This window comes from Streptopelia decaocto, assembly GCF_964273445.1.
Source record: "Streptopelia decaocto genome assembly, chromosome: 6".
In the NCBI taxonomy this organism is placed as follows: Eukaryota; Metazoa; Chordata; class Aves; order Columbiformes; family Columbidae; genus Streptopelia; species Streptopelia decaocto.
In genome coordinates this window covers 2,192,970-2,264,323 of record NC_138660.1, presented here as the reverse complement: position 1 = coordinate 2,264,323, position 71,354 = coordinate 2,192,970, and the positions used below count along the sequence as shown (strand labels likewise).

Below are 71,354 nucleotides of genomic sequence, written 5' to 3'. Positions count from 1 at the left end.
TGTTTCCACTGGAAAGCTCTGGGAATGTATACATTTAATTACGTTTTAAGGGCTGGTGTGGGGTACAGGTAACGCCGACGCTTGGTGAAGAGGATGAGGATGGCAGGATCTGGAAGAGCTGGGGGTCACATCAGCCTCTCGGCATCAAAGAGGGGTCCCCAAAGAGCTGGGAGAACCCGAGGAAGAGGAGAGAGCTGAAGAACAAGGGGTTGGAGACAAGGGATGGTGGGTGCAACGTGGGAGCTGGTGGGGATGTGGCCAAAGTCACTGCGAGGGTGGACCTGGTCTAGGTGACACGGGCAGGAATCAGGAAGATAATCATCCCAGCATCCCTCCCATCCTGCAAAGCTCTGCAAAAATCCTTCCCTTGCTGAAAAAAAACTCAATTCAACCACTGATTTTGGTGGGGTGAGAATTTCACCCCAGGAACTACGTAACTGGCTGGGAGGTGAGTGTGAATGAGGGTGGAACCCAGGGGGGTGCTCTGAGTGCTCAGTCGGGGAGGAAATCCACAAGAAGGACGGTTGGTGTACGTAAGAAGGCAGAAACAGGATTTTAAAATATTATATCAGTGCTGAATGTTACTATGGTATAGTTTTACCTGCCAGCAATATTCACAGTATTTAAAAAGTATGATGGATATGACATTATATTATTGATTCATGTAATATCTCAAGGAAGAAAAAAAAGTCACCACCTTTTTTTTTATGCAAACTTTATTAGGCAATAAATAGAATAAATAAGGCATACCATCATAAATAAATTGATTATTATAAATATGTTTCAATTTCTGAAAATTACAGCTGAATAAATAAGGTGGGTAAGACACAGTTGAGTGTTTGGCGGTTTGAGAACATTTTGGTACCGCAGCTTATTTTCTAGATATCTAGAAGTGTATTGTGACAGCTTAAAACGCACTGGCAACAGCTCGCTAAGACCTGATTTGTAAGAAACTGTGAAGTATTATGCGCTCGGTTCCTAAACAGCCCCCAACCACCTTGCGGGGTATTGACTCTACTGTTTTTTTCTCCAAAAATTGCTTTAGGTCAAATCTATACCCCAAGTGCTGGAGGGCTGGGCGCTTAGAGGGAGCTCTCCGGTGAGGTCAGGTAGCTCATCATCCTGCCGATGGTGACGGTGCGGATTCGGAAGGCGTGGAGGATGCTGCAGAGCCGCATCCTCTCCTGGAAGGACGTGGGGACCGCACCGGGCAGGGCTTGGACCGCGCTCCTGCCGCTGGGGTTTAGCGCCTGGGGAGAGGTAGGAGCATCAAACCACCACCGCAAAGTGGCTACAGCAACAACAAACCTCCTTAGATTGGCTACAACAAATAAACCTCTTTAGGTTTTTTTCGCCCCCCTGAGGGATAAATGACAAGACTTAGAAATAAGGATGTATTTTTATCACTGAAAAATTTGAAGTATTTAATGATATAATTAATAGACTTAGGATAAAATCAGGAATGTTTAGTGATATAATGAATAGACTTTGGCTGCGCAGCTGCACTTTCCTCAGGACAAAAATGCCCATTCATGCACAAAGGCTCTTTCTGCCCAAGAATAAAGAGCCTCTTTTAATAATAAGCCTATGTCCGGCCTAGTCTAACAACCCCTTAGACTGGGCTTGCCTGCCCCAGGCTAGACTAGAATCTCCGGGCTGTTGGGAGATGCTCTGTCAATACAAAAGGAATTAATGTGGGTTTTTTTTTTTTTTTTTTTAATTAGCTTTTGTTAAACAAACAAACAAGCTTTTAACATTTATTCCCCCCTCTCACTAATTTATCAAAGTTCAGTACACCCTATGTCGTACTCAGTAAACCAGGTGTATTCTATTTCAGTATTTGGAAGAGAAATACAAAGTGAGACACATAATTCATAAGGATCAAGTCCCTTCTAGGAAAAACAGGAACAGTAAAAATTACCAGATTGAAGAAAGGTCACTATTTGCCTGGTTACAGAATGAATTAATAACTCTGGTTTAAGACAGAAATAGTAGAAAGGAGGGAGACAGAAATACTTACTGTCATCATCTCATCAATAGTTGTCAGAACCTTTTGATCACCCAAGTTCCTCAGCTCTGCCCTGTAGGCATTCAGATCCTCATAGATGCCCTGCAGGCATTTACTCTGCAAAATTCAGAGGTATTAGGAAATGCATGACTCTATTGTAAGTGCTTTCAACATACAACAAGCAAAAGAAGAGGTTATTTGGGGAAACTTGCAATTTACCGTATCAAAAGTAGATCTTTCCAGTGCTGGACAGTTTCCAGTCTGCAAATTAAAGAAGAAATGAGACATAGTGATTTTGTGGAAGTGTGAATTATACGGCTGTTCCATGAAGATATGATGCTGAAACTTGATATACATATATATATATATTTTACCTCTGGATCCTGAGATAGACAAGATTTTATGGTGTTGATCTTATCCTTAGTGATATCTTCTAGATCGACCTCTTCAAGGGTACATTCAAATCCCAGCGTGCCGAGCTCCTGTGTTGGAAAGGGAATAGAAAAGGGTTGTTGACTCAGCTTTGTGATACCGTATATATATATATATGTAAGTACACACAATTATATGTGATGCATCACAGCTGTCTGCACTTAGCGGAATCCTAGGAATGAGGCTGTGTGAGGATTATGGTTAAACACAAAAGGGAGCAAATAGACTGAGAGACTGAAGTGCACGTGGCAGTTGTGTTTAATGGGAATAAGCTCAGGCTTGGCACGGATTTGTTTTATATGTTGCTGCGAATTGCGCTGCCTCCATTACTTTAAATTATTCTCTCAGACCTCGAATCTATTGAGAACTTTACATCGCTATAGTTGCAAATGTAAAGTAACTCACAGAAGGTGAAAAATTACTAATACCATCTGCACAGACATTTAACAGTGCTCGCTGGCCCACTGCAAGTGCAGAACAATGCACCTATGCAGTGCTGGGGGTTTTTTGTGGTTGTCTGAGATAAAGCTTGTAACAATAGCAGGGAATTTTAGCAAAACCAAAATCCCCTTGACACTGCTGCCAGTGTGGAAAATGCTACAGCACCAACCCAAAGAGGCAGGAGCAAGTGCTTTCTGAGCCAGCTCTGCAGGGGTCTCTGAGAAAGAGCTCGTTCAAAACTGAGAGCGTTCAAATCCGCTGGTGCTGCCAATGGTGAGTGTGTTTCTGTGAGGGTGAGTGAGCACGGGTTGAGAGAGACAGCTGAGCAAAACCCCATCCCAAAGGGCTGGTCAAGGGAGGCGTGAAAGCAAAGACCAGTTATTGAGGCTTAAAGCGGGTCTGCAGAGAACATGCGCCTGCCTGGGTACCTGCAGCTAGCATCACCATCCTCCTGGGTACCCTCCCTGCCCCATCCCGCCTCCCCAGCCCCTCACCCGCACACCTTCAGCCGCTGGATGGAGGCGCTGGCGGCCGCCAGCAGCTCCCGGGAGCGGTTCATCCTCTCGGCGAGGGGGGAGGACGGCGGCGGCATCGCCCGGGCGGGTGGTGACAAGGCCAGGGCCAGGCAGAGCGCGGGCAGCAGCGCCCAGGGCAGGGTGGCGGCGCTAGGGGGCGCTGCCCGCCCGTCGCTGTCGCTGTCACCGCGCTGTGCCATCGCTGCTGCCCGGGGAGCGCTGCAGGGACCGGCGGGGCCGCGGCGGCTCTTATAGGGGCGGCGGCAGCGGGATTTCCCCCTCCTCTCCTTTCCGTTCCAGCAGCCGCTCGGGGAGCCGGGCCGGGGGCAGCCGGGAATCCCGGCACCGCGGGCGGGGAGCGGGACAGGGGACCGGGGGAGGGGGCGCTGGCCCCGCGCTCCTGCTCCGGGGGATGCTGCGGGGCAGCTGTGGCACTTGTGGGGGCTGGAAGTCCCGTGTTCAGGAGCATTCCCTTGCACTGAGCTTATAGAAAAGGTAAGAATGACTTAAAGTGTGTGCATGACACACGGTTAAGCTTTTCAATGTGTATGGCGCATAGATAAGCTTTTTCCATTTCCATTTTTTATTGTCAAAACCTATAATTTCGTCTCCCTGTTCCAAGTTCAGTGTCTTATGAGGATATCCATCCTTCTTCTTGTTGTTACTCCTGAGGGGAAACCTTATTGCTCTCTACAACTACCTATAAAGGAGGTTGTAGCATGGAGGGTGTTGGTCTCTTCTCCCAAGCAGCAAGTGATAGGACAGGAAGAAATGGCCTCAAGTTGCATCAGGGAAGGTTTAGATTGGATATTAGGAAAAAAATCTTTATGGAAAGCGTCATCAGGCATTGGAACAGGCTGCCCAGGGCAGTGGTGGAGTCACCATCCCTGGAGGAGTTTAAAAGGCATTTAGGTGAGATTCTTAGGGACATGGTTTAGTGCTAGAGTTAGGTTATGGTTGGACCTGGTGATCCTGAGGGTCTCTTCCAACTGAAATGATTCTATGATCCTGACCGAAATTTGAGCTTTGAGCATGGGTGAAGACCAAAGAAAAGAGGGGTGATGGTTTTAAACTAAAATAGGAGAAATTCAGGCTGGACATGAGGAAGGAATTGTTGCCCTGAGGGTGGTGAGAGCCTGGCCCAGGTTGGCCAGAGAGGTGGTGGCTGAACCATCCCTGGAGACATCCCAGGCCAGGCTGGACGGGGCTCTGAGCACCCTGAGCTGGTGCAGATGTCCCTGCTCATGGCAGGGGGGGCACTGGGGGAGCTGGGAAGGTCCCTCCAACCCGAACTGTTCTGTGATTCTATAATGTTGAGATGTCATTAATGAATATTCTTGAAAACCTGTCTGGAAACTTGCTTTTTGCTGATATACTTGGTATAATCCCCCAATACGCCAATATTAGTTCATATTGCACATGGCCATTCTTAGCCTGACCAACAGGCTGTAGAGAACTTTTTTATCTGTCGGCTCTGCTGTGAAGTCAATGGGAGTTTTGCTATCGGCTTGAAAGGGAGCAGGATGAATCAAGAGTTTTATATTGCATTTTCAGATTCTTTTTATTTTAATAGACACCTTGTTTCCCATAAGAAGGTTGTGGTGTGTCTAGAGACTCGCTTTGCTAGAATACCAGCGCCGCATAATTTTCCCATTTCACTGTGTGTTTTCCATTTCTGCACTACTCGTTAAGCTGTGGGCTGTGGTTTTAATCTTGTGTAGGAGATTCTTATTTTCTGGCACAGAAGTGAGAGAGACCTTGAGCGTACACTTGCACGCATGTTCTTGAAAAGGCACCGGTTTGGCTTTCCAGGTTTCTTTGCCCAAGGCTCAGTCACAGCGTTGTCAGCAGCAGCAGGGCAGGAGGTTTCTCTTCAGATAGGACAATGATGCACAATTCAGACAACAGCTTCTGGTTTGTGGCATTCCCGTGCTGCTCTTAGCCATGTACCGGGGCATTAGTTCAGGTTCTTTGTCCTAAAGGAGGAAAATTTAGCTCAAAGGGCCCCCATCAGCCCCCAGTTGTAAAATACAGGCTACGCAAGTAGGACAGCCATGCAAGTAGGACACTTCTGATTCCCTTTTATGCAAAATCTTGAGATATATTTTGCTTTCTTCACATAATTTCTCTCTTTTATGATATATGGCTCGCAGATAATTTGCAAGGAGTTGTTGCGCAGGTGTTTCCAAAGCAGAAAGGCTTTCTTGGCCAAAGCTCCCTCAGCCCAACAGTTGAATGATGTATTACTGAAACACGGGGTGGGTTTAATTTCCTGATAAAATGGAATATGTCCTAACACTGGTGAGTGCACTTTTTCCTGTTAGAAAAAGAAATAATTGAATGTTGCTGCATTTGCTGTTTTACAAATAGGAAGGTTTTTTTCTCATTTATCTATAAAGAACCATGCCTGAATAATACCTTGCTCACCACTCATTTATTTTCCCGGTAGTATATAAAACTGAAGTCCTTGTCATGCTGGGCTGCTGAAGATCCTTGTTCAGCTCTTGCAGGATCACAGGCAACAAATCTGGAGACCCATTGAAGCTCCAGCACTTACAAACACTGTGCAGACCCGAATCCTCCCGGAGCAACAATCCCACAGGTACTGCAGTGAGAGTCCCCAGGGCAAATTAATGTGGTGGTTGTGCTGGTTTGGATGGGCAACACGTTGAGTTTCTGCTCCTTTGCGTAAGGCACTTTTAATTTAGATTTATCTCAAAGCAAAGTCTAAGATGTTAACTGCTGGGTCTTAGCAATGAAGTAGTAAAATCTTAACGATATGTTTGTTTCGGGTAGATGTTACGTCTGTTTTTCACTCCTAACCTCATCCATCTATTTCTTTCATCTCAAAGCATCCTATATTTGACCAGTCTTGACTCTGAAGGAAGCATCTCAATGATTACTATGCATGGGAATAATTGTACATCTATGGACTGGGCTTTGATGTTCCTCAGTGGTTATATACATACTGCCAGATATGAATATTATTTTGCAAAGTTAGATGTAATAATATTTTCTTTGTCAGCAGCATCCAAAACTTAAAAGTGAGTTCTTTTGAAATTGAAAAATCCAAATCATTTTTATTGCATGTGGTGTCTTGATCTTTGGTACCCATCTCATCGGGCAAATGAAGATTATATGAGTGGAGCGATGCATTTGTTATTAAAGTAACAAAGATTGGGGTGTATCATGTACACATTTAGAGACACGGTGCAGTAATCACATACCATAGTTAGAAGTTGTATGATATTACATCAGAAAATGTAATTCCACTGGCTTTATTTCAACCATAAATTGCTCTTGCTGAAATTAACCTCCAGAGAAAAAGAAGAACCATTCTGGGTCCAGCTCTAAAACTATATTTTCACTGTATTGTAGTCAGAGGTGGGTGAAACTCTGTTCTTGGCTACGCTGTGCTCAGCTGAAACAATACTTAAAAGTCCTATTTGAAAAGGAAAGGGAAAATAATAATAATAAAGAAACCCAAATAGAAAAAGCCAAAACCCCCAAACCCCTCAGTTCAGTTTAGTTTTGAGGACTGTACAAGCAAGGGATGAGCAATAGGATCTTCTCCAGCCACAACTGTTCTAAAAAACCAGGAGGTTCCTGGAAACGTGTGTTGACACGAGGTGATGGGCTGCTACCCTTCTATTTCGGTCTTGGCTTGCCTTCTCTCCCCTTGTACAAACAGAAATCTCATCTTTCTCTCCATGGTTGCTCCCAAAGCCCAAGATAAACGAAGACCCCGTTGCTTTCAGGGTAAGCTACATATGAAGAACATCACACCCTGTCCTCTCCATCATCAGCCACGTGCTGTGGTTAAATGGGTGCTGAGGGATATTTCCTAATACTTTCTTCATTTGTGTAATGTTATTTCTCCTGTCCGTATCAAATAGCATGAATTTTCTTGGTTAGCAGGCCAGCTTCCAAACCCTTCATGAAGGTCAAGTAGCGACTTGTAACGTGTCTTCAATAGGAAGAGATGTGTTATTTGCAGGAGAGTCCTATTCCCAGCAGTTATAATTACATCTAATTACGAAATAATTTATATATGTATATAATTATTGCATAATTATATACATATATAAATTAAAGCTGCAGTATGATTATATCACAGCTAGGCTGACAGTTAATTGTAGATAGTTACTATTAATACATAAAAGGAACAGCAAAATGTTGTGTAGAATAAGATTTCTGGATGCTTCAGTAAATTAAACCAGTTTTTACACTGTTTACCACTCTCAGGACATATGAAGGATCGATCATGGATCATTTTTTTGCTCCTGGATAATTTGTTCAAAAGATCTGGGCTCAGATATCTTCCCAAAACAGCGTCACTGACAGAAGCTTTGCTTCTGATCTATGTTGGAAACTGATGACTCCATAAAATGGGAAAGCAAAGATTGAAACTCGCCTGGTGTTTTTTTGGCTGTTAGTGCTTATTCACTGAGGAATCCCCTGAAAATGTAACTCAGAGCATACGCTGAAGTTTCATTGATTTGAAAGCTGAAGTCACACAATTGAATGTTATTTCTGAGTCAAAGTGGCTTTCGTGAACCCGCAGTCAGGGCACCAAAACCCATAAGGACGTGGGTGTCCATCACCCGTATCTCTTGGCTCTTCTCAAGTTGGACCAGGGGAGGTTGAGGTTGGATCTTGGGAACAATTTCTTCCCCAAAGGGCTGTGGGGCATTGGAACAGGCTGCCCAGGGCAGTGCTGGAGTCACCATCCTGGAGGGGTTGAAGAGATGGAGATGAGGTTCTCAGGGACATGGGGTGGAGATGGACTTGGTAGTGTTTGGTTAATGGTTGAACTGGATGATCTTAAAGGTCTTTTCCAACCTAAACAATTCTCTGACTCTATGGTGGTCTGGGCAAGACTATCCATCAACCTTGGTTTTGTTTTTGGGTTTTTTTTAAGTTTTATGACATTAATAGAAGTAAAAAGCTCCTGTGAGCACCTTCACGGGGCTGGATGGTGCTGCAGTGCGGTGGGTGCCAAGTCTGGGCCGCCACGTTCATCCCCCGGTCCCTCCATCAGAGCACGGAGCAGCGCCGCCTCCCTGCCCATCACCCCAGCACCTCCGCACCCCAGAACATCCTTTGTTGTCTCCTCATCGTCTCCACCACCCTACGCCTGAAAACACCCTGGTGAGTAATTCGGCTGGTGTCCGTGGTTCCCGTGGTTTCGTGTGTGGGGAGGGAGCTCTGGCCTCTGCTGAGCGCGGCTCTGCCAGCACTTTCCACGGTCCCTTTTTCACTCTCGCTTTCAGTTTCTACCCACTGCAGAGTTTCTCAGCTCTGGGTGCTTTTTCTTCTGTTCATCCATCCCTTTTGCCTCCTGTGTGTGGGTGCAGAAGCTCTGGCAGGTTCAGATGTGGCGGCTCGGAGCTGCTGGGCAGGCAGCAGGGCTGTGATGGATGAAAGGGGTGATGATCATTTTACTCCCCTCTTGCTGCTAATTTTTTGCCATTTCACCTGGCAGTGATGCTGCACAAGAGGAAAAAAACAAGCAGCATTGATATTGATTGACCAGGAGACGCAACAGTGCATTTTTTGTATTTCTTTGATGCAACCTGATTGTCTGAATCACATTAATGATGCATTCAACCCTTAACCCCAACCCGAAGAAGCAGGATAGGGAAGATGTCCACAGTTTGGGCGCTGAGCGAGATGATGATTCAACACCCGAGAACACGCACCGAGATGAAGAGCTCAGAGTCTCGGTGCTTGGGGATACCCAGAGAGTGGCTGGTGTGACTCACGCTCAGAGCATTCCCTGATAAGAGAAGGAACTGAGTTCCAGGTCCAAGAACATGTATTTTGGAGTTATTTGAGTGTCCCATCCCCCTGGGGAATGCTCAGCAGGGGATTTTGTGCTGGGACGATGCACTCTGCAATGGGGAGCATCACTGGCTCCCCTCTCCCCCGGGCTGAGCGTTCCCCTGGCAGGTGGTGTCTATACATGGACACGTTTAATTTTGTTTTAGACCTTGGTGAGCATTAAAAAAACCCAGTAGTCTCAGTGAAATGAAGCCCTGACCAAAAGGAGATTATAGCCATTAGGGCTTGGTGGGAAAGGAAACAGGTATTTCCACTGAGTCAGTTATTAATATTAGAATAAAATAATGTCTTTACATGGGTGAAACCCAGTGTTTGTGGCATCACAGGCTGGTATTTTGTCTGCCAGGTGCAGAACGGACAGGCAGGGACATGCCAGACCCTGCAGTGGTCACCAGAAGGGAACCGAGCAGTCAATGTGCTCACAGGGGTAAGGTTACACATGAGTAGAGTGTGAGTAAACTATGGATTACATGTGTGAGCAAGTGCCATTCGACTTGCAGTGTTCAGCACCACAAATATTTGTTTGCTCCATTTGCTGGAGCCCTGGGGAAGGCGCCACCTCCCAGGCAAAGCAGCCTCCAGCTCTTAAAATCGTCATGAATGAGAACATTAAAGTCATTTGCAGCAGCTGCTCTGATTTCAAATCACAGATTGCCTCAGCAACAAAAAGGGGAAGGATTGCGCAGGGCCATGGGGCTTTGCCATGCCTGTATGGGAACACTAGGAAGCATTAAACAGGTTTGAATGCTAACAAATGCTATGTGAAAGCCACCACAGAAAAAGGTTTTTATTAATATTTAATTGCCACCAGTTGGACGTGCATCTCTCCTGGCACAGCTTTAACCTGCTCTGGGCTTGGAGAGCTGGCACAAGCGCTTGGAGCAGAGTCTGAGAGCTGGTTTTCTTTAGCTCACTTCCACTAAATACTATGGGGGCTCCGTGGTGGGTTAATGACTCATTTCACACCTGGCCATGGGCTTTAGCATGAACAAAGGAGAAGCCAATGGTCCCAAGTCCAGCATCTGCCTTTGCATCCTCAGCCCCTCCTGTGCTGTAGGTGCTGCATGTTAAGCTGGGCTGTGGCTGCAGCTCTGCAAGTGGTCAGTGGGTAAAAACACGGGTCACACAACAGAGACTGAAGTTATTTAATTTGTGAAATTATTTTTTGTGTAGGTGTAGCAAATTTTGGTTTGATTTTAAAATAATCGACATGGACATTTCTGGATTTGGTGTGATTAGAGTATGCAAGAAACGTTATATTTGAACTGTTTGAAGCTGTATAATTATCTTTAAGCTATTTCCAGTTCTTTTCCCAAAGCCTGTGTGATTGCCTAGAGAAGCAGATTCCCCGTCAGGTCCTGGGAACCTGTGCACATCGGTTCAGTCCTGTCGGTGAGCACAGGGAGCTGCATTTTGCCCATGTGCAAAATAGCCGTGAGCTGTGCTCAGCCAAGTTGGATTTCATTTTTCTTCTGTAGATGTGTAACGATCGTTCCCTTCGGGCTCGCCGCTCGCTCTGTGCCGGCTGACGTCTGCGTCGTCCCATGCTGGAAGAGGAAGCTGCTGCTCGTAAAGAAACTTGCTGAGCATGTAAGTTGGGGCAGCCCGTGTCCCGTGGCGGGGACGTCACCCCGTTTGCTCTCTGCAACTGCCTGAAAGGAGCTTGGAGGTGGGGGGGTCGGGCTCTGCTCCCCAGGAACAAGCGCCAGGAGCAGAGGAAACGGCCTCAAGTTGCACTGGGGAGGTTGAGGTTGGATCTGGGGAACAATTTCTCCCCCAAAGGGCTGTGGGGCATTGGAACAGGCTGCCCAGGGCAGTGCTGGAGTCACCAGCCCTGGAGGGCTGGACAGACGGACATGAGGTTCTCAGGGACATGGGACAGTGCCAGGAGTGGGCTGATGGTTGGACTCCATTATCTTAAAGGTCTTTTCCAACTTAAACAAATCTATGATTCCACTGCTAGCATGGAGGAGACAGTATGGAGAGGAGAAAATGTATGGTGGCGCTATAAATGAGTCTTCAGCTGTCCCCAGGTTCTGCTCATGGTTTTGATTAAGAACAGATTTGCAATATTGGATTTTATAGAGTACAGAATATTAAATGGGGTCACTTGAAAGAGTGTGTGCTGGGCACTGCAGATTGAGCACTAGGTCGGGATGTGACAGCCAGTTGTGTTTCCCTGGGCTGGAACTGGGGGTTGGTTACAAGAAGTAAATTCAAACCTGGGGCACAAGACACCCCGTGTTTGCTGTGCGGACAGGGCCTGGGCCACTTCCAGGTGCTGTGTCCTTGTCTCGGTGACAGCACCGCAGCCCAGTGGCTTCGTTGTGCTGGTGGCCATGTCCAGCTGCTGCCAGGGCTTGGTAGGAGACACAAACCATTTCCAAGCGGCAGGTGTGATGCTGGACTCCAAGGCACCCTGAATATGATCGCACAGCCTCTTACAACCCAAAATGTGAACGTCTGTGCACCTGCTGCGTGGCCATGGGCTGAGTGTCCCTCTTCTCCCCAGATCTTGTATTCTAAGGCAGAAGGTGCGGGATGGCTGCACAACATGGATATAAAATATCTTGGGATGATTTTGGAGGCACAGAGCTCTGCCATTTGAGGGAAAGAAAAAGGCACTTCATACTTCTTATGTGATATATGTATTTGGTACTCTTTTGTGTGTGAAAAATTCATTAGAGCTCAAAGAGCTTAAGTGGAAAATCAAGAACTTATTTTTATCCCAGTCTCTTCAGTGGGAATATCCTCCCCCTTCTCCTACTGAATCTGTATGGAATTAACTTCCTTGGTCTGAAACAGCCCAAGGAGATCATCTAGGACTTCAACAGATCTTACATGTCAAAATAGCTCTTATTTTTTCTTTCTCATTCACATTACCACTGTAAATACTGGTGTTCTTTGCTGTTCTTCTTTTACAAATGCGGTGGAAGATACTTTATATTAGAGAGTTCTTGGGGTTTTAATTTTTTTTTTTTTTTTTTCTGGAAGCTCCAAAGGAAAGAGGAATTAGAGATGATTAAGGAGATGAACTGTTTGGCAAAGTAAGGTCATACTGGGAGGGAGGTTGCAGCACTTCACCTTCTGACATAAACTCACAGTATTAATCTGGATGCCAATATTTCTACTAATAGCCCCTTGCCAGCCCTTATTCTTGCTTCGGGGGGGTCAGTCCCCTGCAGCCGTAGGTGCTGGTTTGTCCAGCAAAACTCCCTGAGTGTCCGATGGGAGTTTCTTCCAAACTGGCCGAGCCCAACACCTGGGAAAATTCCTGCTCTCCCACAGCTCTGGCCACAGTTTTGCTGATGGGAGCGGAGCAGCGCGGAGCCGGCTGCCTGGAAACGGCTGCTGTCAGCTCAGGAGATCCACACGAAACCCTTCAATTCCCTTTTTCTTTACTTTTTTGTACATACAGCTGTAACTATTTCACTTTTCCTTTGAAGGCAGGTTTCTTCCCCAGCTGTGCCGTTGTTAGGAAGCCGTGGTGGGGATGGTGGTGGCCAGCACGGTGGTCGGCCTCTTCTGACGGTCGTTTATGGCAATCGCTCCATCTGCAATAAATTTGGCATCAAAACCTGAAAGTCACGAATGAAGAGGCTGTGACGGGTCAGAGGCTTTTGCACCACTGAGAATTGGGGTAATTTATTCTGCATTGATCCTTTTTCCCCCTCCACAGTCGATATTATATTTAAAATAATATTTTACCGCTAAGAAGGAGCTGGTGTTTGATACAGTGAAGAGGGAAGGTCTAATTTTACCGAGTGCCCGAGGAAAGCTGCTTTAGCACACAAGTTGGTGCCTTTGCTGTCGGTGGCCCTGCTCGGCATGCGGGTTATCCCCGGTGACCTCTGGGTCCCGCACACTTGCCTTTCGCTTCACTTTACAATAAGAAGGAAGAGAAACTCGTCGGGAGCGCGCGTGGGCTTGCGCAGGGAAACCAGCCTGGACCGTAAGTCACCCCCCACCTACCCCCCGGCTTTTCCTTGGGGCTGCCCTCTGCAAAGCTGAGCTGCCGTGGGGCTGGGCAAGGGGAGCTTTGCTTTGAACAGGTTAACAAAATAGCCTTTTTTGGGGGCTATTAATAATTGCCTTCCCCAGCGGCAGCGCAAAGCACTGGGGAACCGCGCAGGCAGCAGGTTGTGTCCCAGCACAAACCCCTTCTTGTTTGAATCCGCATACGACTTAATTAAGCTCATGAGCTCTTGGCCTTTGAAGGATGAAATAAGAAAAATACGAGGCTGTGTGTGTGCGCTGCGGTGGTTTAATGTGCTCAATCTGCGGTTGGTACCCGTGTCCCCGGTGATGGGCAGCGCATCCCGTGCACGGTGAGAGATGCTGCCGAGGGGGTCCTAGGAAAAAAGGGAGCAAAGAATACAAGGGGAACCCAAGGTGTAAGGTTTATTTGAGAGGAAGAGTCTGGCTCGTGAAGCACCTCTGTTTCCCAAGGGCTGCTTTAGTGTCAGTGGGATGTTATCTCAGATATCAGGATGATATTATTGTATTCTATTGTATTATATTCTATTGTATTATATTCTATTGTATTATATTCTATTGTATTATTATAGTATATTATAGTATGTTATAGTATAGTATGGTATAGTATAGTATAGTATATTATGTTATAGTATATCATAGTATAGTATGCTATATTCTATTATAGTATAGTATATATATTAATTACATTACATTGTTTATATTATATTATATTATATTATATTATATTATATTATATTATATTATATTATATTATATTATATTATATTATATTATATTATATTATATTAATTATATTATTAGTATGGTATGGTATAGTATGGTATAGTATAGTATGGTATAGTATGGTATAGTATAGTATGGTATAGTATAATATTATATCTGTTTTGTTCCATTTTATTTTTTTTAATGCGACATCTCATGCTTTTCAGCCACAGGTGAGTTTAGGACCAAGAATAGACTTTTTTCTCCAAATTCACACTTTTTTCTCTTGTTCCCCCCTACAATTACGGGTGAGCAGCAGTGGGTGTTGGGGCTGCTTCACGCACCCAATGCTGGACGCCAAATCCTTGTCCCGGGGGGTGGAACAGTGGCCACTGTCATAACAGAAGCTGCTTCTTACAGTCACTGCTGAGCTCACTGCCCCGCCCCGAAAACAACCTTCTAACCAAGAGCCCTTTGTGTCCTTTGGGGAATTCAGCTCCACAGTGAACTACTGATACTGGGAGTCCCACCTGGAACAGTGTAAATGCCCCATTCATGGAAGAAAAGCACTAAAAGAAACGCCAAACAAACCAAAACTACCCCAAAACCCCATCAGTTTTCACAACCCCCTCATCCCCATCACCCTATGTGTGTTTTGTTATATTTTTGCTGACCGCACCAGGTATTTTTGGTGACTTCTAGTCACGTTTGCAGGCAGCCAGCGGAAGGAAAAGATGGCAAAGTTTGACCTCTCATGCGAGATGGTTGATGTTCAATGGGGAGGAGGAACCAAAAGGAGGATACAGGAGGCTCAAAAAGTGGGACCGATACCCAGGAACAGGTGACAAAATCCACATTGCTTGTGGCAGGGTGGTGGTGGCAACTCAGAAACCACGCAGCACTTAAAAAATGTCATTTAATCCATTAATTCCACAGCGTTGCTGCCGTACACACCAGTGTGACACCTTGGGACACAAAGGGGATGCAGTTACCCAGAAATACGCTTTATCTTTAAAAAAAGAAACCAAAAAACCCCCTAAGGATGTAAGGAGGAAAACCAGCAGTCGGTGACCTGAAGAACTCGTTCTCTTCAGCAAGTTCTAGGCACTTCGCTAGGAACAAAACTCACCCACCTCCCCAAGAGCTGGAAAGTGGTGGAGATGATGCTGGAGATGCCGCCGAGGATGATGCGGGGGTGAGAGCAAACTTTTTGTGTTTGGGGCTTTTGCTGTTCGTGCTTTAAATCCAGCAGCAGGCACCTCCTCATCTTCTGATGGAGGCACTGGCTATGCACCCCACGGGGACATTTTTGGCCTCAGAAAGCTGCAAACGCGGTATTTTATGGAGCAGAAATAGAAAACCTATCAGGCAAGGGCATTGAGCCACGGGGAAACAAACACCCCCTATATAATGTATGTTTTTTTCTGCATAGTTGATTGAAGAAGCAAAGCAAAGTAAGAGGAGGTTACATTGTCCATGATGCGTAGGCGATGGCGCAGCTCCCTGCTTGGTGTAATGAGCTCAAGCTGCAGCGCTACCCGTGTTCCCAGTGATGGGAAGCGCATCCTGTGCATGGTGAGTGATGGCAGGGACAGGGGGACACCCCACCACAGGGAAAGACACCCCACAGTAACGCCTAGGAAAGGAAAAATCAGCCCTAAATTGAACCATCCACCCCTTCGTAGCCGCACCAAACCCCACCGAGGGCCGGCGCTCCCACAACCTGCACTTCTGCAAAAAACAGGGGAAAAAAAAAGAAGAATAGAAGTCATTTTCTAAAATACATTCTTTTCTGACAACACCCCGAATAAGTCATTAGCCAGACCCTTCGCTAAGATGAATTTGTGCTCAAGGAAAAAGGAATTAAAGTGTAAAAAACTTGTGGTGGGCGGCCTTGGGCAGGGGATGGAGACAGAGCTGTTGGTGTCCCCATGTCCCTCCTCCTGCACACCGCTAATTAACGCAGCTGCTAACGGGGAACCCAGCCCGGAGGCAGAGGTGAGTAATTACCATATGGAATACACTTAATATGCTGCTTAGAATTTTTTTTTTAACTTTTATTCCTGAGTCATTTAAATATTTTGCCTAGACAATAAAAAAATATATATATTTTATATATATATATAAACACATTTTATGTATAGATATCTATTTTATATATATATTCTATATATATTCTATATATTTTATATAGATCTATGTAAAATAGATATATATATAATATGTATATCTATTTTTATATAGATACATATAAAAATCGATATACATATATGTATCTATAGATCTATATAAAATATATACTATATATTATATATATATTTTACATATATACAAAAATAATATGTATAATATATATAAAACATATAATATATATCTAAATATATATTATATATAAAAAAGTTATATATTATATATATAATTTATATAAAATTTATATTATATTATATTATATTATATTATATTATATTATATTATATTATATTATATTATATTATATTATATTATTATATTATTATATTATATTATATTATATTATATTATATTATATTATATTATATTATATTATATTATATTATATTATATTATATTATATTATATTATATTATATTATATTATATTATATTATATTATATATAATGTACAATATATAAAAATATATAAATAAATATAATATATATATTGTGACAATAGTCACAATGTTAGTTAGGGCCCAGTGAATGTTACTGTATAAGAACCTCGTAAGTCCATACATTATGAACTTACAAATAAATAATGCTGCAACAATCCTGTCTCCTCTCTGTTATTTCCTGTGTTCAATGAAATAAAAAGGCTCTTTCAGGTGCTGTAAATCAGGAGTTGCACACTGAGTTCCAGCACCACATCACTGGTGCATCACCAAACCCGACCTCCAGGCAACAAAAAGACGTATCATATGAAACAAGGTTTTAGATTTTTATTTTACATATTTATACATAAAACTTTCAAGGTAACTCTCTGAATCCAACCCAATGTTAATAGCACATCTAAAAATGAATGTCAGGTAGTCAACATTCACAAAATGTTGAAAACTGATTAAAATATACATATTACTGAAAGCTACAACTTCACTACGAGGCAGGCATGTATTTTTTTTGACTTGTATAGCACCGTCAAGTACAGTTTCTTTATTTTAAAACTACAGTGAAGAATAAAAAAGTAGTCAATGGTAAAATATCGTTCAACTGAAAATCTCTAAACAACCAAAAATAAAGTTAAACTACCCTCTCTTCTCACCCATGATTTATAATGTTATAAGTACTGTACATTTTTTTTGTAATAATATTATTAAAATGCCTGATATTTAGTGGCACGAGTAAAAAAATTAAAATAAATTAAGAAGCAGAGGCCAATCACCGGACATAAAGCTTCAGACATGGTCAATGACTAACACTGGATTTCTCGGGCGCCGCCGTGGGCATCAGCGCTTGGACACGCACAGAAGCAGAATGAAATCTGGCTCGAGCTCTGCTCCGGGGCTTCATTTTGCCGGCATCTTCTCTGCCATGTGTTTCTGTTGGCTCTCGGCATGTCTGCGGAGGAGAAGAGCCGCGTTATTCACCACAGCGCGAGGAGGAGGGAGCCAAACCACAGCCACCACCACACTGAAAAACACAAACGCATTGACATCCTTTCTGCAGCGCATCACTCGTTATTTTAAAGGAAACCGGCTCTTGAGCACCTTCCCGCCTGAGAGATGGAGTCCTTTGGGAAACACACCTACATTCTGCACTTTATCTGCTATTGAACGTTCATATTTAAGGGACTTTGAAATCCCACCAGCCAAGCCCTGAGGGCTCAGCCCCACAAGGGGGACGCGGTGAGCCGTGTGTATTTTTGCTGCGGGTTTGCAGCATCGCTCCTCCCCAGGTGTTTTTTTCTCAGACTTTGGAAATGGAAACACCAGCTCAAGAGCATGAACCACCTGCGTTTGGAAATGGAAACACCAGCTCAAGAGCATGAACCACCTGCGTTTGGAAATGGAAACATCAGCTCAAGAGCATGAACCACCTGCATTTGGGGAGCCCTTGAAAGATGCTGAGCCACCTCCAGAACCCAACTGCCTCACTTTCTTGTTTTGGTGGAGAGAGCAGCATCCTGCTCAACCCCTTACCTTGTTCAGCAAAAAGCTTTAGTACCCAAATTCTGCTAAAAGAACCTCTACTAGACCTGTGAGGAGGGAGAAACACCCCCCGAGGAGGCTCCTTCACCTGGTCAGGTCCTCGATGTCCACCAGCATGGCGTCCTGCTCCGTGTGCAGCTCGTCCCGGATCAGCAGCAGCTGCACCAGCTCCTCGTTCAAGCCTGAAGACAGAAGAAAGGAGGGGAGTTTGATGGAACCCCTCATTGAGACCCATACATCACCCTTCCCACTGCGACACACATCAGCTGGTGCAGAGAACCAGGAGGGAATGTTTTCTAGGATAAACCAGAACCCCCTTGCCACAAAGAAAAGAAAAAAGCTGAAGGAGCCAAACCTGGAGAGAATTTCATCTCCAACTTCTGTGTATACTCGTGTTATCATGTATTTACCAACATTCCCATGTGCAGCCTAGAGAACTCTTCTTAATTAAATAATTAAACAAGCGTCACTTACTTTCTATCTGCGAGTGGAGATCATTGACTATCACTTGTAGCTGCCCGATAGTCATGTCTCTTAGATCAGTGGGTTTTAAACTTCTCTTCATCAGGCATTCACTTATGTGAGGCATATGTGGCAGCTGAAAAGAAATTTTCAGTTTTTTACCATTTTCTTCCATTTTTCTTACCAATTACTCCTATTCCTGACCAGCGGCAGCTTGCTTTGCACACATTCCCCCCTCTGCCTGCAGCAACAGCTGCACCGAGAGTACAAAAATGAGCTGAAACATCTCCACGTTTGACCCAGCTCTACCAGCACCAGAGGTGGACTGACAATCCATGTCAACCCTCCAGCTCCCGCCGGATGGATGATCTCCACTGCTCCTCCCCATGTCTACAAGCACCGCTGCCCGCTGTACGTGTCTCAACAACCAAAGCAAACAGCCGAAGGGCTGCTGTTCCCCAACGCGCCGTCCCACGGCTCCCACTTACAAGATCCGCTACCGGCGATTTCTTCCTGTTCTGCTTTTCCACCTCCACCTGCATCTTGGCCATGGGCTTGGCCATAGCCAAGGCCATTTTGGCTTCGGCTTGGAGTTTCTTTTGCCTGGTGAGGAAATCCATGTCGTCGAGGGACTCTGACTCTTCCTCCGTCGTGTCTCTGTCGGAGTAGGACGAGCTCTGCTTGCTCTGGGGAGCAGAGATGCAGCGTTACAGCCCCATCACCTCAACACATTTGCTGTCTACATATTTTCATAGAATCATTTAAGTTGGAAGAGACCCTCAAGCTCATTGAGTCCAACCCCTGGCACTGCCCCATGTCCTGAGAACCTCATGTCTGTCTGTCCAACCCTCCAGGATGGTGACTCCAGCACTGCCCTGGGCAGCCTGTTCCAATGCCCCACAGCCCTTTGGGGGAGAAATTGTTCCCCACATCCAACCTCAACCTCCCCTGGCACAACTTTCCTCTCGTTTCCTCTCATCCTGTTGCTTTTTACTTGGGAGACCAACACTCTCCATACTAAACCCAGGCAGCTGTAGTTTTGTGCACTTATGAGTGGCACCATTTCTACAGAGAAGGTGAATAGCACAGATTTGTTTTTTTTTAAATCCACAAGTTTACCTTTAAAAATCAGAATAATTCCCAGCTAGGGCCCCTTGACTATTAATAGCAACTTGTGAACTTTAAATGGAAAGAGGAGCCAACCAGATCAATAGGCATTGAAGGGACAGTCTGGTTAAGCTGGAAGAAAACATCTGAGACTGTGGTGTTATATTCACAAAGGAAAAGAAAGGAGAGGAAAGCTGGTGGGAGCTGATACCGCTTCATATTCATTACTGCCCTGATAATTATCAGAGCCGAGAAGAAAGGGAGGAAGGAAGGAGGAAGGAAAACACCTTCACGCGAAGGCATCTGCGCTACAGCAGCTCTATATTCACCAGATTTGCCCCTCAGCGTCTCGCTTTTCTTTTACTGGTGGCTGGAGATGCTGCTCTGGGGTTTGGCGTTGCAATTATATTTTAATAGGATCAGTTCTTTTTCCATTTCCATTTCCAGACCTACCATGGGCGACAACGGCGTGTCCAGGCTGGTTTCTGTCTTGCTGTCATCGGCGTCGCTGTCCTTGTCGCTGCCGCTGTCGTTCACAAAGCAAATCTGCAGGTTCATCCCACTTTGTAACCTGTGGGAGGAAAAGGGAGTCGTTATCCCGATTTGGTTATTGGGCTGAAGGAAAATAGAAATATTTTCACTTTTTGTTCCAAGAAGATGGTTGTGTCCCCCCCCACAAAGGCCGTGCAGGACACCACACTCCCAGTGCTGCCATTTCCCAGCGTCAGTTTTAGACTGGGACTGGAAACTGGCTGATGAAAACGCTTCTACCACCACCTATTGATGAACTTCAGAATTGCCAAGACGCTGCAGAGATTTTGTCATCAGGGTAGCTGTCTTATTACATGAAATAAAAGCATACATATATATATTCTATATTTCATGTATAAATAGATACAAATATATTTTGATATATAAAATAGGTAAATAATATATAAAAATATTATTATATAAAAGAACCACCTGCTAAAGACAGGGCGAGCCCCCCCCACATTCTGCTGCCTGTTATTTCTCAATCCCAATGGGGTGGTTCATACTGGTACTTACAGACAGCAAACTCTTATTTTTTCATTTATTTTAGTGCAATTTCTTAAGCCACTATTACCGCAAAATAGACTGCATTTATAATTGAATTTTTTTTTTACACTGAGAGTGATGAAACCCCAGGTTGGCCAGAGAGGTGGTGGCTGAACCATCCCTGGAGACATCCCAGGCCAGGCTGGACGGGGTCTGAGCACCCTGAGCTGGTGAAGATGTCCCTGCTCATGGCAGGGGGGGCACTGGGGGAGCTGGGAACGTCCCCTCAACCCAAACTATTCCCTAATTCTCTAATTCCGCACAAGCTTTTAAGCTGCGGGGCTCAGACGCAGGTACCCATGTTGGGATGCAGGATGCGCCCCTGGTTCAACTTCACATTTCATATGCAAGCACAGTTTTGTTTCCTCTGCAAGCACAAAAATGACACCGATGGTCCGGCAAAGGTTCCTGTACCAAGCAGTGTTTAATAGTAATGCTTTTCCAGGACTATAAATATTAATGCGACGCCAAAGCGTTCAGGTACAGCTGGTAATTTCTCGTGGCACAGCTGCCAAAGCCTGCCACGCAGCGTTAATTAGACCCGCGCTATAATTACAAGATAGCGGCTCCTGGTTTAGCTGTAACTACACAGAGCAAAACTGTTTTCCCTTTCAAATGACTTGCAGTTCAATTTAATTTCACAATTGTACCTCTCTGGTGTAATAACAGCATTCCTCCTGGTTTTATGCCTCTCTAAGACTCTTTACTGATTCTCCCACACCATGGCAACAGGTAGATCTTCACTCCCAATGTCTGCCATGCTACAGACATGTGCATCTGGCATTAAACCAGGCATTAAAATCCTCAGTATTTTGCAACTCAACATAAAGAACTCATTGGAAAATAAAAATTAACCAGCTATTTTCCAGAAAATAACTCCAGTTGTAAATTCATGATACTTCCAGCACTGTTTTTGGTCTTGGTTGCCCAAGTCCAAAGGCAACGTTCTGTTCAGGACAGAGACCTTCAATGAAAAGCTGAAGGAAACCTAACTCAGTAAACTTCAGCTCATTTCCTTTATCCCCTGAGCATCCAAATATCACTTCTCGACAGTTTTAAACTAATATTCCCGCTTATTATTTAGAGTTATTTACATAACACACAATTATTGCGTTCGGAGCACAAGACGATCTAAACCAAGGACAACTCGAGAATATGGTTGCAGGGACAAGTCAATAATATGTTTGCAAGCAAAAACCGAGGGATGCAATGAAAGGAAGGTCTCGGGATGTCCCACTGGAGGCATCTCATACTTTTCAGGCTCCAGCGAGGTTCTGGGCTCGAGGCGCCTGGCTTACCGTGAGGATAGGCTGGGCTTGCCGCTCTTGCTGCAGCTGGTGTACAGTCCGGGGCCATCGTCGAAGAAACTGCCCAGAGCCAACTTCTGCCTGATGGACTCGCGCTCATTCTTCTGGGCCTGAAAGGGAAGGGCAAGAAGAGAGGATGAAGCCGCTGGCCGTGCCAGTGTACAGGAAGGAGCCTTGTCCCACCAGCCCCAACGTTGTGGTCGTGATGGCCAACACAACTCCAAGCTGTCTTCAAGGCTTGGGTGGACCACGTTGCCCATCCCAACACGGAGGCCCATCTGCATCTCTTTCTCTCTCCACATATTGATGGTTATACAACTACATACACACACACTCATGTATACATCTGATATATATCAAATATATACACTGATATCTGCACCTATATCCATATACAACCGAGATGACACTTTCATCATCATCTTCCACCTGCCTGAGCAGCCTCCAAAACCTCACCATCCTTCTACCAACGTCCTCTGAGATGTATTTTTAACCATTGCCACCAAATTATCCAGTTTTAAAAACTTATTTATAGATATACACATATATTTTTAATAGGAGCAAGCTACAAAGTGTTTTGAAATTAATCACCAATCAATGATTATGGAGATGACTGTGTAATCAATGTGCAATAAATGCAGATCATAGATCTAGGCTCAAAATTAGCACCAGTATTATCCCAGGTCTGTCACTAATGGATTATGTGCCAGTGCTGACACCAGGAGGCAAGTTATTGATAGAAAGAACATTGTGAAACCCGCAAACATTTCATTTTAAAATAACACATAATACCCAATCAAGAATAGGCAACAAAATAAGACACAGCAGGCAAGCATGGGCTGTTTCAATGGCATGAATTAATATAACTGCGCTTGCCATATTTTACCTAACTAAAAATAAAGCACCTTTTTGATCCAGGAAAGTGAGATATAACAAAATGTAAATCATTAGCTTAAAGTAGCTAATAATTTAATTCAAACTAAAGTGCTGACTACATACATTACGTTATCACACTGCCCATTATATTGTCAATCCCTTACCAAAACACATACTTCGTGTGTAACCTAACTCCTTTAATTTGAAATATTAAAAAGCCCTCCAGGGCATCAAGTGGTATTGAATTTTTGGGTTGAGCTCCTGAATTTCTACCCAGACCACTCAAGAATGTTTTTCTGCTTTGTTCTTTCAGGTCTTGGTAATCGATGCCTCCATCATGCAGAGGCCGTTTGCAGATTTAGAGGGAAAAACAGGCAGTTGTGCTGGGTAAGGCAGCACAATGAAAAAAAAAGAAGGAAAAAGGAGTAAGAAATATATATTTTTAATGGTCTGAAAGCAGAATCAGGGTCGCCTGCACCGGTTCCTTGTGCTGCCCATCTCATGATGCATGTGGGCATCTCCCTACGCTGTGTGCGCTAAAAATTACCCTTATTTTATCAAAATACATATAAATCCAGGCACACTTCCACATATTTCAGGTGGGGCTGTCTCTCCAGATCTTTGCAAACTTTGCTCCGTTTCCTACCGAGGCACAACTGCCCCCAGTTTGACATCTATACATTGAATCAATGCACAATTTGTTCTCCCCACCAGGTCATTACTGGGGATACTAAATGATACTGGTCCCAGGACTGAGCCCAGAATATCCCCTTTTATAAACCAGACATGGGCTAATGACCGTAAAGATATCAAGAGTGTTATTTGTTGTTATTATAATATAGGGAACAGTTACTAAGAAATATAATATACCTAAGGGAACTGGACTTTAGGCTTTAGATAAATCACCCAACAGCTGCATTCTACATCCTAAGTTGGGTACTGAAAACTATACATTGAGAAGGCAAATTGCAAGTGCTTTTTCACCTATCAAATATACTGACTTGATATATAAAAAATAATGCATCAAATACTCAAAACGCAAAGGTGTTAGCAAGCAAAATATAAACCCATGTTACTTAAACATTTTATTTTTGGCCCTGGATCAAAGAAATGCACCTGTTTCTGAAAGAGGGGGCAGCCAAAGTTTGGTTCAAACAATTATTTTGAACACAAGGCTGCTTTTAATTTTTAAGGCAAAACAGTTTTGGGCGGATGTTTTCCTTGTTACCAATTCGGAAGGTCAGCAGCTGCCTTTGGTTAAGCACACGGATAAAAACACAATGTCAGGGGATGGCTGCGAGCGCCCACGTGGAAAACGCTTTACACAACCATTCCGGCAAAGGGAAATTGCCAGGAGAGGTTCAGACCTTCCCCACCGCCATTTCCCCAGCTCCATTCCCTGCTGTAATTATTGCTCTTTATATAATAAATCTACCGCAACCACCTCTCTGGTGTTTGCAGATTATACACGATCATTTGTGCTCCTCGCCACCCGCCTCCGACACGTGTTGGCGACCAGACCCCGACGCGCTGCGGCACTTTGACACCAAAATACGCCACATTTTTGGTCGAGAGACAGAATTCATCCGATATCCACCTTCCTCCCGCAAAACCCCATCCCCAGGGCACACGGCGCTGCTGATGCCAGAGGTCCTGACCGACCCCATGCGGGATGGAGCCCAGGGCAGTGGGCACAAGAGTTCTGCAGTTTTCTAGGAAACGGAGCAAAGTCATCGAATTGCAGAATAGTCTGGGTTGGAATGGACCTTCAAAGGTCATCCAGTCCATACTACGTTATTTCTGTCCCTTCAGAAGTGGTAGCTGGATTGTTCTTTTCACCAAGTACCTCTCCACACTATTTAGCACACAGGCACATGTACCAGCAGCTTTACTCGTTACAGACATCACCCAAAATAGCACATAAAACTGCACACGGAAGATTTATTTGGTGCTGAGGTGCAGCAGTGACTTGCCAGGCTCTTCATTGTGCTCCGAGACCCCTGATGGCACTTCTGGAGTTGGACCAATGGGACCGAACCCGGACCAAACCCCAGGCGTGCTGGTTTGGAGAGGGAAAAGTCTAATTACACCGTGAATTACAGATTAACAGGTGCCACCAACACTCCGGCAGGTCCCCGTCCCGCTGGGCAGTGCCACCGGGTCACGATGCAGCAATGCTGGGGGATGCTGGACACCAGGGACATCCATTGTCACCAACCAGGGCACACAGCCCCTGCCCAGCCCCGCGGGGACACGGCCAAGCCACCCAAGCTATTTTTGCCAGGGTCTGTCATTACCAGCCACAGACAATTACTATATTTAAAGTTCCAGAGCCATAGGCAGCGCCTCATGTGATCTCTGTGAAGTACAAGAGCTACTCTTGGATTTACAAAACAAAATTGTAACCACAGAGTCTATGTTTTTTTTATCTCCTTTTTCTTCACGGGGGATTTGCTGGTAAATGCAAAATCAAGTCAAACTTACGGATCTCAAGCCATGTGGCAAATTGCTTTAAACCCCAGGGGTCTCGAGGCACGAGAAGGCATTTGGAAACATCTCTTTCACATTTTCTTTATCACCAAGTGATATGGAATCACGTGGGGAGGCAGGTTTGCTGCCCTGCAGTGGTTAAATATCGCCAGGCACTCCCCTGCTCTGGCACCCAAATCCCATGTCCCTGGGGAGGGTGTTGGGCACGTTTTGACCTGTCCCCCCACTGGTGGCAGAAAAAAAGCTCCTTTTTGTCCCTTACCTTTTTATAACTCCCCTCCCCGGCCGGCGCGGCTGCTTTCCTGATGACGTCACCCATGACATCACCCATGCCATCATCACCCTCCCGACTCATCTCCTTGGCTCCCGGGTCCTCACGTGGCCGCTCCGACGCTCCCGCCGGAGCATCTCAGTCCTTCCTCCGCTCTTCAGTCGGCACCATGGGATCAAGAACCCGTCCCGGAGCCAAAACCCACGGCAGCCCCCGCTCCGGGACGCTTCCCCGGCCCCTCTCGCCGCCCGGTCGCTCCGCAGCACCTTGTTTTTCCCTAATAAAGTCAAGGCAGCGCCGGAGCCCCGGCCAGCTGATGAGGGAGCCCAGGGAAGCCGCGTCCTCCTCCAGCCACTGCCAGCGCTGGATAAAAATAGCCCCGAGCACTTGCCGGCTACACAAGGGCAGGAAAAAACCCGGTGTCTGATGTCAAAAATCCAAGCCCGGCGGGCGCAGTCACAGCCAGAGGTTTTCTGCGGGGTTTTCAGCCTGGGAGCGATCCCAATTAAAGCCCAGCGGCCGGGGCGGTGAAGCCAGGTGGTCCCCAGCCCTCGCACGGCTGCTCCAGGATGGGCTGTCACAGCAAAGTCAACCACAAAGATGAAGTTTTGTTTTCGCTCTTTACAAGAAAAACACCAGGAAGGCCCCCAGGGAGCTATTTCTTGGCTAAAGTAGCTTTTTCAGGTGCAAGAAAAAAAAAAGGGGAATTAACCAAGAGTGCAAAAAGGCATTTGGCCTTAACCTGCCACCCGTCTCGTGGGCTTGCAGAGATTGGGCAACCCCACACTGCCTGGTTGCTGTTTGGGGGTGGCTGAGCACCCCAGCCCCAGCTCCCAGGGGGCTCTGCCGCCCCCAAACCTGCACCCCTGACAGCTCCAGCTGGTGCCTCCTGTCCTGCCCGGAGATCCAGGCTTCCCAGACACAGCTGCTGCTCCCCAGCCCTGCAAAATCCCTCTCGGTCCTTGCTGAGATCCCATCAAAATGTTTGCTCCCAATCAGCTGCGGGTGGGCAGTGAGATGCAGAGATTACCCGCTCGGGGCAGCCGTTTCTATAGGGAACCCTCAGAAAGTTGGGACTGATGCCAAGGTTTCTCAGTGAGCCTCAAAACACGGCACGCCAGCAACAACGGCACTGATTTCTGGTGTGACACAACCGTGCCGCATGCTAGATTAATAATTATAACAGTGCTGCAAACTTTACACGTTTAAATGATATATCCGAGTCATGCTGACATCATTTCACCCAAAATGCATGTTCTAGTTAGATTATCAGCTCTAACAACACACAAATTATGCATCGCAGCATTACTGGACTCTGAAGTTTCAGGAAAAAACAGTGTTAATAAACAGGGTTGTTTAATCCTGTTCTTGTCCCAGGATGCTGCCTTGTAACTGTAATTCCCAAAAGAAACAAAGTTGTTCTCTTGATATTTCATTATTTTTAGTTCCCTTCCACCACTGACTCATTGTGTCCTTTCCTGCTGTTGCTAAATTAACTTCCTCTCCCGGCCGTGGGGATTGATCCTGACACAATAAATCTGAGAAAATGCATACAAATCCCATAGCCCAAGAGGAAGGATGTGGTGGCCAGGGCTGGGGGGGCTGACCCCGCAACCTGCCACACGCTCCCCCTCCGATTTGGGACAAGTCACCGCACGCCCTTGTCCATCGGAGGGGATGTCCCTGCATCTCCTCCTCTGCCGGCTGACCTGGGGACCCCAGCCCGACTCCTGTGCCCATGGTGCTCAACACATGGGGGGTTGATGCTGAACAATCACATGCCACATGAAAGCCACCCCCATGCAAACTGACCTCAGCGTCACCCCTACGGGCGGGAAGCGACACAGTTTAACAAAAATACATTTAGCACTTTTTACCCACATTTTTAAAAACTGCTTTATCGCTGGTTTCAGGTCAGATGGCCCCTGTCCTCGGTAGCCGGGATGCTCCAGGACCAGCATCCCCCGAGTGGATCCCACAGAGCCGGGTTCAGCCTACAATGAAAACCCCGCTGCCGGCAGCCGCCTCGCTCAAGGCAACAGGAGAAACCCAAACTGGTTAAGAGGCACAGCTGGGAGCCCCTGCACCCCCATCACCATCACTGGGTGCCCTTCTTGGTGGCCAGGACCAGACCCAACCCTGCACTCCTGGGAGGGGCATCTCCCCATTAGCAAAGGCCCATTTGAACTCTGGCAATCAAAACCACAAGATAAATGAATTTTGTGGCTGTCTCAGCACAGGAAACACCCTTTGATGTTTCCCCACCTGGTGCACAAGGCCACGGGCAGCTCTGCATTGACCTGCCCGACAAACAGCATCCCTCTGGCAACCGGCCTCTGCTTCCAACACACACCCCGTCTGTTGTCCACAGAGGGTTTAAACAAACAAAAAAGCTGTCAAGGGACACTCCACGTTGGCATCGCTAGCCAGGGCCTCACGGAATCACGGGATGGCTGGGGCTGAAGGGACCTCTGGAGATCATCCAGTCCAACCCACCTGCTAATGCAGGGTCACCAGAGCAGATCACACAGATCATGTCCGGGTGGATTTTAATGTCTCCAGAGAAGGAGACTCCACAACCTCCCTGGGCAGCCTGGGCCAGGCTCTGGTACCTCAAAGTGAAGAAGCTTCTCCTCATATTTGGATGGAATCTCCTGTGTTTCAACCTGTACCCATTGCCCCTCATCCTATCATGGGGCACCACTGAAAAGAGTCTGGTCCATTCTCTTGGCATCCATCCCTGTGATATTTATAAGGATAAATAAGGTCTCCTCTCAGCCTTCTCCAGGCTGAACAGCACCAGCTCTCTCAGTCTTTCCACATAAGAAAGATACTCCAGACCCCTCATCACCTTCGCAGCCCTCCACTGGCCTCCCTGCAGTAATTCCATGTCCTTCTTAAACTGGGGAGCCCAGAACTGGTCCCAGCACTCCAGATGGGGCCTCCAGGGCACAGCAGGAGAGGAAAACCTGCCTCGACCTGCTGGTCACACTTTTCCCAACGCACCCCGGATACCATCTGATCCTTCAGATCACATCAGAAGGAGATTGGCCTCCGTGGCCACGGTCACCACCACAGCTCCTCCAGCAGCCCATGGCAACGCTGGCATGGGGAGAGGTGGCCATGGCCACCTCAGCACTGTTTGGTTTTTATAGTGTGGAGGGAAAGCTCAGAACGGGCGTATATGGGGCCAGTGAGCTGGGGTGTCCCTATGGCAGGAGCACCTGTGCCGTTGGGAACACACAGGCTGGGGACAGCAGCACTCAAGTCACCCTGAAACACGGCGAGGAAATAGGACACATCAAGTTTTATGTGCTTTAACCACACACCGAGTGCTTACGGACAAGCAAGCAGCTAAATTTAACTCTACTGTGCATACATAACGCTCGCTTGAGTTGATGTTGGGGGAGGAAACCATCCCTTGTTCTGCTGGGGATCCCAAACACCGCTGGTTACTGAGTTAGCAGATAAAACCCCTAAATTCCCAGCAGGATCCTGACAGCACTCTGAGCACACCCCTACCAAACCCATGTTCACGGCAATGAGGCGCTCAGGCCAGGGCTTCGAGGTGACTTCCAGATTCACACACATCTCAAGTTGCCAGAACTACTTCATGAAACCATTATTTTATTGCAAAGGCCAGAATAAATCTTTTCAGAGAGTCTCTTCACAGCACAGCATCCTCCCAGCGCACCGCAGCCAGGACAAGGCACCGACAACAAACCCCTGCAAATTTAGGGATGAGATGGACCACGTCCTCCATCTGATGATGCTTCCCTGAGCTTCAACACACCAAATGCTTTCCAACTACTTTGCAGAGCTTTTTTTTCCCATTTATTCTCCATCTAAACAAGAAAGCCTTCAGCCTCAGCTCTCTACAATGCGAGCTTTATTTTATTGTATTGTAACTGGTTTGGGATGCAGGGTCACACGAGCCGAGGCCGTACCAGGCGGCAGCATCGCCCCGGCAGCCGCGGGCGAGAGGCCAGGCCAGCGCTCCGCGGTGGCTTCGTGGCATTTGAGGCTTTCTCCAAGGCTCTTAGGGTTGAACTCTGCCATGAGAATCTGTATTCACTTCAGTGAAAAAGATGATGACAGTCTGGTATTTCTACATGCCGCAAAAGCCTACAAAACCCTGAAGATACCAAACAAAATAAACCTTTTTTTTTTTTTTTTTTTTTAAATGAGCATTTCATATTTTAAACTTGTTATTTTTTTGGCCCAACTTTTATGGTTGGGTGCTCAGCAAGACCCCAGGAACCGAGAGTCAAGAACGCGCCCAGACGAGGCCCAAGGAGAACAGGGGGTGCTGAGATGGGTGCACCCCATGCCCCAACCTGCCTAAGAAACTACTTCTAAGCACACAAAATCTCATTTTTCACATCAGATTTCCTTTTTCTTTCCTGTTTAATTTGCTTTGCACGTGTAAAGACTGGGGACATCTCCAGAGCGACCCTCCCGCCAGCAGATAGCTCAGCCCGCCACCGATGCCAGCGCCCGGAGCCAAAACTGGTTCCCATGGGCAACTGCCTGTTTGGAGGCTCCTGCCTTAGGCAGGGGCACCGGGGGGTTCTCTGCTTTTAAAATACATCAGAAATCAACCCAAGGAGATGATGTAAATCTGGTCAGACTCCCCACTTGTACAGTGGTGGCGAAGAAACAGAGAAGAAGCCGGCAACAGCCCCAAGAGCCCCGTGTCGCTCCAGGCAAAGATGGACTTGTCAGGCAACGCTGAAAATAAGAATTTACAAAGCAAACTAAGCACTGGCTAAGGCTGCAGGCCAGTAAAGCGCTGCTAATACACACATTAGAATAAAACCTTTATTTCTGCGTTGAGGCCTGGATTTGCAGGCTGATCTTTGATTCTGCCCAAGCTCAGGACCTCCCAGAACGTTATGCACTGTGCAAGAGCTGACGTTTCTCTTGTCAAAATGTAGAAGCAATATGTTTGGCATGGGAAAATAAATCAGTATAAACAGGAAAAGAGAAATAACTAAAGGAAAAAATACTTGGCACAAAGTGTGCATGACTCCTGGACGCAGCCACAGGGAAGATGTCAGATGCTGGGACCTCCTGGACCTGGCCTAAATTCAAAGCGATGAACCTGACTTAGCCACAACCAAAACCCCAGGAGGACCTTTGGCCACCCGAATTCCAGAGACCAGCAGTGCCAACTCATTTATGGTATGAAACAGGACTTTTGAGGTGAAGCACGACATACAACCGAAATACCCTCCTCTTCCTCACACCCACCTGTGCTGTGCCCCGTCCCGTGTCCCCACCGCCGAGCTGATGTCCCAGCTGTGACATGGGCACATCAGAGCTTTTCTGCTGGATTTCTCCAAAACAAACACCTTTTCAAGTTTTTCCCCACGCGTTGGTTTGTTCCTCTATTCAGTTTGATTTTAATTTATATAGTAGCTTCAAAAAAACAGGGGTGCGAGAGGGGAGCAGAGCTACACGCTGCCACCCTGCCCTCCCCGGGCAGCCACCACAATCCTGTCATCGCTGCCCGCCAGCCTGATCCCAAACCCGGGATTGCCGGCCACAAAGGGATTAAAACTTGGCCTTTAGGTTAATGGGTTTGGGGGGGGGAGGCTGGGGTTGCTCCTAATCCCTGCAGTGTCATAGGAAGGTTTCAAAACAGATTTCATTTGAAAGCCCTTTTCTCACGACTTTTTTCACTCTAATATTTACGGGTTTGGAGGAGAGGAAGCAATTCCTAAACAAGCGAGCAGATGAAAGCGGATGAAGCGCGCTGCCGTCGCAGCGAGCCCGGCGCATTGAGATGCAGGGATGTGCGCCAGGCCTGTGCCGCATCGCTCGGCATCGGCACCGGCACCGCTCGCCCACCCCGGCACGACCCGGACCCGCCACCACCGCCCAACAATGCGCAACCTTTAACCCTCGCGTTCCGACGGGTACAGGGGGAAAACATCCGCTCTGCGCAAACAATGACACCATTTATTAAGGCACTGGAGAGCAACAGGCTCTGGGCTGCAGAAAAATCAGGTCCCCTGAAACAGAGGCTGAAAAAAACCAACAGGATTTTTTCTTGCGAAGGAGCTAAAATTGGAAACTCATTGCCAGAAGCACTTCCTAGGTTGAAAACATCCAGTGAAAAAATCTTTTCAACTCTTCTCTCTGTACATATGTATGTTTTGGTATCTTTCCCTTCACGATATATTTTGCAATATATTTTGTCTTAAAATGCAGATTGAAGTTTGAATTAAAGGCGGTGCTGGGGGAAACCGAGGATGTCCTGGGCAAAGCCCCATCTCTGGGGGTTCCAGCCCCATCTCTGGGGGTTCCAGCCCCATCTCTGGGGGTTCCAGCCCCACTGCTGGGAATGCCTGCTGGGTATTTTGCTAAACACACTCCACGGCACGTACACAAACGCAGTTCTCAGCATCGCTGTTGCGGATGGATGAGCGTTTGTGCATTTATCAGCTCAGCTGTGCCATCCAGCCCTAAACGTGCCATTTCCCGTGCAGGTGCACCCAGCGGCACCCATCTTCTCTTTAGAGGAAAATGAAGCCCCAATAACAGCCCACCCCAAGCTCTCATTTGCCCCACTGAAATAATCTCTCTGTTGCTCAGCAAACACGGTTGTCAGTGCTGCTGTTGTCAGTGCTGCTGTCCCCAGCACTGCTGCCAGGCCCCAGGGATGCTGAGAGAGGGAAATGCTCATCCCCAAACCCATCGCACGGATTATTTAGTAGAACAGCACAAACCACGACTGGGCTGCATCTGAAAACAACCATCTTGCAGGGCTCAGCTCTCACGCCTCGATATAGAAAGCACGGCGAAATATCCTACTTATTCTCAAATTTACATCGCTCTCAGTGAAATAGTCTATTTACTCTGAAATTTACATCACTCTCCGATGGCAACTTCAGAAAAGCAAAACAGCAGCTCGCTCACTTACGCGGAGCAGTTTCATCCAGGCAGGCGGTGGGGTGCGGGCAGGGTGCGGGCAGCAGGCAGGCAGCAGGCAAGGTGCAGGCAGCAGGCAGGGTGCAGGCAGGGTGCAGGCAGCAGGCAGGGTGCAGGCAGCAGCTGCCAAACCCTCCCTCGGCCGCCCCTTCGGGCCAGCGCATCCCCGGCGCTCCCCAGCATCACATGGCGGGCACAAAAGCCCCGTTTCTCCCCACCCCGGCTGCTCCCAACCCGCTGCCTGGGGACCCCCGGGTTAAAGCCGCGTCGGGGCTGCCCGCACCCCCCGGCCCCCGGGGGCGGCGGCGGGGCGGGGGCGGCTGGGAGCGGGGGTGCAGCTGAGAACGGGGGGCCAGGCCGCGCTCCCCCCTTACCTGGTAGGAGCAGTTTTCCTGGTGGACCATCTCCGTGCATCATCCGCCGCGCCGCCCCGCGGGGTCTCCGGCCCCGGCGGGGAAAGAGGAGGAGGAGGAGGACGGGAAGAAGGAGGAGGATGGGCAGGAGGAGGAGGATGGGCAGGAGGAGGAGGATGGGCAGGAGGAGCTGGGAGCCCGGCCAGCCGGTAAGATGGATGCTGCCGCGCTGCTCCTGCGCAGCGGCGGCCCCGGCGGAGCACGGAGGGGGGGAACCCGGTCCCGCCCCCGGCGGCGGCTGCACAAAGAGCGGGGGGGCTCGGGGGAAGGCTGGGGCAAAAAAATATAAATGACCCCCCTGCAGACACTGCGCTACGGCTGGAAGTTCCACCCCCCGCCCGGCCCCGGGGCGATGCTGCAGCGGCAGCCGCAGTCTCGGCCCCCCCCGCCCGCCCCCGGCTGCGGCAGCGCCTGCTGCCCGACCGGGGCCGCTCGCAGCTGAACCGGATCCCGATGGATCGCGGCTCCCCGAGACACGGAGCCGCTCAATGGGAGCCGCACGATCCCTTCCCTTTACCCTCTGCCGCAGAAACGTAACGCGATCTTTGCTGGAAAAGGCTCTGCCCCACATTTCCAGCTAATTATACCCGCACCCTGCAGCGGGGGTGAATGCGGAGACTCTGCCACAGCACCTGCTTGGGCACCCCAACCAGAGATGTGACCTGGTTTTGTACACAGTACTTAAAAGGGGCCTGTAAGAAAGATGGGAACAGGCTTTTCAGCAGGGCCTGTTGAGATAGGCAATGGTTTTAAACTAAAGGAGGGGAGATTCAGACTGGACAGGAGGAAGGAATTGTTGCCCTGAGGGTGGTGAGAGCCTGGCCCAGGTTGGCCAGAGAGGTGGTGGCTGAACCATCCCTGGAGACATCCCAGGCCAGGCTGGACGGGGCTCTGAGCACCCTGGGCTGGTGAAGATGTCCCTGCTCATGGCAGGGGGGGCACTGGGGGAGCTGGGAATGTCCCTTTCAACCCCAACTATTCTATTCTATGAAATTCCAGTCTGTGCCTGGATGGAGGCAACACCTGTGCTCACCCCAACACCCTCTCCCACCACAACAGGTCCTTCTCTAATCAAATTTCTCCAAAGAGAAGGGCGTGAAGCTCAAGCAAGCGTCCAGCTTTGGCTCGCAATTTCAAGAGCCCCCATTCCTTGCTTAGTCAACAAGAGCTTTATTCTGCTCCCAGTCGCAGCCAGCTGTGGCTGCGCTCAGAAACCCACATGCCTCTGAAACCCAGAAGCACTTGCTCACAGGCCATCTCGGATTTGATTCCCCGCACCAGCTGTGCCTCTAGGAAAAAAGGCCATTGTAGGAGCATTGCTCCCCCAACTTTCCCAGCTTCTCACCCGCACAAACCGGCCGGAGCAGCCGTGGGCGGATGGAAAGTCCCGCAAGTTCCCGTGCAGCTGGGATGGAGAAAAACCCCCAGACCTGCCTCGGCTCCAACACTCCTCCCCAACACCCTCTCCCCTACAGGAGTGGAGGTTTAAAAAGATCTAGGTATCATTCATAAATATTCTTCACAAGTTTTTAAGAGAGGATGAAGTCGAGCCTGGTTTTTACTGGGTCTGCAGAGAATCCCATTCAGCCAGGCAGGTATTTCCAAACATCGAAATGAACCAAGACACTTTTCAAAATCCTGCATAAATCTTGGCCTTGCTTCGGAGAAGTATCTGTGGCAAGCTGAAAGCAGCTCCACGCATTATATAACCTCTAATGCCATTTATTATGTGCATCGCAAGGAAAACTCCTGAATTTATCCCCCACTTTCCACGTGCGGGTCTATCTATAAATCTATATCGATGGTGACTCAGTCACTCCGCACGCAGCAGATCCCCAATGGGGACTGCACCCAGGTCTGCTGCAGCAAGGGGTGAACCCCTCTTCACCTATTTAACACCCTATTCCTCTTGCAAAATGACCCAGGAGAGAGCTACATTGGGCTTAGTGTGTCACCTGCTGCAGAAAAGCCACCCGTTTGCAGCAAAGCTCTTCCCTCCGGGGCTCGGAGCCCCACACGAGCCTGCGATGCAGCTGGGAAGGGTCAGGCATCGCTTCAACATCTGGGTTTGCTCCTCTGTTCTGTGTCCGTTCGCGATTCCCCGTTCAGAAATGAGGCAGGCAGGCAGGTAATAATTAAAGAGATGAGTGATTAAATGGAGTGAAAGGCTCCTGGCAGCCCTCCAGGTGGGTCAGTGGGAAAGGATGCTCCGGGGTGGAGGCAGCGAACCAGCGCTGCTGCTCTTCACAAAGACACAACCCAGGAAAAGCCCCAGGGACCCCCAACAGCCCCTCTGAGCTGGGGAGAGAAGCCCAGGGGGGCACCTGCATTGCCTTCTGCCTTTTTTATTGAGGCACCTCCAACCCAGGGTACGTTACGCCACTTAGGAGATGATCTAGCCAAGTTTTCCTGAAGCTCTTCCCCAAAACCAGCTCCAAACTAAGAATGTATAAGTTCACAAAGCCCTGGAGAACATCTCCAGGGGGTCTGACACCGAGCTGGGGACACCAGCATGAAACATTTCCCTTTTCAGCAGGTTTGGGGAGATGCTCTGGTCAATCATGGCCGTGCTGGGTTAAGCTGGGCCACCAAGAACGGGCCAGGTTCAATGTCCTGGATGCTTGCAGGGCTACGGGGGTGAGGACACAAGAAATTCAACCCCATGCACAGAAAGATGCAGCTTTACCAGACATGCTCAAATTCTTGTAGTGAAACAACAGGATTTCATTCATTATCCTTCTACACACATGCGTCCTGCTGTGTGCCTGGACCCCGCTGCAAGGACTCAGCCCTTCAGCCCAAAAACCATGTGAGGAGGGAAATAGAAGGGTGGGAGCAGTGTTTGTTCCTTCAACAAGGCAGGGGAGCGATGGGTTTCCTTAACTCCAAAAAAAAAACAATCAAAAAGCCCAAACTAGAAACTTCTTCCTTCTCACAGTCATTCCTTGAGGGGCTTTATCAGGTCAAATTATTTTTCAGGTTGGCATTGGCCAACCCGTCTGCTTGATTAAAAAAGCATATTAATTTAGAGTAGCTTTTTCTCTTCAGATCTCAAAATAAATGTATAGCTGGGTCATATTGCAGGTAGAAATGAGGCAGGAGCTGATCCCCACCCCAGCAGGGGGGTGCAGGGAGCCAGCCCGGGATGCTCCTGCTGACCCCGAGCCCAGCGAGCTTGCAGGGAACTGGGAATTATTTACAGCATGATGGGATTGCAGCTTTCTTTGCTGATGATTTACTAGCAGTGATGGATTTAGCCCCTCTTTAAGCCACGCTAAAGCTTTTCCAGGGTTTAAATCTAGCAAGAAAAAGAAGAAAAAAGATTATTTTTTAATCAGTTAATACTAGACATCTGTTTGGAAAGGGGAGTATTTGGATCACCTACATATATAATGCTTTAGACTATTACTTTTTTATTTAAGGAGGATGATGCTGAGGTGTTTCCCATCATTTTGGATGCGTGACTCTTCTCTACGAGGGGATAAACCTCTGATTTAAGAATCCAAAGAGCACCCTTCCCTCCTCCAAGTCCCTTTTACTTCCACAGTGGTTTCTTGAGCCCTTTACAAGCAGCAGCTTTACAATTCCCCCTTAGCACTGGGTTACCAACCCATCCATTTTTAGGATTAAAAATCCGCATGCTGAAATGTTCGAATAAAACTCTTCTTGGTCCTCCGAGAAAACAAATGCAGGGAAAATCCCACTCTAGAGTGAATTTCTATTATTTTGTAACTCTTACATGACCGAGGAATTAAGCAGCACTGGGAAGGGTACTTGTTGCATTTTTATTTGGATGCAGAAGGGCACATCTTGCACTTTTAACAGCCTAATGCTCCGTTTTTAGTGGTAAGTGACTCAACCAGAAATGTCAATTTTCTCCGCATCCCACAGCCGGCATCCTTGCCATTACACAATCAAACCACAATTCTCTCCTCCCTCAAAACACGGAACAGAAGGTTACAGCAATTTCACATTCTGATACCTCCGATGCACAGGATATCAAACGCCTTACAGGGAATCGGAGTGAAAAATTCAAGTCACTCGAGTATTTATAACTTTCTGGTGATATAAAAGCGACAAAACATACGGTAAACCAGACTTCTCCATGAAACCCATCTAGAAAGACCCACTGATACAGCTGCACAGGCTTAATTTGTAATTGTTCAATTTATAAGCTGGATCACGCGTGCTTAATAGGGAATTTACAGGCGGTCTGATGATGAGCAGGTATGATAGCCCACCAGGTAATTACTGCTAATGAATGGAGGACGATTCCATCTACCAGCCCCTAATGAGCACAGGGAGATGGCAACGGAACAGCTACAGCTGCCTCCTTGCAGCTTTATTTATATTCTTATAAGCTGTTCTTTTGGAACACAATATTCACAGTATGCAAAACGCTACGGAGAACATGAGCTTTTCAGCAGGACGAGGCAAATCTGGATGTTTTTGTATTAGCACCAATAAACTAAAACGTTACAATCCACCTGGCTCTGCAGCGCTATTTCTGTCCCGTTTACAAGAGGATTTGTAGCAAATCCCATCAGCTACAAACAATTTCCAGGATTTTTGGCCTGTACAGCTGAAATATGGGGGGGACACCCACCGACAGCCCTCGCATCCTGATTTTGGCTCAAACCCCCATTTTCTGCTCTGAACCGCGCCAGGGTGAGGGGATGCTGGTACCCAGCAGCTCCCCAAAACATCCGAGATCTTACATGAAATGCGCAGCCACATATTGATAGAGAATAACTCAAAGTCATTAAAGCTCTTTCTTCTGAGGTCTGAGTAACATCCTCATCCAACCTCTTTGATAACAGATTTGGGAGAAGTTTTTAATGGTGCTAATAACCCAGTTGTACATTTCAAACTCCCCTCGCTGGACAGCACTTTCCAACTCGCTGTGTGCAGCTCCCATCCTTCTTCCCCCATTTATTTTGTTCATTTTTTCAAATAGAAATTTGATTAATTTGCCTTTAGCGTGGTGCGCACCAAGAGTTTGCACCGATGCTCATCCCATAACGAAAATTAGGCGCCGAGTTATCAATTATGCTTTAAGCCATTAGAAACCAGAGGGCAATATGCCATGGATGGGGACGGGATTATTTGGCTATGGGTCACCTCGAGCCCATCATCCCTTCCCATTGCCCTTGGGCTCTCCCACAGGGAGCTTATTTACAGGCTGGTTTTATATTGCAACTCATTTTAATTGCAAAACAGATGGGTAAAGCACAGAACAAGGACTTGCAAGCTGAAGGGGTAAACAAGCTCTACTCCAAACTCTCTCCAAAATGAAAAGTTGCTCTTTCAAACAGCACCAAATACCATAAAGATGAATACACTAAGACAAACAGGTAACAGCCGTGTCCTTTAAATTCTTCTGCAATAAAAGCGTGAGTTTATGGAGACAAACCTCCCTCTGAGTCACGGCCGGGATAAAAATAGACAGAAAGGGATTTTCCCTGCAGCTCTGAAGTTTGGTGTCCAGAACTCCAAGCTCACTCACACAGCCTGGCAGAAATCCTCTCATTTTTGGGGTGAGGGGTCTACTTATACTATGCTATACTATAGTATACTACTCTCCAAAAATCAGTAGCCCTTCAGAGAGGTTCAACCTCCCGCATTGTTGAGATCGGGGTCTTTTGGAAGGATGTGATTACTGTGTGGGGAAAACCCCAGGTCCACGCGAGCAAAACCCGGCTCTCGCTTCAGGCTGGGCTTAGATTTTCAGTCTAAGGAGATGATTTTCTGAGTTTGACTCCCAACCTCGCTGTCACTTGAGAAAGCCTGTAGGTCGGAAAGCTGATAACACTTCACAGACACAGCACGGTTTGCAGTGGATATCGCTTACAAGCTCCAAAACGACCAGCGATAAGAAACCCCATTGCTGCCCTCCCCAGGAGGCTGCCAAACCGGTACTGAAGACAAGCCGTGGAGTTTTACCCCTCGGTAGGGCTGGCACGGCGAGCACGAGCCTGGAAAAAGCTAAAAATAACAGGATAAGCAAGGGTGGATCCCAGCTGAGCCCCATTAGTCACGGAGCGAGGGAGCGCGGCTGCGGCTGCTGGCGGAGCAGCACCATATAAGAGCAAGAGAACGACTCTTGTCTCTTCAGTCAGATTTTTCCCCCCTCTCCTGTTCTGCCTCAGGCTCTTTTCCTCCGAGCAGACTTGCTCTGGCAGCCTTCAGCTTCTCCTGATAATACAGTGTATGGTTTTCTGCCAGTCTTTAAAGAGAATAAAGAATACGGGTGATTCATTTTAGGGTGTCTGCTGGAATTGGACCAATATTGACAGACAGACACCTGAGGGGTTTCTTATAGGGTTTAGTTTTTTTTCACTTACACCATCTTTGTGTCAAAATGAAGCCTTTGAGTTGAGTGATGTTTGCGCCACTGATGGCAGAAGGGCCACCAGCCCCATTTCCCTTGTCTTCTCCCTGGGTGCTAATTGCAATTAAGAGCATCACTCTGGTTCTTCTACGCCCTACCCAGCACCAAAACAAGCAGGTCCGTGCCATCCCCTTGCCAAGGGGACACGGGTGACACCAGCCAGTCCCTCAGCCCACGGTGGGTGCTGAGGGGACATCCAGGGCCACCTCTGCCCAAAGTCACACACGACTTGGCCACCAGGACAGCCCAGCCCAGCAAAGCCACCGCCTACAGCTGCCTCGCAGCGCCTCCAATGTGAAAATCGCTGGGAACGCTCAAAAAACCCAGGGCTGCATTTGCACATAGTGGCTCCTTGTTCCCAGGGCCAAAACACAGAAAATTCCCATTTGTTCTCACAATAGGGGCTGTTTTCTGAGCATCGTGGTCACCCCAAATAGCACTCAGCTCTCCGAGCCCGTTTCCCAGCACACGCAACACGTTCCGATGCTGCGCGCTATTCCAGTGTAATTTCCATGTCTAAATGGAATAATGATAATTAAGCAGCGGAATGAGGTTTTAGTACCTCAACACTCATGAAGACAAACGAGAAGTCAAATATGACAAAGAAAAGAGAGCAGCGCCGCAAATAAAACCTCTGCCTTGGCCCCATTGCAGCTGGCCGGGGGAATCTGAGGACTCCCCCATCCCGTGCCCTACCACGGCCTCTGCATTTCATGGTATATCGGACATATGCGGTCAATGTCAGAGACTTTAAATCCACCATCGTACCCCTGCATGGCTGGGGGCGCTGAGGTGGCTCTAGGAATAAGCCCAACCTTTTGCAAACAAGCCCAGGGATGTTTCTCAAAGCTTCGGGAACTCCCTGGCAATCAGGTATTGGCACAACCCCTTGATATGCCATTAAGCAGAAGCTGTTTCTGGGCCTCAGACTCCCTCTACAGAGAAATTACGGTTTATATTTTTGGATTTTACCGAACTATCAGTGCGAAAGAGGCGGGAGGAAATTAAAAAAAATAAATACAGAAAGAAAATACCCAGAGAAGGTTTTTGCTTTGTGCTGCACAGCTTCTCCCTCCACCACCTCCGCTGGGAGCCCAGAGCAGAAGGGTAATAAAGAGCATTTTAACATGAAATAAACCATGAAAAGGAGCAACAGCCAAGCAGGAGCCCTGGTTTGTAAAGCGGGGAATCACACCTTCAGCAGCACCTCCATGCCAAAGAGCATCTCTGCAGAGCGCAACCGCACAGCCTCCCGTGTCCCTCACCCCCTCCTCTCCATCAGCTCTTGGTTAAGTGCACGTAAAACATCTTTTGGCCCAAAGAGCGACTGCTCAAGGTCAGAGGAGGCCGCCTGGTCTGTGGGCGGCTGCTCCAGACAAGTTGCCTTTGGGTCGCCGTTTGCTCAGATCCACCGATGCACAAAGCAAAGCAAAGCAAAGCTCTTCATAATAAACGCAATTATTGGGCGTTTTGTTTGGCCGCGTTTCTGCACGTCACACACGCACAGCCGCAGCATGTCCAAGGCACCTCGATATTTCTGGTGGCCCTCACTGGGGACAGTTTATTTTACCAGAAGCTGTTACTTCACCACAAATGTGCTATGTTACATATTGAGTAGTTTCCCTCCAAATACATGACTTTAACAAGCAAAAAAACCCTTTCAGAAAGCTATGGTTACTACATCAAGCAAGCTGGGTCTGTCTCGGGGATGAAACACTGTCCCTTGGGGACAGGATCCCGGAATCACAGCAGGAACATCTGCAGGGTCAGGTCCAGACATCAAACCACTCCTGTCTTGATTCCAGTTTTGTTCGGTCCAGTGCAAAATACAGAAATAAGAGTAATTAACAGGCACACCTTAAGCAGCGGGTTATATTCTACACACAACACTGGCAGCAAACTCCAGCCTTGTCAGCGTGTGGCTTCCTAAAAGCTCAACTGGGATGGGGAACAGCAAGGAAAATATATATATTAATATGTATGTATGTATTAAACAGAGCAACATCGCCTATAGGGACAATCAGTACTATCTGCAAAACATGGGAAACCTTCCTCCACATGTCTTATGTACAGCCTGGCCTGGGATTTCTTGGGAAACAGGTATTGCTCGTCCAGCCTTTGCGCAGGGAGGAGGACGGGATAAGCTCCTGAGCAACTTTTTTTGTGCAATTTCAATATTATTAAGGCATAGAAATATTAGCCACTTGGCTCATTTGAGGATGCATTTTTAAAGCCTTGCACAAGAAGGGGGGACGAGGCTGTAGAGAGCTCTGCTTTGCAGCCCATGCCCTGATATTCACCTGCTTTGCCCTTCCCAACCGCACACGACTGCAAAGGGGCCGGGATGTATTATTTTCAAGGCTCTGGGATGTTTCCCGCTGCTCCCAGGAGCTCCCAGCTCAGCTACAGAAGGAACAAGCTGGGAGTCTCCTCCTAAGAAACGGCCTTTTCCATCGTCGCAACGCACAGCGACACGTTGGCTTGATGGTTTTCAACCTGAGAAATAATAGATGAGAAAGCAGAAGAAAGAAAAGGCCAGCTAGATTGTGCCGGGATATACGCTAAGCTGTTGGATATTATGTATTAATGCATATGCACAGCATAGAGAATTCAGTAAGGAAAAATGATTCACAGACTATTTTTTTTTTTTAAATAGTAAGAACAGTTCATTATTAAACTCCTATCAAGCAAAGGAGACTGAGAAGAGGATGACCACACGACTCAGGTACAGGATTCTGCTATTTCCCCAAGTCCCTCTTTAATAAATTCAATATGGGAATTACATTAAATAAAAAGTTTAGATTACATTTTTAATAACTCACTAAAAGCATTTCAATTCTCTACGGACCGTACATACCAGCAGCTTTTGTGTGCATAAAGAATTAAGCACTTTAATATAGTTCTCTTCTTTTTTTAGCGTTGCCATCTAAGAGACAATTAAATCTCTGCCCGGCACTTCCCTTTCCTCCCCAGCCCCTCCGAATTGCAGCTATTTCCTCCAGGCCAGCTGAACGCTTGGGTTTCATTTTAACAAAGCGCGGGCGAGCTGAAATAAATGGCCTTAGCGCAATGTTCTCATTTAAAGGAGATCTATAGATCACCGGGCAGGAAACCCAGACTGGCGACATAAATAAGATCCACCACTTCTGTGACGCAAATGACTCCATTGGCGCGACAGGGAAAGACAAAGGGCCCCAAAATGATACAAGTACTTGAAAAAGCTGGAAACCCTTGAAGAGAAGAGCGATTATGTAGCACCTCACGTCTGAGGCAACAACTGCGGAGAACTGCAAGAGGGAAACTCGTTTTCCACCGAATCCATCAGCGCTTTGCTTACAGAAGCAGGACTGATTTTGGATCCAGGTTGAAAGAAGTGGTTTTGAATCTTTTTAGTTATAGCTAAGGAAGATTCTCATGCAAAAGCAGAATTATTTGAAGATTTAACAGCCAAGAAAGGGCAAAACTCGCTGCTGGAGGAGCCCTCAGCCTGCGATGCCGGGCTGGGGAAGGGATGAGAAAGCACAGGAATTCATGGTCCAAGGTGAGCAGCCTTGGAAAGCGCTAAACTCATCAGATGATGGCATTAAACAGCTACTTGTTTCAGAAAATAAATACCTATACTGAGCCACTGGGACACCCTCGCAACAGGCTTTCCCCTCAAAAAGCATCACAAAAGTCCATTTTTCCCACCAAATACGGAGCGGTGCTCCCTGTAAACCTCCTTGGGGCTGCACCACTGCATCCTGGCCATGCCTAAGTGCAGTTATTTGCATAGCGAAATGTATAAGCTTTGTTAAAACAGTTACCAAACAGCAGACACGAGAAAGAAAACGTTTCATTTCAGTAGGGGAAGTCATAGGGTGTCCAAACACAAACTGATTTGGAGTTCAGAAAGTTTATCTTACCTTCTCAATTTGGCCAAAATATTGGTAAATGGCTTATTTCACATAGAAACGTTTGCAAACGAGATCACAGGGAAGCTCACCTGGGCTTTCTATTTATCCTTTGTTTTTTTAAGATAGAAAAGTAACTCTCAAGCATCCCTTGCAAACCCGCTCTTGGGGTTTCGCGTGTTTGTGCGCAAATCCCGAGCTCCGGTGCATACAAAGCTTCAGGCAGCATTTCTGCTCTGGAACAACCCATTTAAAAGCTACACGAACATCAAGGAGTTATTTAAGGGACACCAGTACAGCCCAGAAAATCCCTCTCTAGATGCCGTTTACAATATGTCAGGAGCATCACTTGGCTCGGATGCTCCAAGTTCACCTCTGCGGGAGATGGGGACCCAGCTTTACCGCACCAACCTGAATTTTACTGACTTTTTGCTGTTAGGAGTAGGAGAAATGATGCCCAGAATGCAGCCAGAACCCAGTTCTCTCTTTTCAGTTTCTACAGAAACTTTACAAAAATAACGGAGTATTACACCTGATGTTCCAACCAGCAGCTGGTTAAACGCAAAACCACCTTAAATCCAGGTGGAGAGAAATAAGGAAATAAACCATGACAACTCTTGCTCTTCGTATCACTGCTGCACCATTTCTGCTGTTAATACAAACACACATAGTAAGGTTTTGGGGGTAATTGGAGGATTATTTAAAATACTTCTCCCTGACAGCCCCAGGACCACCTGCCTGCCCGTTGGGACGGGGGGGTTGCTCCAAGCTCAGCAAACCCCCCGCTTGCCATTCCGGCTCCTCCGGCAATCTCTGCCTGGTTAGACTTCAACCCTATCGCTTTCTGCTCGCTACATTTATTTTATTACCTTTCCTAAGCACCCGCTAGAGTTTGAGGGCCTGGCGAGTTTAATCCTTGCTCCTGAAAGGCTTTGTCAGCAGCAGCTCTGGCGGTCACCACCGGGATGGAGCTTTTGGGTTTTCCTCGGTACATCTGCAATGTGGTTTGAGTTGCAGCTTCCCTCCGTGTGTTTTTTAAACACCCTCTGCCTGTAATTCCTCTGCATGCAGCATTATTTTCCATAGCACCACGTGTTACAGACACCCCAGACTAATCCAGTGCCAGCATCCACTGTCCTTCCGTAGGAAAAATAACAGGTTTTAGCCAGCACAGGCCAATTCTGAGAATTATAAACCCGCTACCTTGCATTTATCACACCCAATATGCAAGAAACAGATGCACAAGTACACCATTATTATCCTGTCAAACAAGCGTTCCTGCTGCCCGCTGCAATTTCAACCTGAGACAGTCACTTATGTCTAAGTGGAATTTGAAATGATTAGCGAGGGCACAGCAGGAGTGGGGTACACGACTCCAAACTGCACAATCGCTTAGTTTTAAGATTATGCCAACAAAATTATGTTCTGAGACAATAAAGATCCTGGCTTGCGTAAAGGCTCATGTCTCTCTTTGGAAATCCTTAGCATTTGCTACTTAACTACACCCAAGACCAAAAATACTCCTTTAAAATAAACTCATTGGCCTTGTATAGCCAACAAGTACATTAAGGGGGGATTTAGTGTTGCCTGCAACGCAATTAGCATTAGAACAACCCGACTTCCTCAGCTGGTTCTAACAATTTCCACATCCCATGCGAACCACGGACTTACCAGTCGGCTGGGAAACGCTGCCAGCTCAACGGGGTCCATCACCCACAGGAATTCACATGGTAGGAACACGCGGAGAATTGTTTATCACCCTGTGTATTTAGCACTTTCTTTAATGAAAGGCTTTGCAGCAGCAACAGAGATGAAGTTTTTGCTCACGATTATTAATCGCAGGCATTTTGCCCGGCCCAGTTTCAGGAGCAGCAAACATACGTCTTCCCAATGTATGTAATTACCAACGCTCTTCAAGCAACGAGCACTTTAGAGCACCTAGAGATGTTTTCTTAGCTTAATGACATCACACACTTTGGCAGGATCATTAATATCTTGCCAGCCTCATCTAACCTTTGAGCTGGGTGGAAAGCGGCCAAAGTACAGGGCTGCTTGGATTTCCCCGTGGCAGAACACGCAACGACGCGTCGCCCGCTGTGATGGAATCACAGCATCATTTCGGTTGAAAAAGACCCTCTAGATCATTGAGTCCAACCACTAACCCAGCCCTGGCACTGCCCCATGGCCCTGAGAGGCTCATCTCCACGTTTTGAACACCTCCTGGGATGGTGACACAACCCGCAGATCCCACACCCAGGGAAGCTGTGGGGACACCAGCACAAAGCAAACACAAACCCATTGTTTGATGGAAATTACAGTATTTTCCACCGTTAAAAGGTTTGGTTTTCATGTCGGTTGAGCCCCAAAGCAAACGAACTGCCCCTAAGAACCTCTCTCAACATGACTTTGACTTTCTTCAGTTGCCTAATGAAGAGTTAAACGATCCAATTGAGTGGGTAAAAGAGCCATCAGGTGGAGAGAGGTGATCATGCTGGGACTTTATGCTGTAGGAATGACAGAAATGCAATTTCCTGCAAGCAAGGAGTTTGATTTTGGAAATTATTGTGTCAGAAGTTAATGCACCGACAGTTCTTGTCTGGGGAAAATTGCTTTCAGGCATTAAACCCCTGGCTGCTATTTCCCACTCGCAGCCAACATTGAACCTCACCTAGGGATGAAGAACCTCGCACTTTCATCCCATACTGTAATATACACTTCAAATTCGTCTCAAATTTTCAGCAGCCATGAGAGAAGACACCAATAAAGCCCCAGGCAGAAGAAACAGATCTTTATTTGGTCCGGGCTAACTTCCACCCTACTAACTTTTGGCATCTCCCGCTAGCCCTTAAAGGCTTTCACAGAGGTTTCCAACCTGTACTGCCAAAGATACCAGGTAATGGGCATCTGTCTGTCTCAGCAGTGTGTGTAGGAACATTTTCAGTGATGAAAAGGGAAAATACACACAGGAGCCTTTTGCAGAAGTACTGGAGGCCGCAGGGGTGAGCTTTTATCACCACTGCCTGCAATAAACCCGCTTTGTGGACAGCAAAATTCATCCAGCAGTGCCATCCATCCACAGACTGTCACAAGCACCCAAGTCTCGTTAGAGGGGTAAGTCGTCTGGCTGAGCCATTTCCTCTCCTGCAAGTGTTTTTTTAATTGACTACAGAATTCGCAGATATTCTTTTCAGCAAACACATCCTATTGATTGTAATTACCATCCTTGGAGATGCAATGCAAAGAATATTAAAACCATTAGCGCTGATTTGGATTTTATTAGAGCCATTAGCGAAACGGCAAGCGGAGCGCCGCTGCTTCCCGAGCACCTCGACAGCTCCTAAGCGCCATAAATCATCTCATGGCACATTTGTTACCGCCTCGGATACAGCCAGGAGTTGAGCAAAGGGAAGAAAACGGGGTGGCGGGTTTCCTGCAGCTGGGTGATGAGATTGATCTGAGCAGCTTTTTGATGAGCCTTCTGAGCATCAACTGCCTTCAGAAAAGATGGCATTTCTTCTATTTGGTGGACATCCAGCAGGCTCAAGAGCTGTCTAACACAATCCTTTGGGTTTGCATGTGTCAGAGAGAGCTTGCAGACAGGTAGAGCTGCCCCAAAAGACAGAAACCCCTGGGAATGCAGAACGTGCTGATACCCACACAGTGCGAGTACCCACCTGGCTCAAAGGCAAGGAACATTCAGCCCATTGCAGCGCCTGAAAACAGTGATTCCAAGTATGTTTTTTAAGTGTCTCAGTCCCATCTCTCAGCAGATTCGGTCACAGCGTGAGGCCCCATAGAATGACACAGCAGCTGGGTGAAGTTCAAGGGAGCAGGAACATCATGGAGCAAGTTCAGGCCCCGTGTCACCACTAAACTGCAGCTCCAGAAATGGCCACAGAATCATTTTGGTTGGAAGAGACCCTTAAGATCATCGAGCCCAACCATAAACTCTAGCACTAAACTACGTCTCTAAGAACCTCATTTCATCCTTGCTTCTGGGGAAGGAAGGAAGGAAACATCCTCCATTGCTAGACATCATGTCCCCATGGGTACCTGGCCCACGTGAACCCTGCCAGAGCCACCAGACCGATGTGGCGCTGGGGACCCGGGTGGCCTTACGGCAAGCCCACATCTTGAGAACAAGCTGCCCATGGACACAACATGGCCAGGACGGACAGACCCACAGCCTGGCATCATCCAACCTGGCTGCTCCCGCCTCACCAGCATCATTGAACAGGGCTGCCGAAGCCCAGCAGAAGTCACCAGCCTCCTCCTGAACGCCCCTGGTAGGTGCTTCTCAGCCACCATCCCCTGTTTGTGACCTGAGGAACCAGCCTTGGTCCTCACAGCTTCTTCGTGTTGTGTAATTGCACCTGGGAGCTAAACAACAGCCATTCCCACATCATTAATATCCACTTTCTCCAACCTTCCCAGACTTGGAGCAGATCTCTGCATGTACAGATGCGACTGAAGGTCCCTCTTCAGCTGAAATGTTTTATTTAGGCCAGCTGCAGCCCTCCCGACCCCTCCTTGCATTTCCTTGCCTAGAAAAACCTCCTAAAACCTAAAGCTGAGGCCAGATGGAGCCTTGATGGGACATTCCTGCCTCCTCCTGAAGCATGAGAAAAATCAAGTAAATATAGGTACCGAGAGCAGAAAAAATTCCCTATTCCTGTAACTTCACAGGAGTTGCTCAGGATTTTTTTTATGTTCCATAAAAGAACGTCTACGCTGGATTCCTATTAACACAAACCAGGCCAATAAACACCTCCACCCAAAGCAACATTTTCCACTTCCACAGCACATCCCCGGTGACGAGATCACTTCAGATTACACTAGCCAAGGCCTATAATACCAAAATTGCCCTTTTTCTAATATAGCCTGCTAGAAGTTGGAGCAAGCTAGTCCATCTTCTCTGTAGTTGCCTCCTGGCTGGTTCCACTACATGATTTTCATGTTTACAAACAGTTGGGCTTCCAGCAGGGCAAGGCAAGGTTTCGTTATAAATAGCAAGATACTGAACCGCAGGAAAATGTCAGAGGCTGGAAAAAAAGAGATAAAATAAAAAGAGACATTTCCTCTTCAATCTGGTTTTAGTTGGCCCTGAAGGTACAAGTCCCTGTAGCTCGTGGGTGATACAGACACAACCCAAATCGTGCGGGAGGGGACAGTGGTGCCACGGGGGACATCGCACGTGAAATGCCTCTTTCTGGCTGGGTCTGGAATTCCTCCTCCTGTGTGCCAGGAGGATGGGAATCCCGGCCTTGCGGGAGCGAAGATAAAGCTGGGAAAGCAAACTGAAAGCCGCCTTGTTCCGGTGCCTCCAGGACCACTGGCTGGGTGAAGGGTTGAGGAAAGTCTCTCCAGGGCCACATACAAGGAAAAACTCATCTCTGGAAAACTCCAGTTGCTTGGGAGAGGACTGGCAGCTCAGCCCTCCCCGTGGGAGATGCTCTCAAGGCGCTGGGCTCCTCCATGCCCAGACCTTGGTGTCCGTGGTGGTTCCGAGCGGCTCCACGTGCTGGTGAGGAGCGCTCGGGCTGCACGACACGACCCGCAAACCCCGACTCCGTGCAGGACAAGTCGGGACGTGAGGCAGACGTGAGTGACAACAGCAGGAGGGAGGAGGAAAATCCTCACAGAGGTGAACAGGCAAAATTCCTTCGGTGACACCTCACCTGGTTAAGCACATACCCGGAGGCAAAGACTTTCCAGCACCGCGGATGCTGCCAGCAGCTCGGGGTGGAAGGAGTTTATCAGATAGTGCTGTAGAAATCAGCTCCCAAACCACAAAATGAGCTGCCTTTTTCTTTTTTTTTAAGCTAGGTTTCTGTACAAATGACTGTAATTAAGGATGTTACCTGTCAGTTCCTCAGGGCACTGAGGCCACGATGTTCAGGCTTTGGAAAAAATTGTCCTGCGTGGCAGCTGTCCCACTCCTCATCACATTTATCACATCCAGCACCCACCCAGGTTTCTCACCGATTAGTTGAAATTCAAGGACGTAGGGGGAAATCCCCACCTCCCTGAGCCAGATGACTTCACAGGAAGCAAGGGGATGGGATGCCTCATCAGAAAGAAATCACAAAAAAGATGAAGTGCGCCAGCAGCGAGGCTGTAGGGCGTGGGTGGTGAGGCACACATTTCTCATCACGTGTGTCATCGCATCCAAGGGCTCCTGCAGCGGTTTCAGGAGATTTTTGTAGATTCCTTGCAATTCATACATTATGGAAGAGCCTCCACCAGCGCGGTGCCACAGGCACGTGTGCAGCGCTTGTTCATGTAACCGTCGCTGCGGTTTGCAGCTCAGAAGTTACACACAATTTCTAAAACACGCTGTAGATAACGTGAGCACTTAACAATTTACAGGTTTTTCTGTAAAAACGCGTCTGGGGGTTTCATCTCTGCTGACACCGGGTTCTTATCATCCCTTACACAAGGAGAACATCCACCAGCAGCCTGCCCCCAGCCAGCAGAAAGGCTGCTCTTCCTCAGCCTCTCCAAAGGAAAACCACCTCTGAGGACGACCCAGGGCTGGCGGAGCCACCTCGCTCCCCAGCACAGCAACCAGCAGAGCAACCACCCCCCGAAGATGCTCCGGGAAAGTTCCCTCCTCCGGTGTCCCGCTTCCCCGGAGCCATCGGGCTGGGGGGCACCCACCCCCCCCGAACCGCGACCCCACACCGCCCCAGCGCCACCGGGCGAGAACATCCCCCCGCACGGAGTCATCGCCCCGGGGCGAACCGCGCCCGCCGCCCGCGCCTCCCGTTCCGACTCACCGAGGCGGGGTTCGCCCGCTGGCCCCGCTCCTGCTCCCGGCACTGCAGCCCGGCCAGGTGCCTCTCCAGGGCCGCCCAGTCCATGGCCGGCGGCTGCGGTTCCCGCGGGGGCTGCGCCGCTCCGCTCCGCCGCGCCCGCCGCCCGCCCGGTCCCGCCGCCCCGCCGCGCCGCCGTTCCTGCGGGGGCAGCGGCGGGGGCCGCTGGTGCGGCCGCGGGCGGGCGACGGCGGGGCGGCGGGGAGCGGCGGCGGCGGGGGAGCCGCTCCGGCGGGCATCGGGACAGCGCGGGGGCTCCCGGCGAGCCGGCGGGGAGGGCAGGTAGCCCCCGTCCTCCTCCTCCTCCTCCGAGTCCTCCAGCGCCGCCAGGTCCAGGCTGCTGGGGGACGGCGAGGACTTGCCCTCCGAGCACGGCGTGGCTTTGCTGGAGTTGGACTCCGAGCTGGAGCGGCTGCTGCCGGCGTCGCTCCCTAAATCCATCCCATCCTCCCGGGAGTCCTGCCGGAGAGAAGCGAGAAGGCGCCGTGTCAGAAAAAACACCGGGACCGGCCCTGCCCGCCGGGCACGGGAACCGCCGGCCCGGGGCCGCCCCCCCGCGCACCGGAGCCGGCGCTGCCGCCGCGGGGCGGCCCCGGGCGGGCGGGAGGCGGTGGCGGCGGCCCCGGGGCGGAGCGGAGCGGGGCGGGGGCGGCGCTCCCCGGGGCGGCGGCGGGGGGGGCCGGGCCGGGGGAACCGCCGCGGTGGCGCCCGGCGCATCCCGGCACCTCCGGCACCTCCGGTCGCGGTGCCCCGGGCAAGGCCGGGCCTGCGGGAAACGCTGTTTTGCCGTAGAAACAAGGTTCTTAGGGGTGGAAAAAATCCTCTTGGGAAGGGGTGGCACACGGCGCCAGCGCTTTTGCGTCAGGCTTAGGATGCCCGGGTTTGCGAGGTGGCTTCGTTGTTAATTACAAAGCAAGTGGCATCCTCCAACATGCACCCCAAGGGACACGGGCTCCTGCTACAAATCACTGCTCTGACACTCTCAATTTATTTCCTTTTTTTTTGGTAGTAATTTAAAGTAACTAGGTAAGAGTAGCCTATAAATAACTCTGCTAAAAAAATATAATCTAGTTTAAATATTCTGGGTCACCGAAGCCAAGTTTAACATGCAGATGTTCCCACTCCCAAATTCATTTAAAGAAGACCTTTTAAGGTTGCGTGGCCAAAATGAGGAGCATTAATCACACAGAAATGCACCTTCAATGTGGTATTTAGGAGATACGGCAGCACCCGGCCAGCCTCTGAGCTTTGGGTGGCAGATCCCTATAGAACCAGCCCAGCAGACACAGCAGGTGAGAGTATAGGGGATGATAAACTTCAGAGGGAGAGTGAGCACCTAGTTTTAATTATAATTAAATTCAAACGTTTAATTGGAGTTTATTTTTGGGCAGAAATAGGGAAAGCCACGTAGGTCCAGCCTGGGTTTGTCAGTTCTTCCAAACGGGGTAAAGGGAGGAGGGGAAGGAGGGAAACATCTGCAGCCCATTAACCCCTGGGATTTTTTAACTCGTTGCTATGCAGCTGGTCACCCCGTGGGGTTCCAGACCTGCGAGGACACGCCTGCTCCACCGGCTTACAAGTCTTCGACATTCATCTCTTTGGCAGTGGAGACCAAGTGCCACAGAGGGTCAGGATCTCAGTCCCAGAAACTCCTGCACTTGGCAGGAGCAAAAGTTAAACCTCCATCCTGAAAATGGATTATATTGGCAAAAGATTTGACCAGTTAGGCATCTGTAAAGTTAGGAAGGGAATGGCATTTGACATACTTTTCAGGGTGTCATTCTTTACTTGAGTCTATTTTCATGTCACCGCCACCCCAAGAAGCGAATATGTGCTGAGCCAAGCCGAGGAGCTGCCTCTTGGCTCCAGCCTGGCAGTCACAGGCTGCAGAAAGCTTTATTTATAGGGTCTCATGACTGATTAGGAAGATTTCTTGGATGTGGCGAGTGCATTGATAACATCGATGGAAGATGAGAGCGCTCCCCTCCCGCACATCACATTGAATTTCCCGGGGCAGCACCCGTCCGCAAAGCCCAGGGGGGGCACGATGCGGGTGCAGCCACCTCCCATTGTGAATTTGCCCGTTCCAGGTGGAATGTGGCTGTTTTGGCTGCTGTGACCATCATCCAACCCAAACCAATTGACTCCCCAGCACCGATTTTGTGTCCTGCCAGACCCTGCCAACAGCTCCCTGCCTCCAAACCTCTTATGAGGTTAACAAGGATACACGTGTTTGATGATTTTCTCTCTTTTTTACTATCTTTTTTTCCATTGCAGACAGATGCAATAATTTTTAATCTTGTAGTAAGCCCCCTCCTTTTCTAATTATGTATGGGGAGTGTATTTCCACTCGACCCTTCACAAGAAGAACCCGGGTATTGATATTCAAAACACATATGTAATTTCTCTCTTTTACGAGCCTACATCAAACAGGTTGCTTCCCCAACGCAATGAAAAACTTGAGTTTCATCAAAATTTTAAAGGGTGGAGAGTGTGAACACAAGCCCTCGCAGATGAAAAAATGTGCTTTAGAGTTGCTTCATTCAGCTCAATGGAGGTTTTAATACAAATGAGACTTGTTGAGTTTATTCTGAAACACAACTAGATCATTAAAAAAAAAGATGTTGCTTTCATTGAATGAATGCAGGGCTGGTTTAAAAGCCAGTTTACTTATTATCATAAGGTATTATATTTATTCCATTTTACTGTGGCCTGTGGGTGCCTTTGGTTGAAACTGGACCATGCTCCTCATAGCAAATGCATTTGTGTCTCTCACCTCTGCAACCTGGAGCTCACTGAGAGCCCCAGATTAGACCCTTAATTGGCCCAAGGCAACTGTATTTACCTGAGAAGTCTAGCTGGGGTTTCTGGGGGTTTTAATTGATTTTTACACAGACGTGAGCACTGTCACGATGCAGGTGGGGATTGCCAGGGAAATGATGCTGCCCTGAGATCGCACAGGAACGTGCAGTTTCCTCCAAACACAAAGAATCGATACTTCCCACCACCCCTGAAAAGGAAAAGGACTGCGCTGAGACCAGTGCCCATTTCCTTTTCCCAGTCCAAGCCTCCTCCAAGTACGTCTGGTTTTTGTCATCCCATGGGCACGAGAAAGGCTCTCAGCATTTGCCTCAAGTCTGCCTTGGACCCCGACGCTCCACAAATCAGATGGCAAATATACTCCCTGGCCCTTAAACTGGCCATTTTGTATTCAGGTTTTGGTTGGGTTTGTTTTTTTTGGTTCCTTTTTGCGTGTCCGTCCTCGCTGACCTCGCCGTGGAGGTATTCTAATCTTTCATTACAAATAAAGCGTCTGCCAGGTTTTGCACGAAGCGTAAGCCAAGCGCAATAGCTGCGGTTTCTTCTTCCTGAGCCTGCGGGAGCCAGAAGGGCTCCTGGCTCCGTTCACGTCCCTGCCTCAGTTCTGAGGCATCTTTAAAATGTTTGCCCTAGTAAGTGTTCCCCATCTGAGGAACCACAGCTGTCCCCAACCACGGCTGTCCCCAATGTGCCATGGGGAGGAGGAGGAGGGAGGAGAACACACAATCGCCTTCATCTGGGGTGTCCCTCGGCATCACCATCCCCTGCACACCCCCCAGCCTCTCCCCGCAGCTCGGGATGGGTGTTACACCATTCCCAAGGAAAATAAACCTGCTTTTTTTTGGTGTGGAAGAGAGCCTGGTTCCGTCCTGCCTGCAGCGCGCAGATACCATGGTGACAGACACCTTCCAACATTCCAAAAGCAAACAGGAACTCATGAATTTGTGTTTTAAGGCCAAATTATATATAGGAGCACCACATGCCTGACATCTGTCGCAGTTTCCTATTAGTACCCGTCGCTTGATTAATCCCCCGCAGCCAGCCGAGCCCCCAGCCAGCACTGGGAGGTGCTGCTCACGCTTTCTAGGCACCGTGATTTCACAAACTCCTTGGCGATGCAGCCCTGGTTTGCTGCCTGCCCAAGCCATGCCAAGCCGTGCCAAGATGTGCCAAGCCATGCCAAGATGTGCCAGCCTCCCACACACATCTTGCAGCAGGACAAGCCATGCTAAAGTCCCACCACCAGCTAGCTACCAGAGGGGTTGGGGACACCTATGGGAGGATGGAGCCCCAACTCGGGGCCGTTGGGGTGTTCTCCTCATCGTCTTCAGCTGCAGTTGGTGTCATTTAGGTATTTTCCCAGGTGATGCTCAGAGCCCAGATACACATTAGCGCCCCTAAAATCATTTCTGCAGACATCAGAGTAGGCAGGGGGATGAAAAAAGGTCACGTTTAAGCTCAGATGCTGCTGGGAAAAGGAATGTATCACTCACGCAGAAGTGATGACTGTCATGTCTTTATAAATATACCCGTGTGAAGGTGCTGTTCCCTCCACCAGCTCTCCTTGGTGCCGTGTCCCACAGGCTGTACCCACATCTCTGCCATCTCCTGCTTCGGTTTATTTTTCACCTACTCTAACTTTTTAAATACTGACCACAAGGTCTCACCTGTAAGATTTTCCCACCTGGTGGGATTTCTGCTGTTGTGGGAGCAGCTGTGATCAAACCCAACCGAGGCTTCTTGCATCGGCTTGTGATGAGTGAAGGAGCGCTCAGCAATGCTCTCTCCTCAGCCCTGGGATGGGATTTTGCTCAGCATTTTGGTTTCAGGAGGTGTTCAAGCCCCACTTAAGTGCTGTGGGGCCAGCAGTTTACATCCCCATCCAGTAACCAAACCAGAAAAGGAAGAAAACGAGATTGCTTTGGCTTGAGAGTAGCAGGGGAGGAGCCTCATGATAAAAAATGCTTGAGAATGGTCTGTGACTGCTTCAGAGGATCAATATTTGGGAATAGCGGGTGCACATCCAGACGCTGCCGCAGCTCCCGCCCCGTGGTCCTCAACACCTTCACAAACTTATCAGAAAAACTCGAGCAGCCAAATGCCCTCACGTGCTGCTGACTCACAGCACCCCATAGGAACTTGCATTGCATCTGGTTTTTCAACCGCTTTTTTTTTTTCTGATTTACTACTGCTTATTAATAGATAAAGGTTTGTCTTCCCTCTGGAAATCACAAATACCATCCCGCAGCCCCTGCACTCTCAGATTTATCCCCATCACAGGCCGTGACCCCGATGGTTTGGCTTTGAGACTTAGAAGCACAGGGATGCTGCATTGCTCCGTGTTTCCCAGCCAGCCCTGCGCATCCCCGCAACTGAGACTCCAGCAACAAACTGAACACACATCACCCTTGAAATGCACATAATAATGCAATTTAATTTAAAAATTAACCAGGTGGGGTGCTCACCTGCAGCCTCCCCGGGGCCGCGCACGCGGCTGCAAGCAAAACCTTCGTGGGAATCATTTCTGTTTGGATTTGCAGGTTTAACTATTTAAATTTAGCAAATTAATCCTTTGCTTAATTTAGAGGAGGGATAAGGCGGGGGGGGGAAATTGCATGAGGCAGCAAGAGTGTGAGTGATTACGCTCTCATTAAAGCTCTTCTGCTGGCAGAGGAGGTGATGGAGGTGGAGAGGGATAACAGCAGTGTCTCAAAACTAATCCCCTTCTTAGGTTGTGTTCATCTTTTTTGGCTCTGTCAGGCCCTGGTTCCCCATGCTGGGATTCGATTTTTACAGCAAGAAGAGCTGCTGGGATGGCTCATCCCCTGCCAGGGTTTCCTGAGCCACAGCAATACAGAGGCTGCAAAAATGGGCATCGCTGGTGTCCTAACACACCCCTGCAAAGGCCGCTTGGTCTCCGATCCTTCGTACAACTTAGAGGATAATTTTAAAAAAGTCTCTGTTCAAACTGTTTTTCCTCTAAATAATTTGCTGTGGGCTGGAGGATGAATGGAAAGGCAACCTGAGCTTTTTATATGACCTCTCACACATATCTTAACTCTTTCTATATGCATCTCTGACCAAATTCAATGACAAATTCACAACCTGACATCCCCGGGGAACACTCAAAAAGAAAACCAGGGGGTTAAAGAAGAAGAAAAGGGCCCATCTTTGTTTTCAGAAGCACTCACCACATCTTTCTGCTTCTTGGTGGATTATGAAGGAGAAAACAAGGAAGGAAAAGAAATCCCCTTAAATTAAAATTATTTCTTGACCATTTTAATATGGTAGAGCGGAAAACTGCTGATACCTCTTGAGATCTGTGGTTCAGGAGAGCAAAGCAGCCAGCCAGGAGAGTTAAATTTATTCCCATACACTGTGAAATGTGCTGACCCACACACCAGAGGGTTTATCACGGCTTCAATGAGGTGGGGGGGGTCACCACCTGAACGTATTTAAACTGAAATTATGCTGAAATCAGTTGAAAGCGAATCCTGCCTCCTTGCTTTAACAAAGGTGCATTAAAGGCAATTACCAAAAAATCCCCTTTGAGAAGTAAATGGGTTGCAATTAAGTTATTACACCGGCAAACGTGTCGGTACCTTAGGAAACCTCATCGTCATCCCTCCTCCTCCCCTCAACCAACCAGAAAAACACTCCCTGTCCCATATTTTCCCCACAAGGACACGTTGCTGGGGTTGATGGATGCTTGGGGAGGCTTTTAATTCCTCTTTGCTTTTGCTGTCTGTCCTGGTGCTGCTTTCCCTGTGCCTGTTCCCATCTGGCAGGCACAGGAGGGCCAGGAAAACACTCAGGTTAAATAAAAAAGCCAAAGTCAATAGGGATCCTCCTTATCTGTCAAAAGGCCTCTGGAATTTGGTGTAATCATCAAGAAAAAAATGCCCTTTTATAAACTGTTCTTGAAGGCACGTGAGTAAGGAATGCAAGTAGGGAAATAGCTGAAATATTTCAAATGCATGAGTCCGCAGCAGCGCTGCCCTATCTTAATACTTACGTTAGTTGGTCTAAACATATTAACTCAGGAATTTCAGCATGTGCAGAGTGTTTCTGTACAGAAACCTCTTCTGCTCGTGATATTTAGGGCACAACCCCTGCAGGGTGAGGGTAGCAGGAGGAACTGGCCCCTTGATTAAATTTCAACGAGGAGAGTGATGTTTGCCTCTGGTTATCCTGTTAACACAACTTAACCAAGCAGGCAGGACAGGGCTCAGCTCCATCACTATCACAGCAGATTTTGTTTAGGGCAAGAACCGGGAATTTCTCCCAACTTTTCATCGCACCCCAGGCGATCCAGTCCGCTCCCTGATTTAAGGCTGAGAATTAGTTTTCTAGGACTGTAAATATCTTATAGGGAATCATTTCTTGCCCAAACCTATTAAATGAAATTCACAGAAAATGGTTTGGAAAAGAAATTTAAGACATTCCTTATGCAGTCAGACAATCTCTTCCCGTGAATAACGTTTACTGAGAGGTTTTACCGTCCTTTCGCCACTCTTGGGTCAGTCCAGCTCAGGGGTGGATTCAGGTTACACATAAATAGGCCCAGCCTAAAGCAGCCAGAGCCTGGGACGCGGAGGGAACCTTTGGCAGAGGGGAAGGTGCAATTCCTGCTGGAAGAGCTGCAGGTGTCCTTCAAAGTGGGGATCAGGTTCCATCAATCTGCTCAATTACCATTTAATTTGGAGTCTACAAGTGTTGCTGATGCCCAGTTTCCCATGAAGGGCAATTATCTTTTGTTATTTCTTTGTCCCTGTATCTTTATGAGCCCATTTACATTTAGATGCAGTTCAGGTTTACAGGAGCACATGCTGCTGCTTTGCTTTTCTCTAATATTTCATGATATGCTTAACACAGCGTCTGTAGCAACACAATATTAACACAGCAGCTCAATAAACAGACTGAGAGTGAACTGGTTCTTAGTTCTTTTTGTTTCCTTGGTTTTTTCCTTCTAAATTTCATCATCCCTTGTGTCACAGAAGACTAAACAAACTGCTAATACAGAAAGGCTGGGTGAGCCTTATCAGTTATGAAACCTAAGAGCTCTGCACTCATTCAAAGGCCGGTTTTTGGCTTTTAACCCAAAAAGGTTTTGCAAAACATACCGGAGAGCTGATGGCCACAGATTTCTAACGTACCACATTAGGAATCTGGTCACCCAGCACTGGGCAGTATTTTGGTACTTGTCTGTATTCAAAGTAAGAAATGTAACTTTGGAAAAAGAAAAAACCCAAAATCTACATGACATGCAAAACCGGGGAAGATAAAATCTGTAACTACAGCAAATGTAGCTGTGAGGAAACAAGCCGTTTTCCCTGATGATGAATTATACTTTGCTCGCAACAGATGCAGATCTTCATATTTGTTTTCTGCATAAATCTACATATTAGCCTGAAAGCAACTGTACGTGCTTTGTCTTGCCGCGGTTCCATCACTGGCGGCTCCTCTCAGCCGATGGAGTGCGGGGCCGCCGAGCGCAGCTTCGCTCCGTCCAACAGTCCCATTTTGTGGCTTTTCCGCCCCAAAATCCCGGCGAGGGAGCGGATGGACACTGGCCACGTAGTGACACTGTGATGTCTGTTCTTCCCTTGGTCCCTGGGGATGGGCAGAGCACCCCTGAAAGGGGGAGGGATGCGCAGGGTGGGTGTTGTGCCCCCAAACCCGGAGACAGGAGCTGCTGCCAGAGCCACGGGGCTTGTTCTGCAATTTGATTTATTCCACCTATAATTTATTTTGCCTCGGGGTCCTTATTCCTGGAGAAAAACTAGAAGCGGGGGCATGTCCTGTGGTGCAGGTGGTGGGAGGAATATTCTGCCATCCCAGCCAGAAAAGGTGAAAATGAGAGGTACTGAATATAATTATCTCATTAAATGGTGAGCCCATTTTTTCAGCTTTTCTTAATCTCGTTTAACACCATTGGTGTCAAGTTAAATTATTTTTAATCATTTTTACAAAAAGCATCTGATGAATTTATGGTTCTCTCTACAGGATCTCCTGGAACATAATTCTCCGAGAGAATTTATTTTCCTCTCCTCTAAGGAGTCTTATTTAATATCTGTGCGCTGGAAATTGAAGCGACGAAGCAAGCGAACAATTACTGTGGTGTTTTTTTAATGGGAGCAGCCTTGTCCTACAGCCCCGATGAGCATCTCAACCCTCACAGGCAAGAGCTTTGCTGTCCCGGAGCCTGTTGTTATCCCCAGTGATAAATAACCTTTACTGGTGCTGCTGGTGGGTCTGTCCGTGCGGGGAAGTCAGTGGTGCTGGTGACAACAGAGGGGACATGGGGACCGACAGCCCCTGGTCCCTCTGGTCCTGCAAAGCCACCAGGCCAAAGCCGTTTCCACGGCAGAAAGGCCCCATGGTTTGTAGGGACAGATTGATGCTTTTTTCATGCAAAACTGAAAATCCTAAAGCTCGTAAGATGGCAAAAAATAGAAAGCGAATTGCCCTGACCTATTACTCCAGAAAAAAGATCTATTTCTGATGCGTGCACTATTTAAGCAGAGAGGCTGCTGGCTAGGCTCAGGCTGTAACCCACTTAGGCGAAGCTTCAGGCGTAAAGCAACGTCACTGCTTATTCACCGGTGACACAGCGGGACAGAACAACACCCACCCGCGTTACCACAGAGGGGACAACACGGGACATATTTAAAAGCCGGATTATCGGTGCGCAGGGATAATCTCCGGGTTTCTAGGCAGGTTACGGGTCCTTAGTGTGAGCTCTGAGCTCGCTGGGATGGGAAAGCAGATCCCCTGCGGTCCTGGGGACACCGGCACGGCCAACATGCACTCTGTGCACTGGACAGCACGCTGTGTCTGTGTAAAGAACCGTGATGGATGATACCGTCCTTTATGTGAGCCCACGGGGCAAGGATTATCCCTGACACCAGCTCTCAGTGTTCCCTGACCTGACCCTGCAAAGATGAAAAGCTCAGGATGATGGAGATGTTATTACTCCGGGCATCTCCCCCCGTCCTATTCCCAGCAAGGCTTTTAAGGTGCAGGATGGAAACTGAGACCCAGGCGCTGGCTTGGGAATCGACATTAGGGTTACGCTGTGTCTAATAGGAACCGCTGGCTCCCAAACAGATTCAGTTCCCTACAGTCACTCCAGGATAATATCTTGAAGAAACCAGCTCTACCTATTTAAATGCCTTAATAATCAAGCGCAGGAGTTCAGAGGTAGATTTAATCCAGCTCTTGAGAGCTTTATCTGTTTATTTTACAGAAACTCCATCTCCAGCTCTTCCTGAACAGCCAAGTGGGTGGGTTGGGTATTTCTGCAAGAAAGCGTGGGACCCACATTTGCATTCCTCTGCAGGAAAGCCGGGCAGCAGAGCTAAGGCACAGATGCACCTTTCAGCACTGTAAAGCCCGATCCTACATGATATGGAAGAAAAAACCTGAAGTTGAGTCCCAAGACCAACCCAGACTATATAAAGGGTAGTGTCGCACATCACCGATGTCAATATTTACGTCCCCGTGGCCCATCCTGCAGCCAGGGCTTTGGCAACAGCCTCTCGCTGTGGTTTTTCCCGTTGGAAGTGGAAGTTGGTGAAACAGAAAGTGAATAATCCACTTAGCGGGGCTGGCGCCGGCTGCCGCGGCCCGTGCTGCGCTCCAATTAACACCGGCAGCTCAGCCGCGCCGCAGGTTTTGTTGTTAATTGCGGGAGGGAGGGAGAATCGAGCACGCTTAGCGCACGGCTGCTTGGGCTGGGAGAAAGGACACGTCCTAAAATAACTCACAGGGAAAAACCATCATTAACGCCTTGAAAGCTGCGCTGAATCGCCACCAACCCTGCGATGGGGGATGGACCCCTCCGGCCACCCCGGCGCGGCGGGGACGTGTCCCCAGTGCCCCTGCTCACGGGGCTCACCACAGACACCCCCATAAACCAGGGCCTAGGACACACTCCTGAAAACCCAAATCTGCTTTTCCCTGGGGCTGGCAGGTCTGGAAATGTCCCCAGGGTGTCCCTTGTGCACCCAGTGCCAGCAGCGCAACTGGAGCTCAGCTTTTGCGCTCCTCCCCAAACCGAATCCTTTTGCCATCCTCATGAAACCCTCACAAAACACAGCCCAAGTCTTGCTTCCACTTTGATTTTGAAGTGGGATGCTAACCCCTTCAATTTTCCAAGTCGACACCTTATCTACAGCTATTCTTTCAAACAGAGGGTTGCAAGGTACCTTGGTTTTTGCGAATGCAATTTCTGGGGTCTCAAAGCTGCGCTGCTTTCAAAGGAAAAACCTCGTTTGCTTGTTTTAAACACAGAATTCAGTTTGCAATGATTTTCCTCCTGGAAAAAAAGCAAGAATTCCCTCCCAAACATGCACAAGATAAGACGGGACCGGAGCTGTCGCATCCTCCGCTCCCTCCAGCCCGGCCAGGGACAGGGACCCATGGCACCCGCTGGTCCCACCTGCCCCACACCCCTGACATGCTCATCATTGTGCTTCTCCAATAATTTTCCTAAGTTTTAGCACACTTGATAGGTTTTCCATTTGACAGTGAAACGAGTAATGAGAACACACTTAAGGTAAAAGATGCCGGGAATCGCTTCAGTAGGCGCAAACCAACACGTTCCACTGGGCTGCCAGATAAAATTGTGTGCTTAAAACCACTCTGCGTTGGCCCAAATGCTTAAGAGAGCTCAGGATTGCTACACCCCACAGGAGGAGATTTTTCCCTCTTGTGCTTGTGGGTATTTTGTCGCTCTTTGGGTAGAGATATGTGAATATCTCTGGCAGCCGACACAGCGCAGTTCTGGCAGCCCAGGCTGTGCCGCGGTGAAGCGGATGATGACAGGGATGCCCTGCAAGGACGGCTGAAGAAAGCGCTTCCTTCCAGAAGCTGATTTCCCCATATTTCCCGTATTTCACGAGCCCAGAGGCTTTGCGAGAAAAACCAGACCAATGCAGGAGCACAGGCAGCTTATCACATTCAGCTTCCTCCCCTTATCACGCTTGTCAAAACAAAAAATGTGTAATTTTTACATTGCAACACAATTGAAAAGAGATTAAGCTTCAAATAAGATTAGGGGAGCTATTAATTGAATGGAAATTAATAAGTGTGCAGCTTTTGGATGCTGGAGGCTTGAGAAAAAGAAAATAACTCTGGCGGGGTTGGGAGGAAAAAGCCCATCAAGGCTGGGGCAGGACAGACAGACAGAGGTAGGGACATAAAAACCCGGGGTGGGGACAAGTTGTGTTGTCAGGAGCCCAAGAAATGCCCTTTCCCCAGAGTGTGCAGTTGGTTTGCAGAGACTCAGGACCAGAGCTCGGCTTTTCTTCCAGGCAGTGGGTAAGTACAGCGACGCTACTGCTCCATGTACCACTCCAGCATCGCTTTTGCTCCACGTACAGCTCCAGCATCGCTTCTGCTCCATGCACCGCTCCAGCATCGCTTCTGCTCCTCGTACAGCCCCAGTATCGCTTCTGCTCCTCGTACAGCTCCAGCATCGCTTCTGCTCCATGCACCGCTCCAGCATCGCTTCTGCTCCTCGTACAGCCCCAGTATCGCTTCTGCTCCTCGTACAGCTCCAGCATCGCTTCTGTTCCATGTACAACTTCAGCATCGCTTCTCCTACGCGTACAGCTCCAGCATCGCTTCTCCTACACGTACAGCTCCAGCATCGCTTCTGCTCCACGTACAGCTCCAGCATCGCTTCTGCTCCACGTACAGCTCCAGCATCGCTTCTGCTCCACGTACAGCTCCAGCATCGCTTCTGCTCCACATACAGCTCCAGCATCGCTTCTCCTACACGTACAGCTCCAGCATCGCTTCTGCTCCACGTACAGCTCCAGCATCGCTTCTGCTCCACGTACAGCTCCAGCATCGCTTCTGCTCCACGTACAGCTCCAGCATCGCTTCTGCTCCACGTACAGCTCCAGCATCGCTTCTCCTACACGTACAGCTCCAGCATCGCTTCTGCTCCACGTACAGCTCCAGCATCGCTTCTGCTCCACGTACAGCTCCAGCATCGCTTCTGCTCCACGTACAGCTCTAGCATCGCTTCTGCTCCATGTACAGCTCCAGCATCGCTTCTCCTCCATGCAGAGTCCTGCCAGGGCTCAGTCCCCAGGGGCTGTTTCCTCCCCACAAGAGTTACTCTGCTCTTCCCTGCTCGGGGAGGGCTGGCTATGCTGAGCAGAGGCCAGCGGTGCCCAGCACAGGCAGAATTATTTTCCCCATGAGCGAGATCGAAGCCACATTTTCCAATCATCAATTTTGCTCAGAATGGTCCAGCTGTTACTGAGAGCATGGTTATGCGAACACGTCTTGTCCAAGCCATTAAAATGAATTAAATATCACTCCTGTGGCTCCTACCAACGTGGGCAAGAGTCCCATTTTCCCCCGGGACCCCAGCTGCTCTGAAGCTGTGGCCCCTCTGAGACACTAAAGACCCAACTTCATTTTATTTTTAAAAGCTCACACATTAATATTGAAAAACGAAGGGAGCTGAATCGCACCCTGTCAAACCCTGTCCCCGGGTGGTTTCTCTGCTGCCATTGATGCAGTACGGATGGAACATTTCTGTGAGATACAACATATGCACCGAGCGGCTCCTTCCCTCCCGTAAGAGCCACAGGGAGGGAGTTGCAAGATGCTGAGTCACAAACGCAGCCAAACACCAAAAATAACTGTGATATCTGCAGCCCCTCGCACCTGGGACCTACACATAGATGTGTGCCTGTCCGAGCAAAATGTGTTATGGTGAGATATCCGAGTCCTAAAACGCTCCTGCGAGGCAATTAAACACTTGCAGGGTCTCACACCCACAGCTTAAAAATGGTACTGGAATAACTCCCTTTAAAATCTCCAGCCGCACACGCTAGCGTAAGGTCACACCGAGAAACCCGTCAACTGCCCGCGATAGACTCTTCAAGAAAAAACAGCCCGTATAAAATCCATCAAATAAATCAAGTTAAGGTTAAAAATATTGACTTAGGACGAATTACGATCTCTGTCACGGATCTGGTAGGTTTGCCTGAAATACATCCACATTGTAGCCGTAGCTGGTTAATAGAAGATGCCCCTACGAACGCTTCAGACTGGGAGTTGCGATACATTTGATTATGCAAAGCACTTGCTAATACATTTTGCTGCGTGTCCCTGAATATCTCTGCGAGCTGCTGAAAAGCAGCAAGCAATGGGTTCAGGCTGAGCTGGGGCTCCGAAACCAGAACCACTGAAGTTCTTCACCATCCTTTGGCTTCCTCCCCGGTGCCCATAGAAATCCTGCTGTGCCCGAGCCCCTTCAGACAAGGTACAGGATTTTTTTCCACGTGTACTCATATTATATTAAAAGGGCTCAAGTCCTGGTTTTCCTGCTGCATTACAGTCTACACCACCATCTGTAAGGCGGCCAGCCAGACGGGCAGTCAGGCTCTCAGCCATGCAGAATGAGTATTATTTAAAGGATTTGTCTCCCAAACTGTGTTTCTATAGAAAAAAAAACAAAAACAAAAAGGAACAGCAGAGTGCAGGCTGAAAGCACCCGATTCGCAGCGTACTCACATTCATCTTCCACTCCGGGCTCCTCTTTCAAGCCATTTTTTGGAGATCCAGGCACTCGTGCCCTGTGCCTACGGCTCCGCTCCCTCCTTCCCCTGCCGGCCGCTGGCCATTCCTCCGGGACTTGCCAATTCGAGTTCAAAAACCGACTTTTAATTCATTTGGCATCAAGGATTCTGGCTGCACTCTTCCCAGCAGCTGTCATGTCCCGCCGAAGGAGCCGTGGTGCCAACCGCTTCCAATATAATCTCCTCTCCGAACGACTGGACGATGCTTGAACTCGTCTTAACCCTCCGGCCGGACAGAGATCTCTCTGCAATGCTGGGAGAATGCGATGCTGCTCCTTCCCAAAGCCTCCCCTTTTACATGCCTCGACCTTGCAAGGGAAATCCTGTCTCATTTGAATTATTCATAATACTTTCTGTTCTGCCAGCTCCAGCATAGATTTTCAATCATTAATATGTCACGACTTTTTAGCTTTTGGACTTCTTTTCTCCTAAACGACTCACCGCTTAAAAAAAATAACGCAATTGCAGCTGTGTTAATTAGCATTCCTCTGATTTATTAAGTAAAAAAAATGTCTCCATCCTCATGCACGCCCTTCCTGGTGGGAAATACCACTTGAACAGCTCCGGGAACAGGGATTGCGCCGGCTGGTTCGAGCTAAAGCTGCACAACCCACGTTTGGAGCTCGTGCTTTTGGCAGCATTTCCCAATGCTGGTAACGGGAGCCAGGGTGGGCTTCCAGCATCACAAAGAGAAGAAAAACACCCGAGGAAGGTAACTGTGCTGTGAACTTGACAAAAGACCTTGTTTTCATCCTTTTTAGGGAAAGCTGATGGCAAACTGTGGTGGTTTTGATGCTGGCCAGGCCAGGCTTTGCTCCCCAGTGGGTGCATCCTCTGGCTTACACCAGGATCTGTCCCCCGTGGTCCTCCCACGGACAACACTTATTAATTGGAAGTCGGACGGAGCAATTAGCCGGTCGCCGGGAGGCTAATGCTTCTTTCGGCTCCCGCTGCTCAGCTCAAGGCTGGAAGAGCTGAAATTTCTGCCCTTGTATCTGAGGAGCGAAATGACATTTCAGCAGCGGGGGAACTGCTGCCAATAAAATCACAGCCTGAACTCATTGCTTTCATTATCCCTTAAATTATTATTTGCTGTACTTGAGGTGGGTTTATTGCTGAGGCTGGGCTGGGTATGTGAAAGGAGAAGGGTGAAGGGCACCCCAGGGTGCTGCAGCTCCAACCTGGCTGAAATAGGAACACACATAACCCACTGATCTCAACAAAATCCCCTCGTTTATGGATTTTACATAGGAACCAAACCTGGTTTTAAAATGGAAATGCTGTGGGAATCTGAGCATCGCGGTGCCCAGGACAGATGGACACGCGCATCCTTGCAACCTCTTGCCCCACAGGCAAGTTTGTGGAGCTTTTCTACACCCCTGATTTATTGCTGTGATTTATTGCTGCTCAGCACTGAGAGATAATTAATGAACTGTTCATAATGTGCTATCAGTTCAAAACAAAAGATACGATGAAATACAAAGATTTCGGTGCATAACCTACTGTATTGGGGCTTGAGGTAGAAATGACAAAGAGCTTCAAGTGTTGGGCACATAGGAACTGCAAAGCTTGTTCCCCCGAAAAAGGGTTTTAAACTTGAATCCTCCATCTCAATTCGAGTGGTAGTTGTGCTGGCTCATTTCTCTCCGGCACCAGATCTGCTAAGATATTACATATTTCAGTGTTTTCCTAATGCCTTTCACCAAATATTCCCAACAAAAGACAGTGACATACACGTAAAGGACACACACGTAAAGGACACACAGATCCGTGTCCTGCAGCCGCGGTGTTGGGACTGTGTCTGGGTGACAAGAACGGCCAGTCCCAACGGCAGCGATCCCTTGGGTTGCTTTAATCCCCCCTTTCCAATATGGGATTAGGACTTTTTCTAATAGGTTTCTGCTAATTCCTTAAGAGAGCGGAGCACAAACACATGCATCTCTGCAGCTAAGAAGTTTTTCTTGATGCTGGCGCTGTCATCTTCTCCGCATGCCCATCTTTCGGATACATCTCAGCAAGTGCTTGTGTTCCCCAAAATAATCACTCCAAAGCAGCCACGAGCATGTTGCCTCCCTCACCGTCTGCACAGACCACGAAGCCCGTGCTGCCTGCGAACCCATCACAGAACAGTTTGGGTTGAAAGGGACCTTCCCAGCTCCCCCAGTGCCCCCCCTGCCATGAGCAGGGACATCTGCACCAGCTCAGGGTGCTCAGAGCCCCGTCCAGCCTGGCCTGGGATGTCTCCAGGGATGGTTCATCCACCACCTCTCTGGCCAACCTGGGCCAGGCTCTCACCACCCTCAGGGCAACAATTCCTTCCTCATGTCCAGCCTGAATCCCCCCTCTTTTAAAACCATCACCCATTGTCCTGTCATAAGACACTCCTGCTAGAAAGTCTGTCTCCATGTTTCTTACAGGCCCCTTTTAAGTATGGAAAGGCAGCAAGAAAGTCTCCATCTCAGCACCTAAAGCAAGGAGGGAGCAATGGGTTGGAGGGAGCAATGGGTTGCAGGCAGCAGAGCTGTACCTGTGGGAAGAGGCTGTACAAAAGTCCAGCCCAGCTCTGGTACACTTCTCCACACAGGGTTTTGTGATTCCATCACCAAGGATGAGCATCCTGCATCCCTCCCAGCCCAAAATGCCATATCCTCCTCCCCCGCGATGCCGCGGGCTCTTGAGCGAATCTCATAATGCAAATAACATACCACTGCCTGTGGGAAACCACAAATTATTTTCATAGCCCGAGTCCTGAAGAAGCTATTGAGCTTCAATGCAAGTGATTCTCTGATTCTAAGCATGGTCAGGGAGCTGCCAGGCTGGAGAGAGGTGGCGGCAATTCCCTCCTGCAGCCGCGAGGTTCTGCTGGAGCTGTACATGGAGTAGATTGGGGGCTAAGGAGATACTTCAGGTAATATATTAAAAAAAAAATATCAAAAAAATAAAGTAACAATTGCATGGAGTCAGCAGCACGAGGCCCCAGACCCCTCGTTTCCCCTTGAGTGCCAGGGGAGCTCCTATGTCTGCAAACCCAAGTGCCACTGTGCTGAGGAACCCCGCAGTTATAAGCCTATTTTGGGCAATCACTACAAAAAAGCATCTTAAAAAACCCCAGGTAAATATTTCTGCTCTTGCTGAGTTTTATAACAAATCCAGGAAGACCAAGTTTTGGTTCCAGCAGATCTCTGGAACACAGCGCTCCCATGGGAAGCCCCTACATCTCCTTCTGCTGGCGGCTGCGGGGCTGAGCTCGAGGGACGAGATGCTCGAGGCTCCTTTGTGTCCCACAATCTCACCTGCGCCTTGTTGGATTTGCATTTGAAGCTGCTATTAACCACCACGATAATGAGGAGCCTGTGCAAAATTTGGAATAGCGAAAAAGGATGAAAGTCACCCAAAGAAAGGCTGTGAATGCGCTGATTACACCCGGCTGGGAACCGCGGCATTCGGGGCTGATGCTGCTTTCTGGGAGCGAGGCAGCGCTGTACCAACACAATTCCCCATCAGAAAAACATTCAGGTGTGGAGATATTTTAGGGCTGGGAGAGCTGGAACTTGGACGAGGCGCATCGGGGAAAAGCCACCAGTGTCCTTTGCCTGAGCACCAGCACGTGCCTGGGGCTGGAGAGGTGCAGGGACACGGGGAACGGGAGAGGTGGAAATCTCTTCAGAGAGCAGAGGCCACCATCAGATGATGCATGTTCACTTTGGCAGCTGTAATGCAATCATTCCACCCCGAGGCTCCTGTGTTAGAGCCGGCAGGGTGGCTTAGATGCCGGGATGCTGTGCCCTGTGCACAGGGAGCTGCTTCACCTCCTTGTGGTCCCCTCTCCCCGCTGTGGTCACAGAATCATTTAGGTTGAAAAAGACCTTCAAGATCACAGAGTCCAACCTTTCCCCCAGCCCTGTCCCTGCCCCATGTCCCTGAGAACCTCATGTCCGTCTGTCCAGCCCTCCAGGGATGGTGACTCCAGCACTGCCCTGGGCAGCCTGTTCCAATGTCCCACAGCCCTTTGGGGAAGAAATTGTTCCCCACATCCAACCTCAACTTCCCCTGGCGCAACTTGAGGCCATTTCTTCTCATCCTGGCGCTTGTTCCTGGGGAGCAGAGCCCGACCCCCCTGGCTCCAAGCTCCTTTCAGGCAGCTCAGAGATCAGAAGGTCTCCCCTCAGCTCCTGTTCTCCAGCTGAACCCCCAGGTCCCTCAGCCGCTCCATCACACTTGTGCTCCAGCCCTTCCCCATCTCACCCAGGATATTCTCCTTTCTGGGCCCAAAACCAGCAGTTCTTCCTATTTCTCTTCCTGCTTCATGCCAGCTCAAACACAACCCAAAACTCCCCCATCTCCCCCCACCCTGTGGTCCCAGCACACGATGCCGTAATCACCACTCTCACCCATCCCCAATTTAGAGAAAGGCAAAGAAAAAAACCAAAAGTCTGGTTGTTATCTAGAAGACACCCGGGCAACACGTCTGGCCTGGCAAGAAACTTCTTGTCTCTATGATGTGGTATTTAGGGGTTGCTGCCTCTCGCCATCTCTGTCCTTGCTGCTCATCACCACAGAGGGGATGGATTTCCTGAGGTTGGCTTGAAGGACACGGAGCCTCTCAGAGCCCATCAGCTCCAAGGAGCCTTCCCATCTCCCATGCTGTCCATCCCGCACCTTTCATGGGAAGGAATGGGGAAAAAAGGATGGCAGGAGGCAGCAGAAAGGTGTAGGCTGCTGAGCCATCACCAGGACCTCATCCTCCCACACCCACCACCGCACGAGCATCTCTGGCAACAAACACCCAAACCCCACGTCCACCTTCAGGAGATGATCACCAAAGGGAACCTGCATCATATTTCAGTTTTCTTTCATCAAAGGGCTGCGCGAAGCCGACCCGGCATAAATTGATAGCTCGGGCAGCTCGCCCTGAAGTCACCTGCAAACATATTTCATCAAGTCACCTTTAAAAGTGCTGAGCTGGCAGTGCTGCCCGGCCCAGGGGAGGGCTGCGAGGGGACACCGCGTTTTGGACTCCTTGCCATGGGCACATGTGGCACCCCCCGAGCTGTGGGACAGGGACAGCGCAGCCCAGGCTGGCCACGGGGGACACTGGGGACATCGAGCTGTGGTCAGGGGACAATAACCGCAGGGAAATCCAGCTGCTGGGAGAGTGCTTACCCCTCGGGGACTTTATGGTGTTACCCCCAGGGCTACAGAAACCTTCACACAATTTGTCACAAAGTCACCTAGAAATTAGTCATGATTTTTGCTGGAAGTGGTGGCATCTCCAGCAGCATCACCTGCTCCCGTCCCCCCGCCAAAATCACGTCCCAGCCTTTGCTGCTCATGGTTAAGGGAACCGGGGGGACAAAAGACAGACAAAACCTCCTCTCCTGTTATCCTGCTTTCCCAGCATCCCCCGTCACACATGGAACTGGCAAGAACAAGCAGCTACAGAAAGTTCACAGGTTTCACGTGGTTCCTTCTGTTTTAATTAAATCCCACCGTCATTTTTATTTACTTAAATTTTTGCCTTCTCAGTCTGCTCACTCAGTTCATGTCGAAACTACATAATTAGCACCAGTCATCACGCAGCTCCTCAGAGTTTTCAAAGTTGGCAGACTTTTTTCCATTCGTTTGAGGCTTTTGCAATCCAGTAATAATAATTTTGCAATTAAAACCATATCATTTGCTCAGAAGGTTCAGTTAAGCGCGGCTGTCTCCTCGCACAGCCATTGGCTCAACCCCGTTACACCTTGTTCTTCCCACACCTCTGTCTGTCAGTCATTTAAGGGTTAACTCTGCTATATACTTTTATTCCCGTGTTTTATTTCATTATTACAAGTGTATTGTGAAGTTTAATTGGCAGGTAGGTAGTAGAGCAGATTAAAATGCGTTAACATTTACTGCAAGCTCTGTTTATATGCTTCCATTTATTTCTGCTTGACTGTGGTTCACAGCAGCGTGTTGTTTTTAGCGCGGCAGCCTTTTAAATACGCCACTATAATGGTGCTTTGTTTATTCCCTTGATGTATATTTGAAAAAGAGATTTACTTAACAGGCCTGATCTAAAATCAAACCCGCTCAAGTCAAAGAAATATTGGTAGATTTAGGGCCAGGTCCTTTATAGGTAGGTTTGCAGTTCTAAGATGAGGTTGCCCATCGCTCGCACCTTCCTCTGCCACACGGACCCTGTTTGAGGTTCCCAGCTGCAGTTTAACACAGCACCCCAAGATGCCTGGAGAGAAAAGCTCCCTAAAAGACAGACAAATTGTTTGCTCAAGTTATTAGCTGATGATAATGGCTCTTTATGAAAACTAATACTAAGGTGTGTTAAAAATAACGCTTTGACCTGATGGACTAATGGCTCCTTTGTAAATCCTCTCGGTGGTTCATTAACCTGATAGACGGTGCCGGTTGCTACACGTGCAGAATTGCGTGGTGTCTGAAGTGGGCTGCTCAGCCTGCAAAGCCTCTCGTGCCTCTTCCTCATCCTCCTCCTCCTCTGACCCTGGTACCAGCAAGTGTCTTTCAGTCCCACTCACTGGCCACAAGCCCATGAAACAACAGGGACTGGGATGGAGCAATTCCAGAAGAGCCCAGCGTCAGCACGACTATTCAGGCAATAACAGCTCAATCATTCATTTTAATTAAACTTCAGGAGGGTGATAGACAGCAGTCACCTCTGAAAGATGGGTATCACTTCACAACCCTCTCCCAAATTGCCTTCCCCGAGGTTACGCTCAAAGAGATCAGTCTAATTCTTCAAGCATAAAATATTTTAGGAATCTATTCAGACCTTGAC

At 48.4% G+C, this 71,354-nt stretch overlaps 2 protein-coding genes across 5 annotated transcripts; both read right to left on the bottom strand.

The window, feature by feature from the left end:
• Positions 1 to 976: 976 nt before the first annotated feature.
• IL12A (interleukin 12A) lies at positions 977 to 3,596 on the bottom strand (the record flags this gene model as incomplete). The annotated part of the gene is made up of 5 exons (XM_082055277.1): positions 977 to 1,250; positions 2,021 to 2,125; positions 2,228 to 2,269; positions 2,383 to 2,490; positions 3,384 to 3,596. 5 exons carry the CDS (start codon positions 3,594 to 3,596, stop codon positions 1,083 to 1,085), a joined length of 636 nt encoding a protein of 211 aa, XP_081911403.1. The 3' UTR covers positions 977 to 1,082.
• Positions 3,597 to 16,874: 13,278 nt separating this feature from the next.
• On the bottom strand, positions 16,875 to 64,604 carry SCHIP1 (schwannomin interacting protein 1). Of its 4 annotated transcripts, none has more exons than XM_082055325.1 (8): positions 64,500 to 64,604; positions 50,103 to 50,597; positions 22,045 to 22,163; positions 20,123 to 20,240; positions 19,051 to 19,248; positions 18,575 to 18,698; positions 18,189 to 18,282; positions 16,875 to 17,510 (listed from the first exon to the last, which is right to left on the bottom strand). In XM_082055325.1, exons 1-8 carry the CDS (start codon positions 64,503 to 64,505, stop codon positions 17,459 to 17,461), a joined length of 1,206 nt encoding a protein of 401 aa, XP_081911451.1. In that variant the 5' UTR covers positions 64,506 to 64,604; the 3' UTR covers positions 16,875 to 17,458. The 4 variants fall into 4 exon arrangements, with proteins under 4 accessions (XP_081911451.1, XP_081911452.1, XP_081911454.1 ...); XM_082055326.1 differs by lacking the exon at positions 64,500 to 64,604 and adding an exon at positions 50,701 to 50,717; XM_082055328.1 differs by lacking the exons at positions 50,103 to 50,597; positions 64,500 to 64,604 and adding an exon at positions 33,001 to 33,144.
• Positions 64,605 to 71,354: the final 6,750 nt, after the last annotated feature.

Excerpts from the sequence above, each read along its gene's own strand:
- SCHIP1 (XM_082055325.1), bottom strand. Across the intron at positions 19,249-20,122 it reads ACACGCCGTTGTCGCCCATG|AGCAAGCAGAGCTCGTCCTA; the intron begins GTAGGTCTGGAA and ends TCTGCTCCCCAG. Across the intron at positions 17,511-18,188 it reads GACATCGAGGACCTGACCAG|ACATGCCGAGAGCCAACAGA; the intron begins GTGAAGGAGCCT and ends TCTCCTCCGCAG.